This window comes from Euprymna scolopes, chromosome 45, assembly GCF_053919585.1.
Source record: "Euprymna scolopes isolate OS-2025 chromosome 45, ASM5391958v1, whole genome shotgun sequence".
Classification (NCBI taxonomy): domain Eukaryota; kingdom Metazoa; phylum Mollusca; class Cephalopoda; order Sepiida; family Sepiolidae; genus Euprymna; species Euprymna scolopes.
Genome location: NC_136526.1, coordinates 29,166,389 through 29,236,801, shown reverse-complemented (window position 1 = coordinate 29,236,801; position 70,413 = coordinate 29,166,389). Strand labels below are relative to the sequence as shown.

Below are 70,413 nucleotides of genomic sequence, written 5' to 3'. Positions count from 1 at the left end.
TTTCTCTTTTTAAAGTGGGTTCTTTATTTTCTGCATGGAATATACTTCCAAAATAACCTATTCAAGTTGTTTAAAAAATAATAGAAATATTATTTTTTATTTTTTTAAAAATAGTGTTTACAAAGTCCGGTGCGCGTTCAACCAGTCATTTTTTTTTTGTTGTATGAAATCAATTGAATTTTACGAGTGATTTTTTTTTTTTCAAACTTTAAAAATATATCAAAATTTTTCTATTGGTTCAATTTTTACGATATTTTCAGGGTCAATGTAAAATTTTATGCTCTTTCCAATAAACTGATTATAATATTTTAGACACACGTTTTTTCTTTAAAATTCACCCCCCCCTATTTTGAAATGTCGATTAAAATTTTAATAATTAATTTACTCACCAAAGTTTTATATATCACAAATTGAAGATAAAAGATCAATAAATAAAATATTCTAATTTAAAAAAAAAGTGTTTTTTTGAAAATTTACCTGCAAAACCTTTTTTTTTTTTAAACCAGGTTGATGTTTCTTTTTTTGATATTTTAAATGAAAGTTCATGTTATGCTTATATCGTCAAGTAAATACCGGATGCTGACGGCAATTTTTTCTATTTCATTCTATGTTTTCTTTTTTTTTAGATATTTAAAAAAAAAATCCAGTCGATAAAGTAGAAATAAGATATAATAATCAAATCTCGTGTATTTCATTAAGAGAATTTTTTAAAAAATCGGTCGATTGGATTTTTTGTTTAACGGGAAAAACTTATAAGTGAATGTGTGCTTTTTTTTTTTTTTAACTACGGAGGACCAAAAATACTAATTTTGGTTAACAGCATGCAAGAAAAAAAGGACATTAATTATGTCCCTTTGACGTATCCGTATTTGATAAATTGCAAATTAGCAGCAGCAGCAGCAGCACTTTAAGCATATGGTGCAAAATGCATCGCAAAAATGCGATTTTCTACGACCCTCGCTTTAAAAAATCCTTTTATTTAAAAAATACATGGAATATAAAATATAAATATGGACAATTCTTTTAAATGAAGAATTGAACCAGCCATTGCTTAGTTTTTTTTGTTTTACAGGTAAGTGATTTTTTGGCATTTATATATAATTAATAGATTTTGGTACCATTTAAAATTTGTTGAATTTCGTGAAATCTTTTTTTAAGAAAACCAATAAAAAAATATTGTATTTTTTCGATTAAACCTTTCATTATTTTAAAATTTGGTCTTTCATCATTTTATTAAAAAAATTACAGTTTGAAATTACATTTTCATATTAATTATAAGTTTCGAAACAGAGACAGTCTAATATAATCAAATATTTGTTCAAGTTTTCAATGGCGGCTTCTCATACTCCTAGTGGTGCAGTTGATAGAGACGTTGAATCTCTACGGTTCCAGGTGAGACTTGTCTGAAGATAGTGGTTTCAATCCTACCCAAAGTCGGTCAGAGGCTTACTTGGCCAAAACGTGGTGAGACGTAAACAACTACAGAAGTAGTGAATGCAATCAGCAGATTCGGAGTTCCTGTCCCGTCGCGGTTACCACCTGACGAAAGCCAGAGGAACAGTCGGCCGAAACGTCGTGAAACAACTAAGAAAAACATGAGGATAATAGTCCGCAATAAATAAAATTAATGAGTAATACTGATCTCAATAATGAATTCCAATTAAATAATATCCTTCTCCGACATAAATCTTATAGACACTTTCTTATGGGATGTTTAGGAGGCACGTTATTGATTGCATAAAGGGTTCTTCAGAAGTATAACTTTCGCTTACTAGTTAAAATGTTTCAAAATTTAATTTTTATTTTTCAGAATGGGACACATTAGTGATTTAATAAAGGGTCTTTTTCTTATATATAACTATCGATTTGCTAATTAAAATCTTTTAAAATTCCTTACGCTTTTTCAATGTACATGCATTGCATAACATACTATCGGCTAGATTTTTGGATTGACTGATACTGACTGCCTTGCAACACAGTGACAGTTGTTAAGGCAAGTGATCGCGCTAAACCAACACTAACCGACAATTATAATAAAACAACAACTATAATAAAAAATGTAAAGTCGAACAGAATGAAGGAAAAAAAGCGACCACGTGTCTGCGCATGTTGTCTTATCTGCTGGGAGGATCACAGGGAGGGCAGAAATTAAAAATGGCGGCTGTGGTTTTTTGTAAGATTATTGAGCGATGACGTCAGGCCTCACGTGACTGTTTTTCTGGCTGCCGATTGGCTGATGACGAACGCTTGAACAATAAAAGGAGTATGTTCAGAAGATCGAGGACAGTGTGTATCAACTGAATCAGTGTGATTAGAAGTTCGACGTGTGTGTTAATCAACTGCCATAGTTGCGAAACGAATTCAAAATAACACTAATTGACAACTGATATATCCTGCGGTGGGTGGCCGTAATAAAAGGATATTCAAGAAAGGTATTCCACCAAGGAAATAAATGGATAAAGAGGCTCTGAAGTAATAAAGAAATAGAGAAGTTTGTTGAGAATATTTACAGAGACAGCATGTTACGTTTTTTAAGTGTTCCTGCCCAGGGAAGGCTCTCCCAACTGGTGACCGGTGATAACGTTCTTTCGATAAAAAGTTCCGGCGGTGAATTGCTCATCTCGCCATAACACCCCCCCCAAGACAATTTCTCCCAAGTGAACTTGGCTTAATATCGTTTGCGTTTTGGCTTGGGGCTCAGCCGGTTAACTTTTCTTTTCACCCTTGTACATTTTCTCCTCAATATCGTTTGAGTGGGAGGAGTTGATGGAGAAGCTGGAACTCTCAAATCTGGAGTAAGTTCTGTTAAGGGTTGGGGAATATTAAAAGAATCATACAAAACCTCTAAGGGCAGGTCATTTTCTTCTGCCTGTTTGTAGTCATCAGTGTGTCGAGGTCTTAGCTGATTTATATGTCTGACAGTCGAATTTATTACTTCTTACAGAATATAGCATGTGTTCGATTCTTTTCATGATAATCCCCTCCTCCCAAAAATTTTTTCCACTTCTTTAATTCAGGAAGAATATTCTGTCACCAGGTTTGTAAAACCTTGTTGGAAAATTTTCTTTTGTTGTTGTTACTCTGGTTGCACTTGGTAAAATTCTGTCAAATACAGATCTGATTTTCCGTGCAAACATCAGTTCGGCTGGTGACGAACCGGTATCAGTGTTTGGGTTCGGAATTATCCTGTACACTAATAAAAATTGTTCAAGACTCTTCTCATCAGTGTTCATGCCTTGGTTTCTCTTCAAGGCTCTTTTGAATGTATCCACGAACCTCTCTGCTAGGCCATTTGACCTTCGGTGGTAGATTGCCGTTGTTACATGTTCAATGGTTAGAGCCTTGCAGAATTCTTCAAATTCTTTGCTGGTAAATTGGATGCCGTTGTCGTTGACAATAGTTTTAGGCACTCTAAAACGACTGAAGAGAACTCTTAGTGCATCTATTTTACTCATCGAAGTAGGGTGTTTGTATTTAAACACTTCTGGTCATTTTGTGAAACTGTCGACGACCACTAAGAAATAATGTCCATTTAAAGGACCTGCATAATTGATATGTAACCGAGTGCACGGTGTATAAGTCTTTGGCCACGGTTGTATCTGCACAGGTGGTGCCTTTGCTGCTAGCTGACACCCTTGGCACTCTCTTACGAGTTTTTCAATGTCCTGGTCCATCCTAGGCCAATACATATATCCACGCATTAAAGCTTTCATTCTCGACATGCCTGGATGACCACTATGAAATTCTTTTAAAATTCTTCTCTGAAACGTAGTCGGTATGACGACTCTGTCTGCGTACATCAAGGTTTGAGCACAAATGGAAAATGGTAAAATTTTAGGGTCTTTCTTTGATTTTCCATTTAGTTGCACCAACTTTTTCATTTTCACAATATCATCATCCTTTTCTGCTGCCTTATTTATTTCGTCTAGAGTCACTGGTAACTCTCTGATTGTGTTGCACAGTAATCCGGAGAGTTCTTTTTCCTCTGTCAATGCATCTATTACTGTGTCTTCCAAAGGTTCAGCACACTTTTGGGTGAGCCTGGACAATCCATCTGCATGTCCGATATTTTTGGATGAAATGTACTCCATTTTAAAGTTATAATTTAGTAGAATTATGCTCCATCGTTGGAGTCTGTTCGCAGTGTGCGTAGGTATGCCTTTTTAGAGCCAAAAATAGTCAGTAAGGGTTTGTGGTCGGTTTGCAAAGTAAACATCCTTCCATGAATAAATCTATGGAATTTTTTAATGGCATAAATAATCGCCAAGCTTTCTTTTTCAATTTGAGAATAGTTTCTTTCAGCCGGTAAAAGTCATCTGGATGCATGGGCTATTGGCTTTGTTGATCCATCTTCAAGTTTATGGAGAAGAACTGCTCCTACTCCGTAGTCACTTGCATCTGATGCAACAATCAATTCTTTCTGTGGATCAAAATGTGCTAGAGCTAAATCTGATAGCAGGCATTTCTTAATATCTTCAAACGCATTTTGGCATTCTTTTGACCAAATCCACTTTTGTCCTTTTTTAACAAATCATTCAATGGTGCTCTCAACTTATGTATGTTTGGAATATAAATAGCATAATATTGAGCCAAACCCAAAAAAGATTGTAACTGGGCAACATTATTGGGTGCTGGCATCCTCTCGATTGCTTCTGTTCTCTGAGGATCCGGTCTTCTGCCTTGGCTATCGATAATTTGACCAAGATATTTTATCTGTTTTAAAAAGAATTCACATTTTTCAGCACTTAACTTCAAACCAAATTCCTCAATTCTTTGGAAAACTGCTCTGATGTGTTCCTTATTTTCCTGTACATTTTTACTTTTGACAAGGATGTCATCCAAATATGCGATTTCAACATCTAAATCAGCAAGCATCGTATCCATTATTTGCTGAAATAGTGCTGGGGCCACTTTTAATTCAAAAGAAAGTCTTTTTAGTCGGAAAAGTCCTAGATGGGTATTGATACACAAATACTTAGAACATTCTTCACTGACTTTTTCCTGAAGGTAAGCTTCCGATAAGTCGATTTTGGAGAAAATTCTACCTCCATTCAGCTTTGTAAAAATATCTTCAGGAGATGGAAGTGGATAACTATGATCCATCAGACAGTCATTAAGGCCTGTAGAAAAATCGGCACATACCCGAATCTTCTTATTTTTCTTTTTAATATACACAGTGGGGCTCGCTTACTCAGAATAGTCAACTTTTTCGGCTACACCATTCTTCTGTAGTCTTTTTAGTTCAATTTCACTATCTTCTTTTGAAAAAAAAGGCACATTTCTTTTTGGTTTAAAAACAGGTTTCACATTCTGTTTTAATTCAAAATTTACTTCAGTTTTGGTGCACATTCCTAATCCCTCTGAAAAAACTTTGGGGAATTCACTTTTTAACACTGCCAGAAAATGGTCATTTGTTTGGAATTTTTCTTTTCCAACGCTCTTACATTATTGCAAAATGAATTCATGGGTAGCTCCCATAAATCAAACAAAACAATCCAATCAATTCCAAAAAGGCAAGAATTTATTCCTGAAACAACTGAAAGGTTTGAGGAAAAAGTTTTCGATCCAAGAGAAACACTGCAATTAAATTCTCCCATGAATTTTAATCGCTCTCCGGAAACACCTTTTGCAATTTTTTTGTGTTTTTCTCAGTTTTGGACCACCAATTCTCTTCCAGGTCACTTCGTTGATAATTGATATATCGCTACCTGCGTCTAAAAGTAGCTTCACTGAGTGACCATTTATTTGTGTGTGAACGAATTTCCGTTTCCCTCCTTGTTTTATTTCTTCTTTGGACAAGACCACATTTACTTTTGGCTTCCATTTCCGTCTTCTGTAGGCGAATCCAGCATACTCGTCGGAAATGTAGACAAGAAGAAAGCAGGCCAGTTAGCTCAGCAGCGCGAGGGAAGGAAAGCAATGTGAAGGAAAATTGTTGTGCAGAAGAAATGAAAATAAATATGGAAAAGCTAGACTTGCACACAGTTGCTACACTTTGGACCCCACCAGTATTAGTGGAACTACTAATTAATCAAGAGAAAGTGGTCATGGAAGTGGACACAGGAGCTTCATGCACAGTAATGAGCCCATAAAAGTTCAAGAAAATTTGCCAAATTCGTGATCTAAAAGAAAGCCATGTATAATTAAGAACATACACTGGTGAGTTAGTTAAACCATATGGGACCACAAACGTGGAAGTAATCCAGGAAGGGTTAAAGCATCGACTACGTTTGCTGGTGGTGAAAGGAAATGTACCGACACTTCTTGGCCGCAACTGGTTAACTAAGGTAAAGCTAGATTGGAGAGCCATGTTTCCTTTATAGCAGGAAGATTCCCCTTCAAGGTTGGAAAAGCTTCTTAAAGAATTTGAGTCGCTGTTCAGTGAAGAAATGTGGTGTTTAAAAGATTTTAAGGTGAAAATACCCATTGATAAGATGGTGAGACCCAAATTTTGTCAGGTAAGACCAGTGCCTTATGTCAGTCAGGAGATTCAGAGTTCCTATCCGTCACGGTTACGACCTGACGACAGCCAGAGGAATAGTTGGCCGAAACGTCTTGAAAAAACAACTAAGAAAAGATGAGGATAATAGTCTGCAATAAAATGTTGCTAAGGATAAGATTGTTGCTGTTAGAAACTAATAAAAAGGTGCAGGTCATTTATCTATACATATATAAAGTAGTCGCATTCGTGTGTGTGTACAACTATCCTACAGCCTATACTACTGGACCGATCATGACCAAACCTGGCATGGTCCCCCACCTTGGAATGGTGCACATCATTTTCCAAGGTAAAGGTCAAGGTTATAGTATATATATATATATATATATATATATATATATATGGACTCTCCTATAGTCCACATCATTCAACTGATCATGACCACACCTGACATGATGGTGGTCTCCGAGTTATGGATGGTGCACACCATTTTTTCAAGGTTAAGGTCATATTTGGTGCATCTCATCATAAACTCTCCTACTAAGAGATGGTGCACACCCAGTTGGGGTATTTTTGCTGAAAATGTGTTTGTGATACTAAACAAATATTAATCACTGAGATTCTTTGTAACTGCTTTAATTTTTATGTGCAACAATATAAGTTGCTTTAGATTTCGTAGTGGGATTTCAGTCACTTCAGGAGGTAGTTAAAATTTTTTTAGACACCTTAGGTAATAGTTGCTCATACAACATCCACTTACTGCAGGGATACCCGAAATGTACAGCAAAGCCCTCCACAAAGTGTGGGTATCTTTGCTTGTATAATATATAATCATATGTTATATGATCATATGTTATATGATCATATGTTATATAATCATATGTTATATAATCATATGTTATATGCTGTGCATGAAAATAATAGATTTAAAGGTCTTTTCAGGAGTTCATAAAAATGGGCAGATCGTTCATCTAATGTAGTCATATGCTATCCAAGAAAATAATTGATTTTAAAAGTTATTTAAGATGTCAATTAAAATAAGCTGGTCATTTTAATAATAATATATGTTTTACATGAAAATAATTGTATTTGAACATCATTTGAAAAGCTAATAAAAATCGTCATGTTATTGATATAATAATATATGTTGTGCATGAAAATGGTTGATTTGAAAGTTTATTCGAGACGTTAATATAAATCGGTTGATCATTTATCATATTTAATATGCTGTGCATGAAAATGATTGATTTTAATCTACATTTGAAAAGCTAATTAAAACTTTCTATTCATTTATATAATCTAATCATATATTATGTGTTATGCATAAAATTATTGATTTGAGACGTCCTTTGAGAAGCTAATAAAATAAGTGGTACAAGTTCCAGCTAGAGAAGATTACTTCGAAAGGGACTACAGTCTTATGTATGTACTATCAATAAAAGTGTCCACGCAAAAAGTCTATGAACTTTTTTAAAGTACTTTGTAGGTTGTGCATGAAAACGATTGAATCAAAAGTATTTGAGAACACGATAAAAATGTGCTGGTCATGTAAATAGCCATACAATTTGTGACTGAAAATAATTTAATTGAATTTAATTTAATTGAAATACATTTGAGAAGATAATTAAAATGAGCTTTCCATTTATAACAAATCAAATGTTATGTGCTGTGAACGAAAATGATTGATTTGAAAGGTCATTTTAGAAATTGAGAAAAATTGGTCATTTATGTAATATAATCTCTATATTAATAGGATAGCATGTGTATTATTTATTTTGTGTGTCACGATTACATCCGAGTGACTGTTATTTAATTGTTATGGGCTTCAATTTTTTGTAATAAATAATTTTACCAAGAAAGTTTTGGTTTCTGTTTTGATTATAGCTGATAGCACTTAAGTCATCTATTTTAGTTTTTATAAATAATTTTACCAAGAACTCTTCATAACTTTTTGTTTCGGTTTCGATTATAGCTGATGGCATTCCAGTAATCTATTTTTTTTTTATAGTTTTATCAAGAATTCTTCATAAATTTTTGTTTTGGCTTCGATTATAGCTGAAAGAACTCAAGTTAAATATATATAAATATATTTTTTCATAAGTTTTGGTTTCGGTTTCGATTTAAGCTGATGCATCCAAATCATATGGATATATATCTTTATTTTTGAAATCGCAACTTTAAAATATATAAAGATCGATAGAGCATTAACTATAATAATATATATGAAATCTGCAAGAATCAAAATATCATATTTAAGTCTAATTTTCGACTGAGCTACAGTGGACATCCTTGCTAACTTAGATAAATATTTTTTCAGTTTTAACAAAAGAGCTACAATAATATCAGGGTGTTTACGCTGAACATCCACAGAATGGCAACATGAATATATTACAGATGAAAGAGTCTGCTGTAGAATTTCCACAGGTCCTGCTAGTCACATATAATATGTTGTGTATAAAAATCATTGTTTTGTAAGGTCATTTGAAAATCTAATAAAACTGAGCCAGTCTTTTATAAAATATAATCATATATTATGTGTTGTGAAAATTATTGATTTGAAAAGTCATTTGAAAACCTTATAAAAATGGGTTGATTATTTAAATAAAATTATATATTTTATGTTGCTTCTTTAGGTCATTTATATTATAATAATTATCAGTTTTGCATGAAAATTGATTCAAAAGGTTGCTTATATAATACTAGCCTAGGTGCCTAGCATCGCTCAGGTGTTTGGATGTATGTGTTGAGCAAAAAAAAAAGTGTTAGTAGGCAGGCAGGTTCGAACCTGTGACATGAAGGTGGAAAAGAAAGTGGAGGTGTGTTGGTTGAGCAACATAAATAAAAGGAAAATTGCGAGTGTAAAAAAAAATTGGTAGTAGGCAGGCAGGCTTGAACCCGTACTGCAAAGGAGGAAAAGTGAAAAAAAAACGTGATGCATTAGCTATTGCACCCATTGCCAAACCAGAAGTGACGTAGGTTTTAATTAAGGCTAGACAATCGAAAAGAGGCAATGACTTTTGAAAATATTGGCGAAAAAGCGATCCCTCCCTGTAGAAAAGTGCCCAGTTGAGGGTGAAGGAATTAATGTTCTTGGCCAATTTTTTGTTATTTGTCGTCCGAAGGGTCGAGTTTCACAATGATATCGATCTCGTGAAAATCTGTTGCCTCTGTCGAAAATTTTAGGCAGACATACAAACATACATACACAAAGGTGAGACTTATATAATAGATTAGTTGATAACCTTGTGAGAAATTACTTTCAAACTTTTAAAATAATATTTTTAATACTTCATAATTGTAAATAATTTTACTCAATCAACATAATAATAACATGTAATTTAATAAAAATTCTGTTAAAAAAAAGAGTACCATAAGCTGCAAAACAAGCAATTTTGGAAATAAAATAACTCTGAAATAGATAAAATATTTTTGTTTACAAATTTTTTTTCAATGAAAATGGAATTTAATTGAAACCATCATACAAGTAATTGTATGTAAAAATAAATAAATTAATCTGAACTTTCGAAACATGTGACACGTGAGATATTTAACTCTTTATTAGAAAGACGTTTACAAATATAACTAATATTTCTTATAGTTGTGTAAAGAAAGATTTTCCTTTATTCCAAAGCTTTTATTCAAATATCGATTCAATAAAAATCAGTTCTGACATATACTTGTTGTATGTGGACTTTAAAGACATATTTATTCTATAAATATGAAATTGGTTTCAAATTTTAATGTGTAATATCAAATAATAATAATATCAAATAATAATATGTGCCAATTGTAAATCAAGTAATTTTTCAGATGATCTTTACTTTTCTAGTTTTGGAGATTCTATAATTATGTTGTCAATAAAACAAAATGCTGACTAGTTTTCATGATTAAACTGTTAGTCAAGATATGATAATTTATTATGTAAGGTTGACGGCATATGCTGAAATTTTTTAATGATTAATTCAGTAGCGATATATACAATAGTTTGTGATAGACTTGTATGTACACTTTTTAAAAATAATTTCACAAAGTTATTGATCAAGGAATAAATTATCTACCGAAAACCATCTTCACTCCAGTAATTCTTCAGATTTAACTTTTCAGCTTGGGTTTACAAAGAATTCAGTAAAATGAACAGCCCATTCATTCACTTGTCTGTACGCACCTTTCGCAAGAAATTTATTTTTCATGTGAATTATTATGCACATCAATCTATTTCACAGCAATATGATTTCTAATATGTGTACGCATGTGTTTTGTGACATGTGATTTCTGTGAAAATGAAGATGAACATATTTCACATGAAAATGGTTTATCTCCAGTGTGTATGCGATTGTGTCGCGTCAAAGCTGATTTTTGAGTAAACGAAGTTCCGCACAATTCACAAGAAAATGGTTTATGCCCAGTGTGTATGCGCTTGTGCCTTGTCAAAATTGATTTCTGAGAAAATGAGGTTTCACATATTTCACAGAAAAATGGTTTATCACCAGTGTGTATGCGTATGTGTTTACACAAAGTTGATCTATCTGAAAATGAAGATCCGCACATGTCACATGAAAATGGTTTCTCCTTTGTGTGTGTACGCAAATGTGTAGTCAACGCTGATTCATCAGAAAATGAAGCTGTACACATTTCACATTTAAATGGTTTCTCTCCAGTGTGTATACGCACATGTTTTATTAATGTTGTCTTTGCAGAAAACGAAGATCCACACATTTCACATTTAAATGGTCTCTCACCTGTGTGTGTGCGCACATGTTTTATCAAATTTGATTTCTGTGAAAAAGAAGAACCACACACTTCACATGAAAACGGTTTCTCTCCAGTGTGTATACGCATGTGTCTATCAAACTTGGATTTGTTTTTAAATGAAGAATCACAAAATCGACAGCAAATTGATTTCTCTTCTCCAACTTCAAACATTATATCTGTAAATAAATTAAACATAAGTCATTACTTATTGATAAAAATAACTCAAATTCTTTTAATCAACAATTTATGTTCAACAATCTTTAATCAATTCTTAATTTTCACGAATATACAATAATTTGAAATATTTTTCTTTTCTTTTAAGAAATTCAGTTATTTTACATATTTTTTATCCGAAAATTAAAATAATATTTCAAATCATTTGATCTGATTAATTAAAATATAGTAAAAAATATGCTGAAACACTTAATGCTTTTTTATGTTCCACAATCTTTATTTACATGAATATCTAATAATTTGAAATATTTTAACTTTTAACTAAAAAATGTCTGAATTTCTTTTAACTAAAATATAGTAAATGTACATGTCCGATGGCACACTAAATACTTCTTTTTTGTTCAACCATCTTTAATTTCAAATCAAATGTAAATTCTTGATTTACATGAACATTAGATAATCAGAAATATTTTGTTACTGATTTACTTTTTTAGTTTTAAGTTATTTTGTTTCTATGTTTATCAAATCTCTACTCCACTTTTCTGACATTTTTCTTATTTAGTGTTAGTAAGGATTACCTTTCAGAATAGATGATGATATTAATTGACGTGTTAGACTAATAAATCAATTACCAATAATGCCACCAGTTTTACTTATATTATTATACTATTTCAGTAATTTATTGTTGGATTAAAGATTATACAGCAAAACAATGAAAAGGTTACAAACGATGAAATAAAGTTACTTGAAGGCAAAACATTGTACACATAACAAAACTGACAGTTATAGTCAGCTAAAGTACTTCTTGACTTGCAGTGTGTCTGCTACTGGAAGCAAAAATAGACATGCTTATATAGATACAGATGAATACATATATATATACATACATATATACATATACTAGCAAGCCACCCAGCATTGCCCGATTGTAAGATATGCTTGAATATATTTTGATCATGGCAAATTTCATATTTATTATTATATTAATTATTTTAATTGGAATTCATTATTGAGATGAGTATTATTTATATTAATTTTTATTTATTGCAGACTATTATTCTCATCTTTCTTAGTTGTTGTTTGACAACGTTTCGGCCAACTATTCCTTGGGCCTTCATCAGGTGGTAACCACGACGGATAGGAACTTAAAATTTCCTAACTGCATTCTTAAACAAAAACAAAGGCTAATAGTCAAGAACTATTACCAGAATGATGCTAAAGCAAATTTGATCTGATATGATTCTGACAGAATCTGTTGTTTTGTGTAATCAGCTATGATTGATGATTATATCTGAAATGAGACATTGAGGACAATCAATCTGAAGACAAAACATGATAATAATTATTAGGCCATGATAATGTTTATTGTGTTATAATATTTTGCCTTGGCTAATGTCTTTCTTCATTGCATGATGATTGGATTTTTAAAGAAATGTTTAATCAGAAATCAACCAGAACTAAAAAGGATGGATTTGAAATGGGTTCCTCTCAGACAAGCTACAACAAAGGCTACAACAAACTCTAAATAGACAGGACTTGATTAATTTTAATTAATGTCATGACACAAATTTGGAACCAAACCTATCGTCTCCATTGTAACCAGATACTTACGTTATACTATTTGATAGTTGTTGGAAACTAAACCATCCATTGAGTTGTTTAGCCTAAAGAAGATATGAAGACTACGGCAAATCACATTGTAACCAAAATATAAAAACAAAAATATTTGACTGAATTAGAAAACATTACAAGAAATAACCAAAAAACAATTTGCAAAAAATACAACATGGAAAAAATACAATATAAACATGGAAAAAAAACAATCTAATCATAAATATACAGTGAAATATATCAGTATATTTTTGTTTCCTGTTTTTAGTTTCAGAATGTTAAATTTAATTGGGTGTGGTCATCCGTTGTCTGTTTTAATTCGTTACTTGATTTTATGAAACAACATGTGGCCTGATCTCAGAAACCTTCCAACGGTAGATATTTGCAAAATCACAAAAAATGTAATTTGATCAAAGTAAAATCTGTTTTTTTATTTTAACTCAAACTTTTTAACTCTTTTGTCCACCATATTGTAAAGAGATGCTTAGCATGTTTTGTTTCTTCTTTTACTTTAACTGCTGTTCAACATTCACCATTAAACTGATGACTTTTATGGTTTTATGAGTATATTGAAAATGAATATCACATTTAAATTTGGGGCAGACAAGTAGTTTTCAGGATGTTAAGTCCTTTATTATCCAATGTCATCTATTGTTTTCACTGGCGGCCATGTTTTCTCCCCACTAAAGAGTACTGATGTGCATACATGTTACAAAACACTCTTCTCCTCCCCCATGTTAGGAATGGCGAACACCACTGATACTTATTAAGTAATGCATTGGAAAAAATGTCTTAAAATCCAGAAAACTACTTGTTTGCCTCAAATTTGAATGTGATATTCGTTTTCAGCAGACCAGAAAACCAATAAATGAACTCAATTTAAAGGTGTGTGTTGTGTTGCAATTAAAGTAGAAATTTACCCTTTGCTTGGAGGACCATTAGTGAAAACAGTATAAGGATTTACCCCCTACTCCTACACCTTTCAAGGCATGTTGGGTCATCGAGTTGTTGAAATGTTTTATCTTTATGTTTGTAAATATAATAAATGAGATTATTTTGTGAAATTACATGAAAAACAAATGATGTTTAAGTTTTGTCATGAATTCATTGAGCTGTTTTAATAATTTTTTATATACACAGTTTACTAATAATACTTTAAGAATAAAAGGAATTTTAATGAGTGTTTTGTTTAATGTATTTCGGTGATTTTGAGCTATTTGTAGTTTAAAACTTAAAAATCAAAACATTTTATTGGTTCTAAAATAATTAAAATAATTTTTATATCAACTTTTTCTGTTAAAATATTTCATGTTTTTTTATTATTTATTTTTGCTTTGTTTTGTTCAGAATAAAAATAATTTGTATAAAGTGAAAACCAATATCGGAAAATAATCACATTTAAGAACAGATAGGCGATTTAGGAGTATGGGTGACCGGCCATTACTAGTGTTAGATGAAAACAAATTTGAAGAAAAAAATGGGCTGATTATGATCCGAATTTGGAGTTTTATTGTAAAACAAATATTGGCATGAAAGAAAATCTGAAACATTTGTATACAATTTTATTTCTTTTACAAGAATAAGTAATACTTATTTAAAACCTACTATACAATGTTTTTTTCAATATTTGGAATTTTGCATTAGTATTATGAAATGTATTACACTGTTAAATATTTACTGATTTACAAAAATAAATATAATGTTTTTTTTCATATTTTTGTATTATTATTGTTGTTTTTTGGGACTTTTTAAAAAATAGAATACAATGTATTTTCAATGGTTTGAATTTGTTTTAATATCATAAAACTATATTACTAGGTGTATCAGAATTTTGGGGAAATTTTTGACACCCCTAACACGAAACTGCAAACAAAATATAAAAAACTCGTAATTTCTCTTTTAAAAGTGGGTTGTTTATTTTCTTTATGGAATATACTTCCAAAATAAACTATTAAAGTTCTCTTTTCTACTGGTTAAATTTTTATAATATTTTCAGGGTCAATGTGAAATTTTATGCCCTTTCCAATAAACCGAATATATTTTAGACAAACGTTTTTTTTATCCCCTCCTCATTTTAAATGTCAATTTTAATAATTAATTTATGTACCAAAGTTTTACAGATGACAAATTGAAGATAAAATATATTGTAAATTAAAACAAAAAAAGAAGTGTTTTTTTTTTAATTTACCCGTAAAGTCCAAAGTGTAAAACTTTTTTTTTAAAAACCATGTTGATTTTTTTTTAATTGGAAGCCTATGTTCTGCTTATATTGTCCAGTAAGTAACGGACGATGACAACAATTTTTTCTATTTCCTTCAATATTTTCTTTTTTAGATATTTTTTTAAAATTTCACTCGACAAAAAAGAATGAAAATATAATAAATCAAAAATTTATGTATTTCTTTGAGAAAAGAAAAAAAAAAAAATCCTTGAGTGTATTTTTTTAAAGTAAAATTTCCTTTTTTTAAAAAAAATTCTTTGAGTGTATTTTTTTTAAAAGTAAAATTTGACTATTTTTAAACTATGGGAACAAATATTTCTTCACAAACAAGGCTAGACAACTAACGTGAATGTGTGGTTTTTAATTCCTTCCGTCCATCTGTAGGTTAAAACAATAAAAAAAAAACTACTTCCGGTTTTCGATAAAAACGTAAAATTCTTGCGTCATGGCACCTTTTTCAAATAGGTGTTTAAAAAATTATTTTATTTAAAAAAATAAATGGATTTTAAAATATAAATATGGATAAATTCTTAACAATGAAGAATGGAACTACACATTGATTAGTAATTTTTATAGGTAAGTGATTTTTTGGAATTTATATCGGTTTTGTATAATCAATTATCAGTTAAATTTCGTTTATTTTCTCCAAATCTTTTTTAAAGAAAATCGATTTTAAAAAAATAAAGCGCTAATGCAGAGAGTGATCCACGCTATTTTTTAAATCGTATTTCCACGTTTAATTAAAGTTTTATGATATGTTTTTTTTATTCAATTGTAAGGTTAAAGTACAGAATAGGTACAAAACACCCTCACCATGTTAAGACTGGCTTTTTAAATAATAACCTTATTATTTCAGCACAGATCACTCTCTGCATGAGTACCAAAATTAATATTGCATAATTTGCTATTAAACCTGTTATTTTTTTAAAATTTGGTCTTTGCTCATTTAATTGAAAAAAAAAAAAGGTTTGAATTACATTTTTCAAGTAGTTATAAGCTAGGAAAGATAGGAGGTGGAATCATTCAATATTTTTTCACGCATTCATAAGGTCGGTTTCTGACACACCTACTATATTACTTTATTAACTATTTATTGGTTCCAAGCGATGCAAGAAACTAGTGCTGAAAACTGCCCTAAAATGCTAAAATGTCTCGGAAATGGACGATCATTCTACATTAAAGTTTAATTCGAAAATATTCTCCATTCTAAAGTTTTATCAAATTTGTCGCGTTATTCTTTTGTAATTACCTTAGTCATGTAGAATTTACATTTTTTCCTGGAGAGGGGGGAAGGGAATGGAGGATTTGAGCGAAGAGTGTTATCTGATAATTTATTGATTTTATTGTGTGTGAGTAAATATTTCTTTTTTTATTGAAATATTTTTTTCAAGCGTAAATAAAAAGAAAAATTAAACATGGCTACCAAACAATTTAAATTAAAACAGGAAGTTCAGAAGTAAGCGATTTTCAACTAACACCGATCTGGGTCACCCATAGTTCCGAATCGCCAACAGATGAATTTAATTGTTAATTATTGATTCAATTGTTTATTCTGCGTTAAAAATAAAATAAAATAACGCATTATTAAAAAACAAAACGGACTGGAATTTAATTTATTTAAAAAAAAAAAGTGAGCGTCGAAAAACAATGCGTTGGAAATTATGCTTACCTTTTGTTGCGGACTTTTGTGGTTGGAATGTTTTTTTAGGAAGAAAAAAAAATATTTTACAATAATTTTTTTTTTTTTTTTCAAAACTTGGCTAATCCTTTCAGAGTTTATTATTTGAGTATTTCAGATGTTTATAGATGGCCTTAAAACCCAATCATATCAGACGTAATGTGTTAAGAAAAAGGTAATATGGCGGAGATTGTAATAATCGTCTTTACCCACAATGCAATGGGAAGTATCCATTTCTGCTAAGAAAAAAAAATGTAATCGCTGGTATTTACGTATTTGCCTATTTCAAATTATTTTATTTGTTGGTTTAAATTAATATAAATATATTTCAATCGTGAAATTCAGCTTCGAGGGTGCCACACAATATAAATTGACTTTTAGCGGTGCTGTTCCACTTACTTTACTTTTTTTTCGACGTTTTTTTTTTTCCGGACTTTTTCATTACGTTTAAAATAAAATGTATGTGTCGCAAAAGTTTCGACAGAGATGACGGACTTTCATGAGATCGATATCATTTTGAAGCGAACGACAAATATTTAAAAATTGGCTAAAAACATTAATTCCTTCACTCTCAACTGCGCACTTTTCTACAGGGAAGGGAAGGGTCACTTTTTTTGCCAATGTTTTCGAAAGTCATCCCCTCTTTTCGATTATCTAGCCTTACGTCACTTCCGGTTTGGCAATGGGCGCAACAGCAAAGGTGTCACTTTTTTTCACGTTCTGTTCCTCCTTCACGATACGGGTTCGAGCCTGCCTGTCTACAACCACTTTTTTTTTTTCGCACTCGCAATTTTGCTTTTCTTTTTTTTTCAACCAACACCCTTACACACACCTCCACTTTCCTTTCCGTCTTCGCATCACAGGTTCGAGCCTGCCTACTGAACTTATTTTTTTTCACTCAACATACACCTACAAACACCTGGGCAAGTGGTGTTTATAAAGTACTGCCGAACGGTTGGCACAACCTTAGTTACTCGTTGCTCTCGGTGATACCTTACTTTGTTGGCCCTCTTGTAATTTAAGTAAACTAAAATATGAAGAAGAAAATGGGACATACATCGTGTAACACCGGTAGTAAGAATGCCACTTGATTGGATAGTGAAATTGGCGTCATTTTATAAATAAAATGAAATATTAAAATTGACAATATTAGAAAACAATATATTTTTTAATGAAATAATTTTTATTAAATACAGGAATAAAAAAAAAGAAGATTTTTAGCAGTTTCGATCTTTTTTATTCAATCACTCCCGCGTAATTTTATAAATAAAATGACAAACAAATAAAGATAATTAGAAATGATAATAATTGTGGAAAAAAAACTGTTTAGAGGGTAAAGTAGATTACCCGGTGATAGTGTAAGCTCCGGGGGGTTGCAAAGGATGCCCTATACGACCCCCCCTACTGGGTCGAGTAACAAGTTTTGTAGTACGGCGAGCAGCGAGTAACTAAGTTGTGCCAACCGTTCACCAGTAAGTCATTAACAGAACTGGTACTAGTCAGAGACACAATTCTTTTATAACAGAAGAATTGTGCCTCCCCCTACTCCTCCAAGTCTATAAGAGACTCGTTCTCTCAACCACTCAGATTAGAATTCCGCCCTCGAGGCCGGCGCCACCAAGTAAGCAATCTTCTTTTTTTATTTTTATTTTCTCACACACTCCCGACAAAAACTAGAAAAAAAACAAAAGGTAGAAGAGAGAAAAGAAAAAGAAAAAAGTTACATCAAAATGACAGACCACCAAAATACTCAATCTAAAACCAACTTAGTACAATATAGCAGTAGTCGATCAGTCCAGATATCAATCAAGCAGGCAGCAGGCTAGGTCTACCCCGTCGTTTTTTCAGGGGTGCGCATTCTGGGCAATACCACTTTTGCCTGTTGGGAGGTTCTGAGTCGATACCAACACATCGGAAATGGTACCAATCGTCGCACGAGTCACACCCGATCATATTCTGATTCTGCTGCGGAGAGCTGCACCGGGGACACAACCAGACCTGCTCCTCAACACTAGGGGGTGAACCCAACGTCTCCCCCCCCCTCCGCAACAGGAGGTCCATCAAGAGTCCTAGAAAGCTCTAAGGGGTGCAAATGTTTCAGGGAATGTACTTCCCCCAAGCTCTCCCCTTTTTGAACACGTGCTGCTCTAACGACACCATCATGGCCTGGAATCAGTTCAGTAATAGTTCCTAAGACCCAAAACGGTCTGGGTTTCAAAGGACTCTTAATCAGAACAACATCATCCTTCTGGAGGCGGTTTCTTGTACTGAGTCGGGATCGACCAGGAATCTTCCTTCCCAGCTCTAGCAGGTACTCCTCATACCATAGTTTGTGGAAATCTGTCAGACATTGGTCCCTAAGTTCCAAGGTTTGAATTAGCCTCTCCCTGCTGGGAGGCAACAAGGTTGTTCTATCCTCTCTATCCAGTCGTATCAATAGCCCGGAGCTCTGATTGGGCTTAAGGAACATATTGGGGGTAATTGGAGTAGCATTTTTGTCGGCTGACACCTGGTAAGTAAGAGGCCGGTTATTAACAGACCTCTGAATATCTGATAACACTGTCAGAAGGGTAAAGTAATCCAATCTACCCCTGCCAAGAATCTTAACTAGGCAGTTCTTCATGGTCTTGATACATCGCTCCCATGTTCCTCCATACCAAGGAGAGAACAAGGGAATGGTTTTAAGTTTTAACTTACAAGGACCGTATTTCCTTTGATAGTCCGTAAAAAGAGAGAGACAGTCGAAAATCTTTCCACTTCCTATAAACGTTTTCGCGTTGTCACTATAAAGGGTTTCCAGAACGCCATATCGGTTAGTAAATCGAACCAGGGCCTGGAAGAAAGAGGGTATGCTCATGTCGGGAACTACTTCAATGTGTATTGCTCTGATATTCAAGCAAGTGAACAGGAGCAAGTACATTTTCGTATCTCGTTTCCCGTCACTCACCAAAAGATGGCCAGTAAAATCAATCCCAGTGTGTTGATAGGGGACTCTGAAATCGGTACGGTGCGATGGAAGGGCAGCAGCAGCATTCGGCGTCACTGGCGTTGAATTATAACGTTTACATCTGGCACAAACAGCCAGTACCTTATTCACAGCTTGTCGACCCTGCGGGACCCAATAACCGCTTTGCCTCAACTCCGCTAGAGTTGACCCAGTTCCAAGGTGGCAACACCTTTCGTGACAATCTAAAATGATGAGTCTGGTAACAGGATGATGTTTCCCTATGAGAATGGGGTTTTTAACTTCATAACCAAAGTGGGAAGATTGGTTGATTCTTCCCCGAGATCGAATCAAACCGTCAGGGTCCAGAAAAAGATCCAGAGCACGAACCCTAACTAGCATGGGTTTACCACTCGGCTCCTTTCTGAGTGCGTTTTTTTTTTTTTTGTAAATATATATTTACAGAACTTTAGTAAAACTAATAATAACAATTATGATAAAAATCTTAAAAAATAAAAAAAAGAATGAACCATATTAATTGCAAAACATTAGAAACTGAAAATTTCGGACGCTAAACTTACTTGTACTTAATTTATCTTTATGGAAAAGTGAGCAAATAGCAAGTTTTTTTTGCTTTTTTTTTAAATAAAAACGAAATTTATAAAAACATTTGTATCTTGTGATCTTCATCTTTATAGAAATAAATGTTATAAAAGATATATGAATAAAATATATTCTTTTAAATCTCGATTGTTTATACTTATGATTTTATTATGCATAAACATTGCCTCGGTCTAGAAGAATTTCCCCTTCACTGACCACCTACATACATCGTACTTTAAATAAATATTGAATTGTATTAAAAACGCACAAAGAAATATTTAAAAAAAAACAACAACAAAAAAAACAAACAAAAAAACTCTATACATAAATATTAATCTTGGTCGCAAAAATCCGAACAAGTCAGTTATTTTTTATTTGTTTCTGCCATAAAAATTTTGGTTATAATAATTTTATTTATTTATGTTTTTTTAAATTATGTATTTTTTAATTGACATCATCCGAAATTCTCAGTTATAACGTCGTTTTTTTTTTATTTATTTGGTATTATTTTACGACCTGCCCCAGCGTAGTAACACCACCAATCACCCCATGTTAAGAACGGCTTTTGAGGTTGGAGGTCTTTATTCCGAAAGCTGTTCTTAACATAGGGAGGTTGGAGTGTTTATAATATGCGGGGGAACGTCGTAAAAATTTACCATTTATTTATATTATTATTATTATTATTATTATTATTATTAATAATAATAATAATAATAATAATAATAATAATAATAATAATAATAATAATAATAATAATTGTTTTATTAAAATATTCTGTAAATATATATATTTTTTAAAGTGCTCAGAAAGACACCCATTTATTTAAATATATTTTGTTTAAATACGTTCGCTTTATTACTTACATGAAAAAATTTTGCGTTAATAGAAAAAAAGTTGTTTTTTATCCTTAAAGTTTTGTAAATATTCAATATTAAAGAAAATGTTTTGTAAATACATATTTTTTCTTTTAAATCTTAAAAAGTTTTATAAATATATTTTAAAAAAATTTTGCTCGCGAACATTCGAACATGTTCGCTATTTGACAAACAACCAACGGCAATGTCAGGTCGAACAACCGGTGCCCCTTGAAATGTTCGACAATCTTTGTCTTTTGTTACAGGATATCTAATCTTTACTTGATCCAAAATTCTTTTACAATAATTATTTTTATTATTTTTTTTTTCCAATACTAATATTCTAATTATTGAATACTTAGTAATTAAATTCTGTTAGAATAATTTTAATTTTTTAAATTCTATCAATATTTTATAGTAACAACTGGAGATCTAATTATTTTTTTAAATTTTAAACTAAACTAAAATGTTTCACTTTTTATAGCCAATCTAATTGTGTTACTTAAATATGACTTTAACTTTATATAAAAATTATTTTACAATAATTTTTATAAAAATTTCAATACGGTCTCATTTTTATCATTTCTGGTTATCTTTATTGGTTTGTCATTTTATTTATAAAATTGCACAAAAGTCATTCAATAAAAAAGATCTAAACTGCTAAAAATCATTTTTTTTTTAATTCCTATATTTAATAAAAAGTATTTAAAAAAAATATATTTTCTAATATTGTCGATTTCAGTATTTCATTTTATTTTTAAAATGACGCCAACTTCAATATCCAATCAAATGGCATTCTTATTACCGGTGTAACACGACTTACATCCCATTTTCTTCTTCATATTTTAGTTTCCTTAAACTGCAAGATGGCCACTTTGGTACTCGACCCCAGTGGGGGGGGAATCGCATAAGAAATCCTTTGCAATCACTTGGTAATTACCTTTACCCTCAGAATAAATTTTCCCCCCACAACCATTGGTTTTACTTGAAATTCAATATTTTGAATTTCACTATAACGAAGACGAACCATCGATTTTTAGTCCATGTTGATTAGTGAACGTATTCAGTCATAAGGTTCCACTTTCGGCAGTCAGTTAAGCCCAGCAAAGTCGAAAGTAAAGTAAGTTCGACAACTCTAGAAGGGTCACATGAGTATTTACACCGTCAAATCACAATATTACGAATTATTAAAGTTTTAAAACATAAAATAAAAAATATTTAATTATTATTTAATAAAAGAAAAAGGTAAATGTTCCCTTACGCTACAACACTCTAATTTGTTTTTTCAAGGGTATTTAAGGTCGCTGACAACGGATCTGATAATCAAACCCGCCACAAATTTACTGTTTGCATAGTATTAACCCCTAGACGTTGGGACTATTTTGTGCCATTTCACCGCCTTCGATAGTGTTTTTCTTACCATGATACGTTTGCATGCGAACGGGCGCAGTGAAATGTCTTATCACCTCGCGTAGGAATCTTTTAAATAAGAAAGTTTTTTTTAAAAATGTGGTTAATTTTTCATCTTACATAGTTTTTAATGCTTTTTTAATTGATCAAAAAATAAAGTTTTCACAAGCGGTTTTAAAAAACATAAACAGCAAACACATTTTTATGCTTTTCGTTCTTTTTGTGCATGTGTTGTGTGTGGGGGGTATTCCATTAACAGGTGCTTTTGCCTTTAATTAACCATTTTTCCGTAAGTAACGCAACTTACGGAAAAACGGTTAATTACACTGCAGAAACACCTGTTAAACTACGCAAGTCCTATAGTTGAATAGCCCCACACCCCAAAAAGAACGAAAAACATAAAAATATGTTTGGTGGTTACGTTTTTGCAAACCGCTCGTAAAAGACAAACTGTCTCTATTAACAGCGTAAAAAAAAAGTCTTTCTAGACACAAAACTGTTGAACTGGAACCTCCTTCAGTCGTCTCAATGCACTAACTAACCGTCTGTCTTGTAACGTCACCTGTTTAGCATCTGAACAGCCAAAAGCCCTCCAAGCGATCATCCATGTGAATTTCGCGAGATTACACAAGACCGTTTCTGTTAAATATCACAGACGCCATCTTGCTTTTTCTTTTTCCTATTTAACACATATGACAAACAAACACATGGGCGCTTAACAGGTAGGGCATGTGTATGTCCGTTTCTATTTTCCCCTCATCCCCCCCTGATCTCATGATCACAGAGATGGCAGGGAGGTGGCGCTCTCTTCCGTTCGGTGCTTCTTCGAAGTGGGACCGCGCAGGCTTCTTGTTCACTTGCATTCTCATCGGCAGTCTGAGGATCGAAGAACCCTGCCTCCCCTGAGAGGCTACTAATATCGGATTTGCTGCTTGATGAGGATGAGGATGGTGCAAACCAGAGCAATGACCCACTGGCCTCAGACGCAGGGTCGCTCCCGTCATCCAGTGGTGCTTGCAACTGTGTCGCCAGCTTCAGGTCCCTAACATAACGAGGCACACCGTCAACCATGACTGACTGCTGACTCACCACATCGGTCACTTGGCCCCGTGTATATCTGTCAGTGCACCGGCTTCCCAGCGCCTTCACCCAGACAGGATCCCCTGATGCATATAACCTGTCCTTCCACGTTGGCAACTTCTCTGTTGGGGTAGATTCCCTTTTCTCGGACTCGGTATTGGTAGATTGCATTTGTAGGCGCTGCTCCTGGAGAGATGCCATCTTTTGGCGTGATGTTGAACCAATATACTGCTTCTGAGATAGTGCATTGCTTCCTGGTCCTGATTCTTTTGATACTGTGATGGCTCCTCTCAGCAATACCATTGCCAGATGGCACATAAGCACACCGCAGTCACACTCCCCACGCCTTCAAGAACTGCCTGACCTGCTGGCTGTAGAAGGTTGCGTCATTGTCTGTCAGCACTTCTTCGGGCGCGCCTCTTTGAAAGAACACAGATGACAGCTGGCGAATAATGGAAGAGAAGTCCTGGCGCCCAAGTGGTCTCCAAACCGTGAAGGGCGTAGACCCACAATCAATGAAGGTGAGGAAGTGATTGCCACCGTAATGTGTAATATCCATGCCCACTCTCTGCCATGTACCACTCACTCCCAATTGCCCTTTTTTTCACTGTACCGGAGACGGGTTGATTGATTGACATGCTCCGCAACTTTCCACTGCTCTCTTGACATCTGCTCTTCTTACTTCTGGGTCAACCATCATGGCAAAATATAGTGTCCGCTTAACCTCTGGGTGTCTGCATTGCTGATGAATCTCACTGATTCATATTACACGTGATGTAATCCATATTACACGTGATGGTTGCACACGGCTGTTGCAACATCTCAGAACCTCCCCAGGTATCAGCCAGCAGCCACTGTTGTGGTACTTGTGTCAATGCATCTGCTCTGTTGCTTGCAGACCTGATCAATGTTACGTCTACAGTTAGGTTGTACTCTTTGAATGTATCGACCAGGGTGGCGAGCCGCCTTCGTATCTCGCTGCCCGTGTGGTTAGCTGTGCTCTTCCAGTCAATGCATCGGTTATCCACTGATGAGTGCATGCAGAGTCCGTGATAATATGTAGTACCTTGGCTTGCCACTGAAGCGTCAGGGTGATTCCTTTCAATGTGGCATCAAGTTCGGCCAGGTTTATGTGCCTAGAATCATTCTCTGGATGAAGCCAACAGGTTTCTTCGATAATACCAACTCCAAGGGCTAGTGAACTAGCATCCACCCAGACCATGAACTCATTCCCATTAACACACCAGTTCCCTTGCACAGAGTCACGAGTCACCGTGGCCACAGTTTCTGTTAGCATACCCAGGAGTGTGGCATCATACACTTTACCATCCCATCCCAATGATACAGACGTGGCACGACGTTTTATGGCTGCCACTGCCACCTTGAGCCAACCACACACAGGGAAGTGGCCCACCAGCTTTCCGCAAACAGAAAAAACGCTCCGACGAGTGATGTTGGATGGGACTTCTGGAACATCACCACCTCTCCTCCAGTAGAGCCCCTTCTTGCTACCGCTCATGCACAGGCCAAGTAATTTTGCCCTGTCTCACAGACGCTCCGGTTCCTTGCATGTCAGTCTGAAGTCCTCAAAATGCTCTTTGACTAACTGGGCAAACATGAGGCTCTCATTTATAAAGATATCATCAATGTAAGATGATGTTGCCTGGTGCACAGCCTCATCCTGTTGCTGGATTGCATGCATAATTGCCGTCATAATGCCTGGTGCCACATTGAGACCAAACCCTAACTTGGTCAGACAATAGCGAGTTCCTTTAATCTCCACAGTCTAAAATGACCACAGCTCTTTTTCAATGCATATCTGCTGGTAGGCCTTGCACAGGTCCAGAATTGCCGCGTCCGACCCTTGCTGCTGCCACTCCCTGAATTTGAGCGCACAAACATCCACCCCTGCTGTGTATGGGTTGACATGTTCTTTAAGTTCACGGTAGTCCATGATGGGTCGGACCTTCTGTTTGCTATCTTCTAAGACAGCCATCAGGGGAATCAGTCCTCGCAGGGGCCCGAGCTCATTCTCGGGGTATGGAAGTAGCCAGCCATTGTTGATCCAAGTCTGCAGTTCTTCTTCATACTGCTCCCTGAGCCTCATTGGAGGGGGGTACTCTGATAGTCGGTTCCGTAAGGATATTGGCGGTTGATCGCCAGCCCACTTCCAAGATGCCGTTCACACATTGGTTTCCCTGTCATACTCCGCATGAAAGGCTCGTCCAGGGTAATTGCGGCGCAAACACGTTTCTCATGTCGGGACAAGTCTATCTTGCCGGTGCAGTCCACAGTGATTCCACCCAACTGTATAATCAAATCCATTCCTAGAAGTAACTCGTATCCAAGCAGCTCCCCATCTACCACCAGGGCTTGCATGACTACTGCAGACCCATCACCGATACTTGTGCTGATGACGCTCACCCCACAAAAGGCCAGCAATCCGCCACCCACGGTTAGCACTGGAATTCTCTCCTTGTACCAAGTGTCACAACATGCCTTGTGCACCAGGGTCTGGGTGCATCAAGTATTTACAAGGGCGAGGAATTCACGTCCGTTAATGCACACAGTTACTGTGGGCAGTGCCTTGTTCAGTGACGATCTTGGGAGAAGACTGGCAGTAGTTTCCTCTTCTTGCTCGTTTCCCAGACAGGCACAGGCCAGGTGTCCCCAGTTTTTACATCTATAGCACTAAAGCCCGCTAAGCCTTCGAGTCAGTGAGCATGATGAGAGACAATCACAGGTTAAATGGTTGGGCCCACCACACTTGTAGCAGGTGTAACTGTGCCCAGGTCCTGAGATCCACCCTGTGATTGCTGCCGCACGGTCTACAGTCTCTAGACTCCTTTTTAGTATCACCCGCAACCGCGCTAATACTTCAGAGATGTCCATCTCGTCTACGTGAGATGAGGCTCGGAGCAGATCTTCCACACCAGCAGGCAATCCTGCAATAAATGCGCACACCAGGCCTTTCTCTGACATTCCTCCAAACAGGACTGCAAGCTTCTTCAGTTCTGCCAGATAAACATTAACAATCTTCCCGGAATGTAACTTGCGTGCCATGAACTCTTTCCATGCCGCAACCGGATCTAATGCAAACGCTGTGTAGAGGGCGTTTGCCTTCTTTTCATCCATTAGCTGCTGGTATACAGTGTATGCGCCCCCAGAGAGGCGCATTGGGACCACGCATTCCAGACACTTCACACCACTGAGCTGGCATATCAATTCTGCCTTTTCCACCCATTCCTGTATTGACTGCTCAGCTCTTCTGCCATCAAACAGTGGAATAAGCTTAGGATCAAATCCCGACGTCATGCCAAAATAGCTTGTTGAACTGGAACCTCCTTTAGTCGTCTAAGTAACCCTCTGCCTTGTAACGTCACCTGTTTAGCGTCTGAACAGCCCAAAACTCTCCGAACCCCTCCAAGCAACCTGCTTTATATTCATATTTTTTTTATTCATCCACGTAAATTTCGCGAGATTACACGAGACCGTTTCTGTTAAATATCACAGACGCTATCTTGCTTTTTCTTTTTCCTATCCAAGCAAACACGTGGGTGCTTAGCAGGTAGGTCATATGTATGTCTGTTTCTATTTTCCCCACACAAGCCACACATTCCCCTTACTTACACACAGCATCAAAATCACCTGAAGTGAGTACTCCACCCAAAGACAATTATATAACCACTACACATAGTGGTCGTAGAGTACATTGGCCAAAGAAATTATGTAAGTCTCTGTACATTTAATATGCCTTTGTCCAATTTCTGCTTTAAAAAAAACAAAAAAACAGGACTTTTTACAAGAAAGACAGTTTTCTTCTTCTTCAGGAAAACCAACTTTTCACAGAAAATTGTAAAATAACTGTACCATTTCTTTTCTTCTCTATCGGCTTTCCGCTTAAGCAGCGGGTAATGTAGCAGTCACAGAGAACTATTTTCTCTGGTGAATCAATGCCCCCCCCTCTGAGTTCTCCGGCCACAATCTGGCCAATCAGCTAACAGGGCACATTGATTCATCTGCTCCCTAAAAATCTTAAGGGAATGTCAGCAGTCAGAACCAGACTGCCAGCGTAGCAACATCTATCCTCTTTCATCTCCTGTCCGCTGGCATCTCACTATAGCATTGACTGTCTCAATTTGAGACAACTGTTATCCAGCCGGTGACGACACGATACTGACTGACCTTCGACGACCTTAAAAGAACTTTCTTTGCCTTCTTCCCTTTCAGCAGCCTGACCTGCCAGTTCCTGCTACAAATAAAATACTCTTGTTATTGTTTAAAAGGAAGTTTGTGTTTATTTTGTGCCTTGTTATTAGGAAAGTAAAACAATTACCTCTTTCCTTAAACTTCCAATCTGTTCAATATAATTTTCTTAACAAAATAACATATGATTTAATGGTGTTAAATACTGATGTGATCCTTCTAGAGTTGTCAAACTTACTTTCGAGTTTGCCGGGCTTAACTGCAAGACTGCCCCACTTTTTAACTGAATCTTCCTTCTTTTTTTTCTTTTTAAATTCACAAATTGCTGAATTCCGCTTCTTTTTTTTTTTTTCAAACACACAAATAAAAAGATTTCCGTCTAATTTTATTTTTCTTCGAAAAAAATTTGATTTCTGTCTTTGCTCGAATTTATTCCTCTTTCTCTTCCTCACTTTATGTTTCTTTAACTTTTGATTGTTTTTCATCTTCCTCTTCCTTTCGTCTTAGTTTGTCTTACTTTCTTTTTCCATTCTCTCTCTCTCTCTCTCTCTCTTTTTATTTTATCAAACTTCAAACAATTTAGGATACGAAGCAAAAAATTAAGTTACAACACATCATTCGATACTTTTAGTACAAAAAACATAAAATACTGTAGATTGTTGTGTTACTCCGCCCTTCAAAATTACTTTCTATGGGTGAATAATTACAACAACAAAAAAAGCTTAAAGAAAAAATATTTTTAGAATTTAAGTAAGGGATTATTTTCACATGAATTTAACGTTTTGCTTCCATATTTCTAGCCTTTTTCTTTACGATTTTTCTGTTTTCTACTTCTTCCTTCTCTACTTTTTTTTGCCTGACTCAGAAACTCCACGCATTCAGACATTCACTGTCTTTTATGCCTTTAAGGCCCTCGCATATGCAAATAAGTATGGGTTTTGCTTTTGGTAGAGTAGTGCATGCGTACTGCTATTTCGCCCTCTACTGCCATGATGTTCACTTTGTCATGCATTGTCTACACTCTCCCACTGATCCCTGTCACAGCATGGGTAAGGTCGTACTGATAAACTTTTGCATGCACTCTGTTGCAGGGGTATTTCTGAGGTTTCTCCATTTTGTATTGTCTGTCTTCAAGGCAGTGTAATATACCGGGTGTTTTCTAAAGTCTCATCATTCTGCTCCACCAGACGAAATTGCATTTGTCCAAGGTTGTATGTCCTTCACATCATGCAGCGCAGCGTTGACAATATTGTCTTGTGAGCTGATCACCTCTGTTAACCTTCCCCTTTGAAATTTAGACACGGATCCATATGATGCAGCTCAAACCGTACAGTTTTGTCAAGTATGTACTGGCTTGCAAAAGTCACTGATGTGGGCACTAAATTGATATTCTTTATACTAATGTCATGTTTGTAGATCATGTTGACAGATGCAGACAACAATGATATATAATCCTTGGTGTCATGCCGTGTTAAGCATGTATGTGTAATAATAAGACAAGAACACGTGTGTTTGGTTGGTAAGAAAGGAACTGAATAATGGCGCCCGCTTTATTGATCGATTGCTATGCGCATGCATGAGTGCATGCAAAAGTTGGATCAGGAAACCGAGATGAAAGGGTCCATATAAAAATAGCTGAAACGAAAGGCGATATCATTACATCTCCCTTTCTCTGAAAACAAAGATGATTTATGCATGTAAAACAAAACAAAGAAAATGGAGAGACTGGTTCAGGGTAGACGTCCTGAACAGCTACAGCGAAGCAGGGGATTATTCTGCCCCATGAGATGCTTGCTGGGAGGTTATGAGTGTTTGCTCATCACAAGTTCATTTTTTATGATCGTCGTACCACCCTACCACTACGGGTACATTTTTGAGTGTCATTTGATATGTTTGGGGATGCACACACAAGTGGATCCACAGACGTCGCACATTTTTGTGGAGCTGTGTTGGGGAGGTCTTGCGACATTTGTGGGGTAGGTGTCACTGGAATACCTCTTATGTGTTGTCGGTTTCTTCGCAGCACATGCCCATTGACATTCTCCAGGAGATAGGAGCAGTGACCATCTACCTGGGATACTACAGTCGCTGGGCCCCAGCTTCCAGACACAGGATTCTGTACCCTTACCTGTTGACCATGGTATAGGGGTGGTAGATCCTTCTTAAGTGCATGTCGGTCAAAATACCTCTTTTGGTTCTGCTGGCGTTGTTGGAATGCGCTGTATATCTGATCCTGACCTTGGTTGTCGTTTCTGATTTTGGTGATCAGTGGAGATTGGATTCGTCTACCCATGAGTAGTTGTGCAGGGCTTGGTATGACACTTGAAATTGGGGTGCAGCGCCAGTGCAGCAGTGCGATCTCAGGAGTTGTTCCCGACTGTTTGACTTTCTTGAGAATATTCTTGATAGTCCTTATTTGACGTTCTATGAAGCCATTCCCTTGTGGTCTCCGAGGTGACGTGGTCTCATGATGGAAACCCCATTCTTTGGCGAATTCACGGTATAGATGACTTGAAAAGTGTGGTCCGTTATCGCTGACTATCTTTGATGGTATGCCAAACTCTGAGAAGATTTGGCGTGTGATGTTCACTATGACACTGCTTGGTGAATGATCAGGTAGGCGTTTGACTATAGGATACTTTGAGTAATAGTCAGCTATGATCAACCATTGACTACCGTGGAGATCAAGCAGGTCTGTGCCAACTACGTCCCATGGCTTTGTTGGGATGTCATGTTGCATTAGCGGCTCTTGCATTTGGGAGGGCTGATGCTGTTGACAGATACTGCATGACTTTGTCAACTGTTCAATGTCTTTGTTTATGGTTACCCAATGTACAGTGTCCTTGGCAAGGAGTTTTGTTTTCTCTTGTCCTAAATGAGCAGCATGTAGTTGTTCTAATATGTCTTTTTGCAGTGTCTGGGGGATAACGATTTGTTGTCCTTTGAGGATAAGACAATCATCAATTGAGAGCTGATCTCTTAGGCCCCAGAACACTCTAATGTCAGTGGACAGCTGCTTAATTGTCTTTGGCCATCCCGTGATGATAGTCTCTCTCAGCTGGTTAAGCAGAGGATCCGCTGTCGTACTCTGTCTTAGCTGTTCGATGTAATTAGTAGAAAAACGAACTGTATCAACCCGGACATCAAGTTCGATAGGGTCCGCATTACAAGGTGGTGGTAGGCGCGATAATCAATCAGCCAAGATGTTGTCAGATCCCTTGTTATATGTGAGCCTGAAGTTGTATCCTTGGAGGTTTATTAGCATTCTTTGCAGACGTGCCGGGGCTGAGGTGAGCGGTTTGTCGATGATCATAATGAGGGGGTTTGTGGTCGGTGACGACTTGGAAATGGTGGCCATAGAGGTATGTGTGGAATCTATGTGTACCAAATATGATGGCCAGTAGCTCACGTTCGATACATGCGTATCTCTGTTCTGTCTGTGTGAGGCTCTTGCTAGCATATGTGACAGGCGATAGATTGCCCTCCTCATCTGGTTGTAGCAGGGCTGCATCGATTCCATGTAAACTCGCATCACAGTGCATGTATATCGGTTTTTTAGGGACGTTTCAAATACTTCACTTTTTATCTTTTTGAAAGTTTCCTGATGGTGTGGTTCCCACTGGAAAGCAGAGTCCTTGCATAATAGGCCACGCAACACTGCTGTCTTGGAACTGAAGTCCTTGACAAAACGAGACAGGTATGTCATCATACCCAAGAATTGTTATAGTTCCGTCTTGTTATGTGGTTCAGGTATTTTCTGTAGGTCACGTACCTTCGCCAGGTCTTGTTTTAGTCCGATGTGTGTGTACAGGTTTCCAAAAAAAGATATTTCACAGCATTTGATCTTGCACTTCTCCGAGTTCAAGGTAAGGCCTTCTTCGGTAGCGACCTCCATGAAATGTCTTAGGTTTTCATCATGTTCCTGCTCTGTCGAGCCATATATGGTGATATCGTCAGCTATACCACAAGCACCAGTGCACTTCTCGAGTATTCTGTCCATCTCGAGTTGGTAGATGTCCTGACTGACACACAAACCGAATGGCAGTTGTTCAAAACAATACCTTCCAAATGGTGTTTGGAAAGTTGTTAGTGGCTGACTTTCAGGGTCGAGCTTTATAGACCAGTACCCAGACTTAGCGTCCAACTTTGAGAAGAATTTTGCTCCTGCAAATCGGTGGTTGAGCTCCTCGACTGTTGGAATTTGGTGGTATGGCTGTATGAGAGCTTTGTTTAGCGCTCGTGCGTCTAAGCAAACCCTAATTGTGTTGTCACGTTTGGTGACATAAGTGAGAGAGCTTACCCAGTTTGTAGGTTCGTTGATGCGGCGAATGACTCCTTACGATTCCATCTTGTCGAGTTCGATTTGATTTTTTCGCGCATGGCTATAGGTGTCCTCGGTGGGTCTATGTGGCATGGTACATTGGGGTTGACAACAAGCTTGTGGGTGTTCTGAAATTCACCAATACGGTCAAATCTCTTAGGGTATATGTGCATTAGGTCAGCTACACTCTTGATGGGTTGGTGATGGGCTGAGATGGCACAGTTCATTGTCACGACCCCAAGAGCCACAGATGTTGGCATGCCCAATATGGCTGCTCCTGGTACATCAACCACATAGAATTGGGTATCCAGCCATGGGGAGTTTTTATACTTGCACCTAAAAGTTGTGGTGCCATAACAGTTTATCCTAGTATTGTTGTAGGCTGTTAACATACATTGTGTTGAGGTGAGTGATCCAGGCATTGGGTTTCCAGCTTCGTCTATACTGCTAGGGTACATGATGTGGAATATGCGGATAGGCAATGTATTTGCTTGTGCCCCTGTATCTACTTTCAGGTTGAAGGTATGAGTGTCTGGGTGGTCCTTTAGCTTGATGCTTAGATCAACAAATGCCTCATTTATCGGATCTTCCATGTTTGCTGGCTTTCCGCTGTTGTTTGTGATGGAGCTAAAGGTGAGGTTCTCCATTGCCGTGCCTGTGTCAGTCATGGCTTGGTCGTCGTGTTTGGCAACGCTGTTTATTTTCTTGCCAAACTCCCGTTGTTGGTTATGACTGTTATGCCAGGGCCTTCCTTGTTGTCTCTTGGTTTCGTGCTTCCCTGAGATGCAAACTGTAGCCCAGTGACCTGTTTTGCCACATGTGTGGCATATATCATTTTTGGCAGGGCAGTGTTCTTTGCCAAAACGGTGACTGCGTCCACAATTTTTGCAGGTTTGGCCGCGTTTTCGGTCAATCCCTTGCCACTGGTGTGTACCATGGCTTATTGCGGTTATCTGTGGTGATTCCTGCAACTGGTGGAGCTGGTTGACATAAACTGCTGAAGCCTCGTGTGAACGGGCTAATCTACATGCACAGCACACCTATACCCGAACTGCAAAAGGAACTGTTAAACAAACCGAAGGGTTACAGAATTGAGGAAGCCATGTTGACATGTTGACACCGAGGACACGTATAGCCATGCGCGAAAAAATAAAATCGAACTCGACAAGATGGAATCGTAAGGAGTCATTCGCCGCATCAACAAACCTACAAACTGGGTAAGCTCTCTCACTTATGTCACCAAACGTGACAACACAATCAACATGGCTTCCTCAATTCTGTAACCCTTCGGTTTGTTTAACAGTTCCTTTTGCAGTTCGGGTATAGGTTTGCTGGCAATTAGTAACTCGACGAGGCGTTCATTTAATTCGTCGGCCCTGAAATCACATTTCTTTGCCAACAGTCGACATCTGTTGATGAAGATGTCTGTTGTTTCATTTGGTCTCTGCTGGTATTTTCCGAGTTCCAGTCTATAAAAGCGGTGATTTGTTGCCGGTTCTAGCTGCTCCAAAAATGCAGCAAATATTATTTCTGGATCCTTGCAATCGTCATCCGACATTAACCAACTATTATACCGGTGTAAACCTTCTTCGCCGGTCGCGAGAAGTATTAGAGGGACTTTATCCTCGTGTTTTGTCGCTTTGACGGTGAAGTAAAGTTGCATTCGTTGTCGGAATAGTTTTAATGATTCGGCGATACATGTCCCGAGCCCCAATCAAAACTAGAGACTTGTAATGAAATTGTGCCCATGATGATAAGAAAGTGTGATGAAAAAAAGGTACAGACAATTTGTGTAGCGTGGGAGGTTAAAAATTAGAAAAAAAAAAATTCGTTCAGCGTGCGAGAAATTAAAAATAATCGTTTTTTTTTTTTCTACTGTCTGTGACGTTATAAGATTGTGTGTTGTTTGATAATACCGCTTGCCACCATGTCATGCCGTGTTAAGCATGTATGTGTAATAATAAGACAAGAACACATGTATTTGGTTGTAAGAAAGGAACTGAATAATGGCGCCCGCTTTATTGATCGATTGCTATGCGCATGCGTGAGTGCATACAAAAGTTGGATCAGGAAACCGAGATGAAAGGGTCCATATAAAAATAGCTGAAATGAAAGACGATATCATTACACTTGGGGCCAATGTTATACCACTACACTGCTTCTTGGACAGAGTTGAAATATGTTTCATATTATGGTTTGATGATGTCGTTATTTGCTGACTTGTAAACACACCACAACTACAGGTACACTCCCCAACTGGTGTGTTATGATTTAATTTGTTGTTAAGAGTTATCCCCCTTGGGATTGACATTCATAATAAAAGCGCCCTCTGTTTCATTTTCCCGCTCGATCCTTTCAAGAGCGTACGTGTATTTTACAGTTAATAAAACCTTTCTAAAAGGCAATTCTTTACTTACTGATACTATTCACTTCAATTTTATTAACTGTAAAAAAAAAAAAAAAAATAATGGATCGAATCTTACGTCCCGACAGATTCGAGGTGGAACCTACATGCCCTAATTCCGAAAAATCCTATAGGCATTGGAAATTAACCCTCCAGAATTATATCCGCTCACATAATAACGGATTAATCGAAAACACTTCAGATAATTTCTTTGCCTTGATCAATTGTATTTCAGCCTCTGTTTTCGATTTAATAAGCGATAAAACCGACTACGATAGTGCATTAAGAACATTGGACGCCGCTTATTTAAAACCTGAAAATATTGTTTATAATAGATATCGATTGATGACGACGAAGCAACAAACAACACAAAATATAGATGCCTTCATACTACAATTGGAAATGCTTGCCAAAACATGTAACTTCGAAGCGGTTTCTGCTGAAGAAAACAAAAATCAATACATTCGGGAAGCTTTCATCGGCGGAATTTCTTCTTCGTCCATCCGACAACGACTGTTAGAAAAACCCATCCTGACTTTACAAGACACATATGCCACGGCCAGATCTCTTGAACAAGCAGAAAAGCATTCGATAAGCTACGCAAATAACTTTACTGTAGCAGCTACAAATAATCCTTCGGGCTACAATCGTATAGCTGTGACTAAAGAAAATATGCATCCAAAAGGGGTTTGTTTTTTCTGTGGAAAATCACGTCATCCTCGATATTTATGTCCTGCACGAAACGCCGAATGTAAAAAATGCAAAAAAAATGGTCATTGGGCTAAAGTGTGTAAATCTTCTATTTCTAACACTCATACTGCTGTTCTTTATGACGACTCTGACTACCCCTCACCTTCTCTATCCTGACTAGGAACTAACTCCAAAGATGTCACATTCACTCAATGCCAAATTAACGGGCACTTCGTGAACGCTATGGTGGACTCTGGCAGTGTAAAAACATTCATTAATGAAAATACTGCTAAAAAACTTAAACTCTTCACAATACCTAAAAACAAAACTATAGCTCTGGCTGCTTCCGATCAACATGCTAAAATAACTGGCGAAGCTGTCGTGGATTTAATACTGAAAGATAAAACCCATTCTGGAATAACAATTGAAATCATTGAAAACCTTTTCATTGGTTTAATAATCGGAAAAGATATTTTTAAAAAATATAAAAAAGTAACACTTAAATTCGACGGTCCTAGAGACAAACTTATAATTGGAGCTATAAACACGAATAATTTTTTTCCTACCATAAACGTTCCACCCCCTCCTCTCTTTTCTAATCTTTCTCCTCATACTACTCCTATTGCGACAAAATCCCGACGTTACACTTTTGCCGCCAACAAATTCATAAAAGAAGAGACTGCTAGAATGTTGAAAGAAGGCATAATTGAACCTTCGATATCTCCGTGGCGAGCGCAAGTTCTTGTAACTTCGAATGAGAATCATAAGAAAAGAATGGTAGTCGACTACAGCGATACCATTAATAGATTCACGGAACTAGACGCTTACCCAATGCCTAATATCAATAAGATGGTAGACGACATCGCTCAATATAACATCTTCTCTACTCTCGACCTAAAATCTGCTTATCACCAAATACCTATAAATCATGCTGATCGTAAATTCACTGCGTTTGAAGTAAGCGGCAAACTTTTTCAATTTACTCGTCTTCCTTTTGGCGTCACCAATGGAGTAAGTGCTTTCCAGAGGAGCATAGACTATATTATAGAAAAAGAAAATCTAACCGATACCTTTGTGTATGTTGATAACGTAACTATATGTGGAAAAAATCAAGAAGAACACGATTACAATCTTCAAAAATTCTACAAAATTGCTAAACAATATAACATCACTTTAAATGAAAATAAAAGCATAATTTCTTCTAGTTCTATTACTCTACTCGGCTACACCATAGAAAATAATCAAATAGCTCCCGATTATCAAAGACTAAAACCATTACTCGAAATGCCACCTCCGCTGAATCTTAAATCTCAAAAAAGAATAGTTGGAATGTTTTCCTATTACTGCAAATTCATTAAAAAAATTTCTGATAAAATTTTATTACTAAATCAAAACAAAGAATTTCTACTACCTCCATCTGTATTAAAATCTAAAAGACGCCACTTTAATAACGGTAGATCCAAATAAAGAATTTGAAGTAGAAACGGACGCTAGTAACTATTGCATTGCTGCAACACTAAATCAAGAAGGTCGTCCTATTGCATTTTTCTCAAGAACTCTCAATACTAACGAAATTAAGCACCATGCAGTAGAAAAAGAGGCAGCCGCTATTGTAGAAGCTCTCCGTAAGTGGCGACATTTTCTACTCGGCAGGCACTTTAAAGTCATCACAGATCAGAAGAGCATCAGCTTCATATTGGACAATAAAAGAAAATCAAAAATTAAGAATGACAAAATATGTCGTTGGCGTATAGAATTATCCCAATACAATTTCACTATAGTTTATCGACCTGGACCTGAAAATATTGCTGCTGACACATTCTCTCGCATCTCTGCTCTTACTTACAATCTACAAGATCTTCGTGATTTACATAAACAATTATGTCATCCTGGTGTTTCAAGACTAAGCCATTTTATAAGAACGAGGAACCTCCCTTTTACTTTGGATCAAATTAAGAATATTACTGACTCTTGCTCATCCTGTCAATTACTGAAACCCAAATTCGCCAATACCAATGGAGGGACTCTCATTCAAGCCATATTACCTTTTCAACGATTAAATCTTGATTTTAAAGGCCCTCTACCTACTTCTATACATGGCAACAAATATCTACTTACTCTAATTGATGAGTATTCCCGTTTTCCTTTCGCTTTTCCTTGCAGAGATATGACAAGCAAAACCATTATCCACTGTCTAAACAAACTCTTTTCAATTTTTGGTTTGCCTGACATGATACATACTGACCGTGCTTCTGATTTCTTAGCAAGAGAAATAAAGGATTTTTTACACAAAAAAGGAATTGCTACTTCTAAAACAAGTAGATATCATCCTGAAGGTAATGGACAGATTGAAAAACTCAACGGTACCTTATGGAAGGCCATTCAAACAACATTACATTCTAATCAAATGAAACTACCTTATTGGGAAGACATACTACCGGACGCACTTCATTCAATTAGATCATTACTTTGTACTGCCACTAATATGACTCCCCATGATAGACTATTTAAATTAGGCACCGCCAAAAATGGCCGCAAAATCAAGTTGTTGTTGTTTTTTAAAACTAAATTACATTTATTAAAATCCATTATTTCTGAGTAACTTTTTTTTTTCCAGAAAGATAAAACCCTGAATTTTATCATATAGAAAACAGAATAATGTAAAACTTTTTCTACTATTTTTAATTCAATTTTAAATGTTAAATTTTCCCAAAAAGTTAACAATTGTTATTTTTTGTCTTGCACAAAAAACGTACTTAAATATTTAAAAAAAAGGGTTTTTGAAATAATTTATTTATTCATTTATTGTCTAACTAAGATTTAGGATGATTTTCTAAGAGAATATGCAAAAATATTATAATATAAGTACCTGAATTTCAAATAATTCCACTTATTCATATATGTAACCAGATATTTCGCGTCGCCGAAGAGTTCAGATCGACTCTATTTACGTTTTCTTTCGATGAGACGAAAACTATGGAAGACTAAACAGGCCAAAAAAACTTATTTTTCAGTGACGAAAATGTCAATGTATTATTAAGCTGAGGCTGGCCAGTACCAGATGGGTGACCATTTGTATGAGTTTGGTTTTTAATGTGTATGTGTGTGGGGGCCAGGCTCCCCAAAATGGGGGGAGGGGGCAATTTAAAGCAGAATAAAAAAAAATTATTTCAGCGCTTTTGGTCCACCGTAGTCGAAAGGCGGCAAACGTTTTCAAACGAGATCGAAAAAAATGATGCTATTTTTAACACAAAGGGCACAATATTTATCGAATTTTTTTTTTTTTTGTATCGATTATTCAAAGCATGCTCTGTTTAATAATGGTCATGCATTATTCGGCTCGCTAAAAATAAATTGTTAATTTATTTATCAAAAATTTTAAAATGGCTTTTTTCGTATAAATATAAAAAAAAATTTTTTTTTGTTTTGCTTAACTTAAATTAATTATTTTACTTAACATATTCACCGAATTTCACACTTCAAAACTCAAAAGCGGGATAATTAAACACAATCGAAGTTCTGATATTCAGACGTCAAAATAAGGTATGCAAACAATTTTTTTTTTTTTTTTTTTTTTTAATCTATAATTCTGTCCCTTACAACAACACAATATGTTTTGTTCAGTTTCAAATGATTATTTTAAGCATATTTGTTCCCACTTCAAAACAAGGGGGGGTTTTGTAAGCAAAAAAAAATATATATATAAATATCGTTTATGAAAAATAAGTACACTGTTATAAAGTTCATTCTTCTCCTAATAATCGCTGAAAATTTCGTATTGATCGGATAATTACCTGATTTTTGGTAGATTTTTAAAAAGACGGTCCGTCAAAAAGTACTGACCTGCCCCCCCAGTTTTGGCGGTGCCTAATTTAAATATAGTCGTAAATCTGCTTCCGGAATTTCAATTCCTTCTTGGGTTAAACCAGGCCCAATATATATTAGAAACCACACTAAAACAAGTAAACATGACCCTCCTGTAACGCCTGCCACCCTAATAGATGTCAACCTCCACTACGCTTATGTTCAACTACCTTCTGGTACTGAAACCACTGTCAACGTTCGAGACTTAGCTCGAAACTCATCAAATGAAGAAAACTCTAATAATAATCCTACTACTTCAGAGACTTTATTTGAACCTTCTACTAATGAAAACATTGGTCATGAGGAAGACAAAAATCAATCGTCTGATCTTGAAGAAAATCAGATTTCACTAAAAAATAATACTGAAAATCAGCATTCCTGCCAATCTGTGCGGAGGTCGTCCCGAGGTCGACAATTCCCTAGTAAATATAAGGATTTTGTGACTAAATACTGAAAAAACTGCAGTTTGGGTTCATATGTTATTTGTAAATAAAATGATTCTTATGTGATTGTAAAAAAAAAAAAAAAAAAAAAAAAAAATTGTCTATAATTAATTACCCCTTACTTGAATACTTTAGGACGGGGAAAATGTTATGATTTAATTTGTTGTTAAGAGTTATCCCCCTTGGGATTGACATTCATAATAAAAGCGCCCTCTGTTTCATTTTCCCGCTCGATCCTTTCAAGAGCGTACGTGTATTTTACAGTTAATAAAACCTTTCTAAAAGGCAATTCTTTACTTACTGATACTATTCACTTCAGTGGAAAACTCCCTGAATTCTCTGCTAGTAAATGCATTTTCTGTAGACCATGCGCAAACAATATTGATTCAAGATGCTGAGGATCTTTCTGAAGTCCTGCTGAAACAAGCGCAGACAAATTTTAGAGTGTGTTGGACCATAATCGGTAACCACCAGGAAATATTTGGCATTATATTAGATTATATCTGTTGTAGAACCAATAGTAATACCTCCATCCAGTCTTCCTCCCACTCCTCTCCCATAACCCTACTTCCGGTTTCGGGCTCACCGCCAAGCAGTTCCGGTTTGTAAGACTAGAAAATAAACGCGTTTCATTTCAGTCTCTCAGCGTTCTAGTTAATCACTAATCATCAGCACATGTAAATAATACAACCATCCCCAGACTTTACCAATTGGCTTTTACCGAAAATTCCCCTTTTGTCTAATGAACTGGAGTTGGATTAATTCTGTGTTTGTTTTGGTAATCGTTGGTCAAACTCGACAGACGAAATATGCAAATGCCCGGATGTTCTTCTTATGAACTTCCATGATTTGGTTGCTTCTCATACTATCACTCATTGTGGCACAAGTCAGAGGTACAGGCTCAGTCACAGATTCTTTATGCATACTCTGTTTTTTTTTTTTGGTGAGCGTGTCGATAGCCAGTGATACTACACCCTTACCTTTGATTTTTAATGTATGACTCTGCACTTGCATTGTAACACCTTCAGAGCTATCATATTAAATTCAGCCACGTCAAAGTGCAGGGCGTCGATCATGGGCTGCAGCCAACATCCATCTTTGGACATAACTTCATTGTGTTCCAGAAGCATGCAGGTCACCAAGGAACTCATATTTACCTATGATACATAGTTTGAACACCATAGGAATCGCCATAGGAATCGCTTTGATTCTACCTGAATATTGTTTCTTAGATCATTTGCCAAGGTGGGACATCCTCTGTGGTGTAATCTTATCCTCGGGTCATGACATTAGGCCTTTGCTTTATAATTCAGTATCCTACACAGGGAGAAATGGGTGTCACAACCTCTGAGATATCCAGAATTAAACTTCCTTCGCAAAGTATTATGTTTCCACAGATGAGCAATCTAAGTATTCATGTACTGGTTTCAAGATACTCCAACTGCTTGTTTTCTCGCCCAAACTGAAGAAAATGCTGCTTCATTCGTTTTCCAGACTCAACAGTTGTTGATGCATATGTTGTGTATGTATACTGACGTCACCTGTCAAATAGATATATCCCGTGATAGAACAGCTTGCCTTGGATGAGGCCAAGTTAATCCCAAATCTGCTACTGGTCAGACAGTATCTCTGCCCTTCGACACCAAACTTACTCATGACACACAGGAGACTTATTGTTCTGTACTGAGAGGGAGATGACTTATCACCTGAATTCTTAAATACATGGCATACTGATGAGGTTTTCCAGGATGTTGGGAAGCACTTCTCCTTCAAACAACGCTTAAACAGATTTGTAAGTATGGGGCAAGTTCTGGTTGAAGCTTTTTCAACACAATAAACATAAAGCAGGGACAAAAAAGGGAGAAACAGAATTAACGGGTGACGTTATAAGTGAAATATTATCAGCTCTAGCATGGCAAAGAGCATCACTTTTTTTTAACTCTCTCTATATAACCCAAATAAGATGGCAGTTGAGCAACATTTCCACCATTATTTATGAAAGTGTCCACAAAGAAAAAGTTGCTATGGTAACCAACAGCCAATTAGAAAAAATCGTCTCTTAAACGTCAATGTTGAAAAAGTTGCTTTGGTAACCAACAACCAATCAGAAGAAACCGTCTCTCACGTTCCTTACTAATTTTGAGGACATTTGAACGCCAGTAATTTATTATAACTTCTGTGTTAATGAACGAAAATTGAAATTTTTTATTTCAAAATATAGCTGAGGTGAACTGTAAAAAATTGTTTGAAATTTGGTCGGAAAATGAATGAGCGATTAAACTTTATAGCAGTTCTAATTGAGTAAAACTAACATTTAACTATATATTCAAACACTATATATATCTTATTGCCAGGTTAAGGACCTTATGCACAATATGTGGACAATAAGAGCCTAAATACCCCGTCTTGGTAGCACAATAATACCCCAATAAATAATAGTGTGACTCAGTATTGTTTTCATACCTGCACTGGACAGAAGTAGACGAAGTTGCTAAGCCAACTGAATGAAGTTTATTAGTATTTCTTATCACCAGTAAGTCTAGAAACGCTTCATTATTATGGAAAAATTCTAATCCAGGCGTCCAAGGATAGATTGAACGTGAACCTAACCCCCTACAAACCAAATTATCTCAAACAGATCTTCTCCTTCATGCCTCCAGCATTAAAGTTAGGTGTTAGAATGGCTGTTTTATATCTGTAAGAGGAACTTCAAGGCTCTTAGTTTTTCGATTGTAGCGGGTGTTGAAGAATACCAACGTTAGACGTACCTTTAGGAGGACGATGCAAATAACGAGCCATAATAATTTGAAAACGGACCACAGTTATTAAAATTGTGTATGCAATGGGAGTGGAATCATAGACAATACAGGATGATAAAACAGATGAGAGACACACTTAGAATCTTTATTTTAATAAAATATTACGATGGCTGAAGAACAGCTGCAGTCAGAATCAATTTTCCTATGCTGAATATCTGTAAAGAACACCAAGTAGCTTATCATGCTCGTCAGTCCAACTGAATTGTTTCTGCAGGAATAACCTATTCAGGCACACAATCGCAAGTGCACGACTTGTCGCAGATAATTTTGGCTTCAATTGGAAGATTAAAATCAAGTGCAAAAAGCATACGTGAAAGTGAAAACCTATGATGCATGGATGCAGACAATTTGAAGGACAACAACTTCAAACCATTCAGCTCCAGCAGCATAGCAGGGTTTGCAGGTAAGTTTGCAGGTAAGTTTGCAGGTAAGTTTGCAGGTAAGAGGTGAATCCAAGGGCGAAAATGCAGACTAATATCGAACAAAAACAAAACAAGTAACGATGCTTTACCTCCATAGAATGCTCTGAACTGATTGAAATTGTATTAGCACAGCTCCTTAGTCGACTTTCTGAATAATTAACTGTATTGCATATAAATTATCTTGTATACTACTACCCTTCATAGCATAAGTCTGTTCAGCCTAATTAGAGCAGATAGAAAAGCCTTCAAACTATTAGCAACAATTTTTAACGAAATCTTTAACTGTTTAATACAGTCAGAAACTGAAAATATAGTATTCCAATCAACCATATATGAAACAGCTTCAAATTTTCCCTGATAAAGTACTGAATAATACAGCTTTTCTTTAATCAACAGTTTAATAAAAGTGCCAGCAAGGTGTAAAACCTTAGGAAAGTTTCAACTATATCTTTTAGGGCAAACTATAGATCCTCAGAGACCTATAAAAAAGGGCTTCCAAAATTTCCTCATCTGCTATACAGTGTTTGAACCGTGTTCATTAAAAATGCACAAATGTAGTAGTAATTCCTCTAATGCACTAACCACCAAAAGAACGAAAGTCTGTTCTGTTTGCTGTCAATACACAGAGGCTGGGAGAGAAAGAAGAGGAAGAAGAAGCGGTAGGTGTGGTTGGTTTTATGGGAAAGAGAGCGAGACTAACCACGAGAATTTTCAAGATTTTAGAGGAATAAAAGACCAAACTCGGACGGATAGGCGACTGTGCTCAAACAGAGAAAATTGGTGAGAGAAGAGGAAAGCCCCTCCCTAAAGAAAGTTCCAGCTCAAAGTGAAAAAGAAAGTGAGGCTGAAGGACCAAGCAGTTTTCATGCTATTTCAGCTTACAAATGGTAGGCAAAGCATTTAATATCCATCTTATTCCTGAATTTCATGGCATCTCACCTGATCACACAGTGTCCGAATGGTTAGAACAGGTAGAACTGGTGTGTGAAATGTGTGGGGTTGACAATGTTGAGTGTGTTTTACAATGTTGAGAGGTGGTGCGCTTTCTGTATACCGGAGATTAACCCATGACCAAAGAGTGGTTTTGAAGCAAGTAAAATGAGCCGGACCCTTTTGTGGCATATTACAAGTTTGTCTCCCGTTGTTTGCACCCTGGGAAAACTGTCGATGAATACCTGGGTGACGTGCAGGATCTTGCATGGTTAATAGAAGAAAACCCCTCTGATTGATAGCTCAATTGCGCTTTCATGTCAGGACTCCCCAGTTCTGTTAGGCAACAGTTGTGGGGATCTTCCAGAATGGAATTGATGACCCTGGAGCAGATTCTTGCAAGTGCCCAGGCTCTTATGATAGAGGAGACAGAAGTGGAGGAACCTGTTGCTGCAGCAATCAGATGCAGAATTCTTCTTCATGTACCTCTGGACCACCCTTCACTCCCTGACCAGCGGGATGCAGTTATAGTGCGGTGTCACAAGTGTGAAGATCCCAATCACTTTGTTAGATACTGCCTGTAGCCTGGGGGCAAAACAGGTAGGGTGCTTCCAGAGACATATTGTTATCGATGCAAGAATCAGGAAAATGTGGCATCAAGGTGTCCAGGAAACGATGCAAAGAGCGAGAAGTCAGCACTCTCTCCCCACATAAACTAGAGGAGGTGCTCCCCATGATAAAGGTAAAGATCGCCGGACTAGATCGGATAGCATTGGTGAATTCTGGCTGCTCATCATCGGTTGTAAGTGGGTGGTTATGTCAACCCAAAATATGGAAGAATACCGCAATTCTAATGGCAGGACGGAAATGTCTGTTAAGCCATAGTATTGGCAGCATAACATTAACATTAGCCAACAGGAATCCTCTGAAGACTGACGTACTGGTGGTGGACAGCAAACCATTGGGGTTTGACGTTATCAAGAAATTTGGTGGTGTGCATATTGATAAGGGAGGCAAGAAACATTTTGTTGGGACAGCGTTTGCTTTGAGTGCGACCATTCAGCTGGAACAAGCCGACTTTAGCACGGAATTCGACTAATGCACCAAAACCTGGCCCATGTCGTGGAAGTGGTCCGGTGATCAGCCACCACAAAATTATACAACAGAGTGCCAGAGTATAACATCCTTGCAAAAGCCCATGGAGACTATGATGCTGAGCTACAGGTCTGGATTAATAATGGATGGTTGATTCCATATCCAGAGAAGGAATTGGAGCCTCCAAAGGGCCTGATCCCACAAATGGCGGTCAGTCAGCAGAACCAACAAAAGGGGAGACCGGTGCCAGACTATCAGGAATTAGCATGTAGACTCATTTATGGTCCATGCAGACATATGCGCAGAAGAATTTTGAGAATTGTGGCGGGCAGGATCAAATGTATCGGTGTTAGACCTTTGCAAGGCATACCTTCAAGTAAGTGTGCACAAACAGGAATGATCAAAGGACAGAGGTATTGCCTGACCTGCATGATGTTTCGACTCAGTGTGGCACCATCCATCATGTAAACCATTGTTGATGAGATCTTGACGAAGGACAAGCATATACAGCAGGCAACATCTGCTTATATTGACGATGTATATGTGGATGAAAGTGTTGTGCCTGCAGCACATGTGAAGGAGCATCTCAGCAACTTCAGATTTCTTACCAAAGAACCAGAGAAACTGCAGGATGATGCATGAGTGCTTGGTTTGCAGGTTTGGAGAGAGAATAATGCTCCATGTTTGAGAAAAGGCAACAAGATCCCAGACATGTCATGCGACAAAATATATTTTTACTTTGTGGCAAGTTGGTTGGACACCTTCCTGTGGGTGGGTGGCTTCGTGTTACTGTGGCATTTATCAAAATGAGAGCATCTGACGTCACTACAGGGTGGGATGACTAAGTAAATGACGCCCCTCTCAACACTATGATCAAGGAAGTTCTCACCAGACTCCAAAAAGAAGATCCAACACAAATGATGCATCAAAGGCAAAGATCTTGCCATCTGGGTTGATGCAAGCTCGCTCGCTACTGGTCTCTCATTGATATATAATGGGACTATGATAGAGGATGCATGCTAGTTACGTCCAGAAAAGGACTCACCACATATAAACCTAGCAGAACTCTATGCCATCATTAAATGAAGTTGGTAATCCTCTGAAAGATGACCACCTTACACTTATTCACCGATTCTGCATGTGTCCATAAATGAGTCTCGAATACCCTAACCGGCAGAGTCAGGGTACGGACTAAAGCTACGAGTGAGATGCTCATCTGACGGCATCTTGATACAATAATGAAACTGGTGAAGAAATATGCACTATTGATGGATGTAGTCTTGGTCAAATCTAGCCAAAACAAAGTAGATCAATTGACGAGAGTGCCTCAGTGGTGGCTTGATGCCATTAAGACAAGCACCGAACATGTGCACTGCATCTGTGAACTCGGTCGGGTTAGACTAGATAAAAATTGTTCACCAACAAAGTGGTCATTCTGGTGCGAAGCACATGCTCTACTTTGTGAAGCAAATTAACTCTGTGGTTTCCAAAGCCACTGTGATAACCATAGTCAAAGAATGCGAAGAGTGCCAGTCAATCGATCCGTCACCCATACACTGGTAAAACAGGACTTTAAATGTTGACCAAACATGCCATAGGATAGCAATGGCTATCACTTATTACAATGAGGCCCATTTTTTGACATTGACTGACTGCGGCCTCGCTTGGTTTGCCGTCTGGCAACGCCTCACTTGGCAGGATGCAAAATGTATAATCAATCAACTAAAGACTCTTTTATATGAATAATGACGCTGCCTTTTGGAGCAGCTTGTTAAAGCCTTCATAAACGAATGGAGAATCAAACTTTGATTTTGTTGTGCATATGTTCCCTCCAATAACGGCATCATCGAGCGATATCATAGATGTTTCAAAAGGATTGCAGCTAGGAAATGGTGTACCATACCATAGGAAGTATATTGGTACGTTACGCCAAAGAATGACTTGTCTTCTGCTACTGCACCTGCCAATATGGTCCATTGGTACTGCATACGGCTTAAAGGAATTGATGGAATAATGACACCGTTAGACAATCAACAGCAAACTGTCTACAAAACAGGTGACCGAGTGTGGGTAAAGGCTCTATATGGACGATGTACTACAAAGTATGGAGTGCGATGTGTGACTGGGAATACCAGTATGCAAAATATATTGGTCGATGGAATGCCATGCCATGTGAGAGACCTGAGACCTATAGTAGAACCGGATCCACTATTGGCTTGCTCTGACATGCCTTCAGAAAGTAGAAGTGAGATATTTGTGACCATCAATGTGACGCTGGGTGACCGGACACCCAGTGTGGGTGAAGATGACGATTTAGTGGATGATATTTGTAGTGAAGTAGAAAAAAAAAGAAATTAAAAAAAAATATATAAGACACAGCTGTTCCTTCAAAAAGGTCAAGCTCTTCAACGTCCAACAATAATTCACCGTCACAAAAAGAATTCGCCGTCACTTCTTCCAATCGTCGTTCCACTCTCTGCGCTCTTCACCCTGCTTAAAAAAAAGTACTGTTTATATGCTGCCCATTTCTCCACTTATGCAAATTGACTATCAACCAGAGCCATCTAGTTTTCCACTTCTCCAAACAGCCAATTTGCAAAGGGGGACAACTCAAACCACACGCCCTCTTGATCTACATGATCATCACATGTCAACCCATGATGTAGTTGCTCGACCAACATGGCGGTCGTCTCTCTCGCTGCGATCTCCGCGGAGCCTCTTCGTTAACGTCGCTACTTGGCTCGACGTCGCTGTCTTCCTCTGATGACACCACTACCGGCCGCATATCAAGGATGTGTCGAGGGATGCCGTTGATAGATACAGTGTTCGGGGACTGGATACTTGTCACAATGCCCCTCCCCCAGCGTGTGATACAACGAGCATCAGGCGGTTTGATCCACACTTCCTTTCCCACTCGCACAGTCGCTGCCTTCCTCCGCGGGTACCTGTGCAGTTTGGGGATGCCGCCACTCGTACTTGAAGACTGCCCTCTGCGGCACTGACTCCACTTTTTGCCCTGACTTTAGAGCCATATTATACCAGAAGACAGCTTCTGGCGGCGAAATCTGGCCCCTTTCAGCTATAGCCTTAATGGTCCTGTGATGCCGCTCCACAATTCCATTTCCGCCTGGTCTATATGCAGCCCTGAAATAGTGCCGCACTCCCCACTTATCCAACACATTCTCCATGGCAGCTGAGTGAAAGGCAGTTCCATTGTCCATTAGCACTTCCGTCACTGGACCCCTCTCCAAAAACACCTCTTCCAAGACCTTTGCAATTTCACCTGCATTTTCCGCCTTGATTTCCCTCCAAATGGCTACTCTTCCTGGTCCACAGTCGACCATTGACAGATACGGCCTCTGTCGATAGTGCGTTACATCTATCGCCAACCTACTCCAGTTCTCTGCCACCTGAACCTCATCAGCTTTGTGTCTACCCGGCGCAGGGTCGATTGATTGACACCGGCTGCATCTCTCAACCACTGTCCTAACGGCCTCCTTTGTGATTCTGGGGTCCACCTTCCTGGCCAAGAACAAGGTTCTATCCACTCCAAAATGGTGCATGTCATGCAAATCCTTCAGAGTGTCTTCATTCAAACAACATATTGCAACAGCCGCCTCATTCGGCGCCTTTAGCCAGGTCTTCCACACCCTCGTCATCATATCTGCTCTGTTCTTCGCTGAAGGAACGATAGTGACCCTAAGTTGAAGATCAAATTCCCTAATCAGCTCCCTTAACATAATCAATCGACGTTTTACTAGCATCTCGGCAGCGCCTTTCGTCTTTACCCTCCTTTCTCCTGTAGCTTCGGACTGGATCTAAGAGAACACAGTGGCTGAGTCGGTCCTCACCTCAACATTCTGTAGTCCCCATTTCAAGGCTAAGATGATGCCCTTCATAACCGCATCCAGTTCCGCCAAATTTATGTGAGCCACGTCGTCCTTCTTCTGCAACCAAGCAGCATTTTCTGCAGTAACACCACCTATCTCCAAGGTGACCTCCACTACTATACAGCTTGCATCACACCACACAACACCTTCTGCACTATTGGGTACATGCCAAACACCTCTCACTGGATCCTCCCTCTTCACCTCTTCAATAATCTCTCTCATAATGTCCACAGTCTCTTTATCAACTCCATCCTCCCACTTTGCTCCACTAGCTAGCCTTTTGATATAACTACATGCAGTCCGTAGCCATCCTGCAATAGGGTAATGGCTCACCAGTCTTCCGCATATTGAGAAGAGTTCTCGCCTGCTCAATTTTTCCGACACCTCCGGGATCTCATTTCCCCTCCAGAACACTAACCGTCCTATCTGGTCCTTTCTTAGTTGGAGGCCTAGCACAGCTCTTCCCTCCAACGATTCCGGGCGTTTTGCAATTAGCCCAAAGCTGTTGAGGTGTTTTACTACATCCTCCACAGTTGTTATCGTCTCATCCACCAAAATATCATCAATGTAGGAACTGGTGGCTCTTCTGACTGTGTCCTCCTTGCTTGGCACCGTTTTGAGGATCACTGCCATGATTTTTGGTGCAGAATTCAGGCCAAAACCCAACCTAGTCAGGCAGTATGTTCCGCCCTTGTATCTGACCAACTGGTATTTCCAGAATTCCTGTGAAATGTGGATCTGTAGGTATGCAGATTTTAAATCCACAATCGTCGCAGCCTTCTGAATCTGCCTCCACTCTCGCATGGTTTCTCCGCACACGTCCATCACATCGCCTCCCGTGTGACACGAAACGTGTACGTTCAGCTCCCTGAAGTCCAGTACTGGCCGAACTTTTTGTTTTGTGGGCTGAACAACCGCCACTAACGGCAGCACACTTTCCACCTTCTCCGTCCATGGTCTTAAAATCCCCTCTGAGATCCATCGGTCCACCTCCTTCTCAAATTCAACTCTTGTGCCTCCTCGCAACGTATGCTCATAGCATTCCACTCTGTTGTTCAGTATGGGAGGTTCTCCCTTCCATGCCGACTTGACTGTCCATTTCTCACCATCAAAGTGTGCAGAGAAATCTTAGTCCTCTATCGTGCAACTTTTGTCTAACCCGGCCATTCCTGTGACACCTTTTTTGAATTGCACACCTGCAGCCCCTTGATGTCCTCCAAATCTCACGGAGTTCCTATATACCGTAACGCCCCCTAGTCGAGCAATTGCGTCCATCCCTAGCACCACATCGACACCCGTGACAATTTTGTTAATAATAATCGCCTTGATTGTTAGTGACATCCCACGTACAATCAACCGAATGATACTTGTGCCATTGCACTTCACCTCTCTGCCATCAACTGCCGTAATGCTGCTGGTTCCATTGCATGTGTCAACCATGTCTTTGGTGACAATTGTTGAAGTACAGCCAGTACAAGGGCTTTTGCACTTCGTCCATTTAGGGTCACCTCTACTTGTGGTGACATACCCTGAAGCGTCTTCATCGAATAAGTGGGGTAGCCACCGGCGCAGTGGCTTCCCCCTGTTCGTTTCCCTGGGGACAGAATCTGCTGATGTGGCCGACTTCCCCACAACGGTAACATGTGACTTCTGGCTTTAGCTCCCTGCACTCCCTCGCCATGTGGGGGCCTTGGCATCGGTAGCATCTGCCAGAGAACCTGGGTCTCTGCCAGTCCTCTCTGCTTTTCGTCCTTCACAATTCCTGCTGCAGTTTGCTTCGTTGAGCGACAGCTACGATTCCCTACTCACTCTCTTTTTTCCTGGCCAGCACTCTAGCCTGTGTAATCAACTCCGCCACCTCCATAGTATTTACACCGGGCAGTTGCTGCAGAGCTATAGAAATATGGTCCGGGAAGCCATTGATAAAGGCCATCTTAACCATCTATCGATGGCCTCCTCCATTGAATCCTGCTAGTCCCGTCAACCTCCTAATATTGTTGGCGTAAACATCGACAGGCTCTCCGGTCCACACCATACGGCTTAGTTTACCATATGCCACAAACGGTTCTTCGGTAAATGCTTCCTTCAACTTTTCCTCAATGGCGTCAACAGACAGTCGATCCTCCTCCCGCATCTCCAGATATAGGGCCAGAGCATCACCATCAAGATACAGCGGTATCAAGCTGGCTACATCTGCGATATCCCGCAACTTAGCGACAAGTTTAACCTTGGTCAGCCAGGTTATAACATCTCCCTCTCCAGAGAACGTCTTAAGCATTTCACTGCTGATCCTCTTTGCTTCCATAGTTCCCGCCGAAATAGCTTGTAGTGAAGTAGAAAAAAAAGAAATTAAAAAAAAATATATAAGACACAGCTGTTCCTTCAAAAAGGTCAAGCTCTTCAACATCCAAAAATAATTCACCGTCACAAAAAGAATTCACCGTCACTTCTTCCAACCATTGTTTCACTCTCTGCGCTCTTCACCCTGCTTAAAAAAAGTACCGTTTATATGCTGCCCATTTCTCCACTTATGCAAATTGACTATCAACCAGAGCCATCTAGTTTTCCATTTCTCCAAACAGCCAATTTGCAAAGGGGGACAACTCAAACCACAACATTCCAAATGAAAGCACAGTAAGTGTTGCAACTACTCTTGATGAAGACACAAAGAAGCACAAGGTGCAAAAGACCACCTTCCCAAGTGTTCCATGTGTGATCATAGGATCGGGGGGGGGGTAGTAGTAATTCCCCCAATGCACTCACCTCTAAAAGATAGAAAGTCTGTTGTTTGTTGTCAACATACAGGGGCTGGGCGAGGAAGAAGAGGAAGAAGAAGAAGCGGTAAGCATGGTTGGTTTTATGGGAAAGAGAGTGAGACTAATCGTGAGAATTCCTGAGATTTGAGAGGAGAATAAAAGACAGGCAATTGTGCTTTTGCTCAAGCAGAGAAAACGGTGAGAGGAGAGAAAAGTACCTCCCTAAAGTGAGAAAGAAAGTGAGGCTGAAGGACCCAGCAGTTTTCAGTTTTTCACATAAATTATCATTTCAATACTCTCATTGATCACAACACCAGTTTGCTCTTGTGTCGAAGACTCTACACCCAGATTTGTTAAGTTATGGATGTTATGGTCAAACTGATCAACTTAATTTGTAAAAGCCCAAATAATCGGCTCTTCCAACTGCCAACAAAATGGGAGTGCAACATTAGTTCTATTGAAAATTTGTTATCGAGGGAAAATTTGTTATCGAGGAAAAAAAGATTTATGAACATTGTATAGAAATGGAAATGTTTCTACGAGAGAATGGAAATAATAAAAAATTGAAGACACATATCACTCTTGAAACAGATATTTACAGGGTAAAGTCAGTTTGAATAGCCAATTTTCATGTTATTCTCAGAAAACAGTTAAGTGAGAGAGTCGGGAAAAGATGAACAATAAAGATTGGATAAAAAACTGAAAACCATAAGCATGGAATTAAATAGAATAACATCAAGTAAAAACTAAGAAAATAGGGATGCAAAATCTAAGCTTTAATAAGAATCGACAATAAGCAGATAACGACTTTAGTGAATATTAAAAATAATACTGTACTATGTATATTAATTGAATATAACTGACTATTATTTAAGCTCCTTGAGGACTGAAATTTCTGTTATAATTCTATGGCTGTCAATAGTGATTGTTTTGGGTCTCACAATTAACAAAGGCTGTATATAACAATGATGATTACTGATGACATGTATATCTGTGAATATAAAAATATTTATTAAAAATGATAATTATATATATGTATATAATTTTTATAGTTATCAAGAAATTTCAAAATATATATATATATATATATATATATATATTAAAATTTCTTGATAACTAACAGAATCTCTCATACGTTTCACCTGAGTGTCCCTGTAACTCGTGTGTCACATAGTTAATGTTTTTAACTATCATTTTCAAGAAAAAACTCAAGCTTCAAAATACCTTGGCTTATTTCCACTGTGCCACATGACAATGGCATTCTACATCTAGTCTGGTACACTGCATCAAGTCTGTTATGGCTATACAGTTCAAAACTGGAATTGACTCCCTGGATTCAGGCCTGGGAGAGTGATAAGGTTTGCCCAGTTACCAGAGTCTCCCGCTTGGTATTGCAGAAAATTCCAATGAAAAGGCAATACAGACAGAGCCAGAAAAGTGTTGCAGTGCTTTACCATAGCTTATCAGGACTCCATACCGGATTTATTTTGTCAAGGTTCACTCCTTTAGTCTTTGCCTTTCCCTAAGCATCCACAAGGCAATGACACTATTGCCTATAGCTGATGAATATTTGAAAATAATTCCAATTTCGACAGAAAATAACAAAAATCCACATTGTAGATATGGTTGTATGAAAATTAAAATGAAATCCTTAAATGGTTCTTCTTAAAAAGAGTCGGGAGAAAGAAACAATAAAACTATATATATATATATATATATATATATATATATATATATATATATATATATATATACATACATATATATATAAATATATATACATATATATATAAATATATATACATATATATATATATATACATATATATATATAAATATATATACATATATATATATACATATATATATATATAAATATATATACATATATATATATATACATATATATATATATAAATATATATACATATATATATATTCAAAATTTTCTTATATGGTCTCCAAAGCATTATCTGAAAAGAACGGACTCCAAATATCAAAAGAGTAATGTTTCTCTTGGCTGTATTTTAATATGAAAGTTTATACAAAATATTATCTAAACTGAGAAATGTGAGTTCTATTCAGTGTGTATTTTTACATGCATGTCCAACTTAGATTTTCTATAAAATGATTTGTCGCAAATTTCACAGGAAAATGGCTTTTCCCCAGTGTGTACGCTCATATGATTTTTAAAGGGCGTCTTCTGTGCAAATGAGAAGCCACACACTTCACAAACATATGGCTTCTCGCCAGTGTGTCTCCGTAGATGGATTTTCAATGTTGACTTCTGTGTAAATGAAGAACCACAAACTTCACAAGAAAATGCTTTTTCTCCAGTATGAATTTTGATATGTTGGTTTAAATTGCTTTTTGTGGAAAATGCTTTACCACATACTTCACAAGCACATGCCGTCTCCCCAGTATGTGTTTTCCTATGCATTTCTAAATCTTTCTTATTTTGAAAGACAAACACACACACTTCACAGGAATACTGTTTCGAATGCGTTCGGATATGTTCATTTAAAGTACTTTTCTGTGAAAATGATTTCCCACATATTTCACAGGTATATGGCTTCTCTCCAGTATGAGTTCGGATGTGTTGTTCTAAAATAAGTTTTGCCACAAATGATTTGCCACAGATTTGACAAGTATATGGTTTTTCTCCTGTATGTATTCTGACATGGTGTATTAAGCATCTTTTTGTAGAAAATGATTTGGCACATATTTCACAAGAGAATGGCTTCTCTCCAGTATGAGTTCGGAGATGTTGCTTTAAATTACCTTTTTCAGAAAATAGTTTCCCACATACTTCACAATCAAATCGCTTCTCTCCACTGTGCAAGAACAGATGTCGATTTAAACACGCTACTTGCGAAAATCTCTTTCCACATATCTCACAAGAAAATGCATTCTCAATCTGTGCTTCCGTTTGATGCGTAAACATTTTCGTCTGTAAAAAATTATACGTCTAACGATTTCAGTTATCAGTCCAAATTTAGTTTCTTTAGCACATACAATTCTCATAAACACAACTTTTCTCAAAATTGTGTATATATATAATTCAATAATTATTATAGTAAATAATAATGTCAGTCCCTTTAAGAGAATTGTTTTTTTATCGTTGAGTACTTTCAGTTGTAATAAAGTCGATCAACTTAGCTCATATGTGCAGATCTTCATATAATCATTAGATCACTTTGACGTTAAAAGCATTTGATAAGAATAAATGTTTAAATTTCAACTGTATCTTTTGCGGTTGACAGCCGGAGAATGGTTCAGGTCCTTGCTAATCAAGCCAGACATGACTTCTGTTGCCGGGGTTTGAATCTCTCAAGTGGTGTTGTGACACTCTGCACTGATGATTCCCGAAAGGATGAAACACTAGTGTCCGTAGGTATTTAATAATTACTATAGTAAATAATAGTAATAATAATATTATATATATATATATATATATATATATATATATATATATATATATATATAATTTTGATTTCTTGAAAAATTATATATATATATATATATATATATATATATATATAATTTGGATTTCTTGAAAAATTATTTTGAATCTGATTTTTTATTTCAAATAAACATTCATTCTACTCAATGTATACGTTAGACAGTATACACAGTCTGTTGCAAGAGTGCAATATGACTTTTCTAAAAGCTACAGAGAGTCATTTCATTAAAATTATTTCATTTTATTTCTATCTTCACGCGTGCACTGTCAAGAGTTTTTAAATTTCAAAAAATCCAAAGAGTAAATCAGAAGGTTTTTGAACCACGTCTTTTAATTTATAAACAATGTATTTTCCATCTGTGAAAACAAGAGAAAATAAACATACAGTTAAGTTTACAAATGTTGATAGGATTATAAAATAAGTATACATTGGAATAATAGAATTATTTAAATTTTTCGGACTACTATTCTCATCTAGAATGTCATTTTCACAATGTTTTCTTGTCGATCGGAGGTATGCTTCTGTCAAACTCAGGAATTTAGGCGGAATTTCAAACAGAACTTTTTATTTTCTTCATAGGTTAGCATGCTCTCATTGCATCAACCATGTCTGGATAGAGGTCGTAATTGAGAACTGAATCTTCAACTTTTCACAATCGAGTTTTTCAAGCACACTAACTACTTCAACACTCAAGATGAGAACAGTTGTTTCAAAAATCCAAATAATTCAAATAACCAATCCTCATCTCGAAAATTTAAAACGTTTTATAAGTTCACAAATTTGATAAAATTATATAAATTCACAAATGCACAAAATCATTTTATTTTTTCTACAAAAATATTTTATGGACATTTCTAATTCATTTCATTTCCCTTAAAATATTTGAAAATAAAATCATTATTTCAGTGCCTCCAAAAAGTTAAATACATTTCACTAATATTTGGTATTTTATCTAAGTTTGTTGAGAAGAGAAATCGCATTTGACAGGCAGGCTAGCTGAAGTTATGCATGCGTCTTCTCTAGCCTTTAAGAGAGATTTCTTTGAAGCCAAGTATTAACTAACGCTTGAACTATGACTGTATCTCCAGGTATTTTTTTTCTCAAACAAAAGGCCCACTCTGAATCGCATGCTGTGGATTTGAACAGAACTATCTGTCCAGCAGAAAAGAGCCAGAAGTATGGAGTCACCACTCCAGGTTGATTGACTTGCTGCAATTGATTTTGGTTGCTGTGAGTTTCAAAATATGTGAACGCCTCGGCCAAACTCTCAATATTTGCAAATTATAAGAGAAAGATGGTTATGTTATCAGGAATATGGTGGATTGTGTCCTTCCCGGCAAGGCAACACAACAAAGGAGTGAACTTGCCTCCTAGCACCTCAGCTTATGAACTAGTTGCTCCAATGTAAAGATGCAACAGCCCTCATATGCCAAACAGGAGATCATGAACTTTTCTGAATGCTTTCTATTTACTGGCATTATTGCCATCAGTGATTTATACTGAATATAAATTCATTCGTAGAAGTTCCGTTTAAAATAAATGTCAAGAAACAGTAGTCAACCCTGTTAAAAACTTTAGACTGATCCATGTTGATCAGTTCAGTCTTCGTATCATCTTCTATCCCGCCTTAGGATCGAACAAATTAGATGAAAGTTATTCTGGATCGAAAACCCCAGATCCAGAGTATAATTCTGCTGAAGTTTTAATATTCTCTGATAACAATTTGCAATCTTAGTTTTATAAAATCTTCACCAAAATCTGTAACTCTATATTTAGCCTGTAATCACTTTGGTCCCTGCACCATGTCTGTCCTGCTTCTTCAGCAATGGGGGACTAGACCTGGCATAGAACCTTTGTAAAACTAGTAGTCGAATACACTTGTCAGAATCGATTCAAACATGGTGAACAGGCTCAAGTAAAATTTGTAACGCAGACGATTAAATCTGTAATTTTTACAGCCTGACAACTTTAATGAAGTCCAGATCTTTTGCAATTAATTGCTCTAGCCATATCGAGATGAAGAGTCACTCAAATCATTGTTATATTTCTTACGGTAAGGTTTGCGCAAAACACTCTTCAAAATCCCAACATATGTCAATCTGGCTGCTTGACTGAATATGTTGATGTTCCCCACGAATGTAAAAGAATATAATGGACATTTTGTGCTGTACAAAATATAGGCAAATATAAAAAATTTATATCGTTTTTCTCATCTCCCACTTTTTCTATTTTCATTTTCATATTTAAAGTAAAAAGAGGAATTTTATTTCTTGTAACATTAAAAAAATATATCATTTTAAATTGTCATTGTTGTCACTCTATGCAATCGAAATTCAGTTTAAGGCAGTTTTTAATATAGTTTTATTTTCATTTCTGGGAGGATTGAAAGAAATTTGGTTTATTATTGCTGCTCTGCTGGGTTTTGTTAGCTAATTTCTACTAGTTCTGGAAGAAAAAAATCTAAACTATACTCGTCCTGTAAGAAAAATAATCTTATCTTTACTCGTTCTGGAAGAAAAACTCTTAATTATACTAGTTCTGGAAGAAAAAAATATTAAATATACTAGTTCTGAAGAAATAAATCTTAACTATACTAGTTCTGTAAGAAACATTTTTTAACTATACTAGTTCTAGAAGAAAAAAAACTTAACTATACTAGTTCTGGAAGTAAGAAAATCTTAACTGTACTCGATCTAGAGGAGAAAATCTTAACTATACCTGTTCTGGAAGAAAAAAATCTTAACTATACAATTCTGGAAGAAAAAATCTTAACTATATTCTTTCTGGAAGATAACAATCTTAAATAAACTAATTCTGGAAGAAAAAATCCTAACTATTCTAGTTCTGGAAGAAAAGAATCTTAACTATACTAGTTCTGGAGGAAAAAAATCTTAACTGTACCCATTCTAGAAGAAAAAATATTACCTATACTCGTTCTGGAAGAAAAAATCTTAACTATCCTTGTTCTGGAAGAAAAAGTCTTAACTATAATCGTTCTAGAAGAAAAAAATCTTAAATATACTCGTTCTGAAAGTAAAAAAAAACTTAACTATACTATTCTGGAAAAAATCTTTACTTGTTCTGGAAGAAAAAAAATCCTAACTATACTAATTCTGGAAGAAAAAAATCTTAACTATACTAGTTCTTGAAGAAATAAAACTTAACTATACTAGTTGTGAAAGAAAAAATCTTAACTATATTCGTTCTGGGAAGAAAAATCTTAACTATACTAGTTCTGGAAGTATAAAATCTTAACTACATTACTTCTGGAAGAAAAAATCTTTACTATACTCGTTCTGGAAGTAAAAATGTCTTAACTATACTCGTTCTGGGCGGAAAAAATCTTTACTATACAAGTTCTAGAAGTAAAAAATCTAAATTGCACTCCTTCTGGAGGAAAAAATCTCAACTATACAAGTTCCGGAAGAAAAAAATCTAAACTATGCTAGTTTTGACAGAAAAATATCTCAACTATACAAGTTCTGAAAGAAAAATCTTCACTGTACTTGTGCTGGGAGAAAAAAATATTAACTATACTTAGGCAATACCTCCTACCGGCAAGCACTACCGTCTGAAACGGCCACATTTTCTCGCTAACCCGTCCCTGCAGATATGCTCTTCTCAGATCCAACAGGGACACATTAGAACCCAGCTGGCGCCACTCTCATAGTTTGCTAGCACACACGACAGCATCAGCTGTGAACGCATCAACATACGAGTTCAGTTCTCGGTAGTCCATTACTGGCCTGACTTTGGCTTTGTTGTGCTGAGCAACCGCCATTAATGGGATCAGACCCTTAGGAGGTCCAAGTTTCTTATATGGGTAGGGAATCAGCCAGCCATCCTCGATCCATTTGCGAAGTTCTTCTTCGTACGCAGGCCTCATGTGGTCGGGCACATGGTATTCAGGTCCATTCTTCAGTTTGGCTTGTTCCCGGGTTTTTGACCACTTCCATGAGGCAGTCCAAGCCCTCTTTTGCTTGTCAAATTCGACAAAGTCTGGTTGGTTGATCCTTAGCGCAGCACACACTAGGGTTTTCTCCTGAAAATGTACCGCCCCCATCGCCATTATATAGACACCACCAAGGGCACTGATGGCATCATATCCTAGGAGCAGGTCAAAACTCAGGGGGTTTTCGAGCACTACCAGCGCCTCTAGGTTAGCGGAGCTTCCATTTTTTGTCCGAATGTTTACATTGCCACCCTGCAACATGTGCGCGTCTCTCCACTGATGGTAGTCACTTTGACGTTCTTCTTTCTCCAAATGTGGCAGAGATCTGCACATATGATAGTGCAGGAGCACCCGGAATTGAGTGCTGAGCACAGTGTTTCGTTGATATATATCGGGATGATCAGCAGCGTCTCATTTAATTTCTACGTGGGGAAGAGGTTGATGCTGACACCTTGTCCCTGGTTCCATTTTCTGGACACTCTTGAGCTATGGCCAATTTCCTTACACCAGTAGTAACGAACAGCCATTGGTTGTTGCCGGCAGTTCCTTGCAATGTGGCCCTGTCCATTGCATCTGTAGCATATGATTCCACCACATGGACCGGGTCCTTGATACGGTTTCTTATCATTCAGTGTGAACTGAGCAGCAGCAATTACTGGTACCCTCATCTCGGAGTAATTCTTCATTACACTCCTGGCCCGATCTACTAGGTCATTAAGGGGCAAAGAGTCTGCACTTGAGCTAGCTCGTAGTAGTTGCTTTGCTCCTGTCGGGAGCCCTGCTAGGAATTTGCATGCTAAGGCGCGCTCAGGCAGTCCACCAAACAACATTGTCAACTTCGTCAGCTCTGCCAAGTACACGTCGACCGTTTCGCCTCAATTTGCTCCCAAGCAGTGGTGGTGGGGTCAATCGCAAACGCCTTGATTTTCTCGTAATCATGTTTGCCCTCATGGCTGAGCTGTTGATACACTGCAAAGGCACCGCCGGACAAACGCAGAGGAACAACACGTTCAAAGTTTTTTACGCCAGACAAAAGGCAATGTAACTCCACCTTTTCCACCCAGTCAAGCACCGGGGTCGATCCATTAAACTCTGGTATTAATTTGAGGTCAATTTTTGCCCCCATTTTGCCGAAATAGCTTGAATTCATTTCACAACTATGGCAGTCGATTAACACACACGTCGAACTTCTAATCACACTGATGCAGTTAATACACACTGTCCTCGATCTTCTGAACATACTCTTTTTATTGTCCAAGCGTTCATCATCAGCCAATCGGCGGCCAGAAAAACAGTCACGTGAGCCCTGACGTCATCGCTCAATAATCTTAAAAAAACCACAGCCGCCATTTTTAATTTCTGGCCTCCCTGTGATCCTCCCAGTAGGTAAGACAACACGTGCAGACACGTGGTCGCTTTCTTCCTTCATCCTGTTCAACTTTACAGTTCTGGATGTAAAAACATCTTTACTATACTAGGTCTGGTAGTAAAATATCTAAACTGCACTTGATCTTGAGGAAAAAATCTTAACTATACGAGTTCTGGAAGAAAGAATCTTAACTATACAAGTTCTGGAAGAAAAAATCTTAACTATACTAGGTCTGGAAGAAAAAAAATTAACTGTACTCGTTCTAGAAGAAAAAATATTACCTATACTCGTTATGGAAGAACAAAATCTTAACTATCCTTGTTCTGTAAGAAAAAAACTTTATTATACTCGTTCTAGAAGAAAAAAAATCTTAACTATACTCGCTCTGGAAGATAAAAATTGTAATTATACTAGTTCTGGATGTAAAAATTTTAACTATACTAGTTCTGGAAGAATAAAATCTAAACTATACTTGTGAAAGAAAAAATCTTAACTATACTACTTTTGGCAGAAAAACATCTGAACTATACATGTTCTGAAAGAAAACAAATCTTAACTGTATCCGTTCTAGAAGAAAAATATTACCTATACTCGTTCTGGAAGAAGAAAATTTTAACTATACTAGTTCTGGAAGTAAAAAAATCTTAACTGTTCTCCTCCTAGAAGAAAAAATCTTAACCATACTAGTTCTGGAAGAAAAAAAATCTTCACTATACTCGTTCTGAAAGACAAAATATTTACTATAGTAGTTCTGGAAGAATAAAATCTAAACCAGACTAGTTGTGAAAGAAAACATCTTAACTACACTCGTTCTGGAAGAAAAAATCTTAACTATATTAGTTCTGGAAGTAAAATTTCTAAACTGTACTCGTTCTAGAAGAAAAAATATTAACTATAGTAGTTCTGGAAGAAAAAAATCTTAACTCTACCAGTTCTGTAAGAAAAGAATCTTAACTACACTAGTTCTGGAAGAAATAAATCTTAACTATACTTATTCTGGAAGTAAAATTTCTAAACTGTACTCGTTCTAGAAGAAAAAATATTAACTATACCAGTTTTTGAAGAAAATATGTTAACTATACCAGTTCTGTAAGAAAAAAATCTTAACTAAACTAGTTCTGGAAGACATAAATCTTAACTATACTTTTTCTGGAAGAAACAATCTAAACTACACTAGTTTTTGAAGCAAAAGTCTTAACTATACAGGTTCTGGAACAAAAAAATCTTAACTATACCAGTTCTGGATAAAAAAATCTTAACTATTCTTAGTCTGGAAAACAAAAATCTTAAGTATACTCGTTGTGAAAGAAAAAATCTTAACTACACTAGTTCTGGATAAAAAAATCTTAACTATACTAGTTCTGAAAGAAGAAATCTTAATTATACTAGTTCTGAAATAAAATCTTTACTCGTTCTGGAAGAAAAAATCTTTACTATACTATTTCTGGAAGGAAAAAATATTAACTATACCAGTTCAGGAGGAATAAAAATCGTAACTATACTAGTTCTGAAAGAAAAATCTTACCTATACTCGATCTACGAGAAAAAGTCTTAATTATACTAGTTCTGGAAGTAAAAAAAAATCTTAACTGCATTCCTTCTGGGGGAATAAATCTTAACTATACTCGTTCTGAACGTAAAAAATCTTAACTATACTAGTTCTGAATGGAAAAAAATCTTAACTATACTAGTTCTGGACGGAAAAAATCTTAACTATACTAGTTCTGAACGTAAAAAATCTTAACTATACTAGTTCTGAATGGAAAAAAATCTTAACTATACTAGTTCTGGACGGAAAAAATCTTAACTATACTAGTTCTGGAAGTAAAAAAATCTAAACTGCAGTATTTCTGGATGAAAAAAAATCTTAACTATACTCATTATGGAAGTAACAATCTTTACTATGCTCGTCCTGGAAGAAAGATTCTGAACTATACTAGTTCTAGGTAAAAAAATCTTAACTCTATAAGTTCTGGAAGAAAGAATCTTAACCATACGTTTTTTGGAAGATAACAATCTTAACTATACTAGTTCTCGAAGAAAACATCTTAACTATATTCGTTCAGGAAGAAAAAAATCTTAACTATACTAGTTCGAGAAGAAAAACATCTTACTTACACTAGTACTGAAAGCAAAAGTCCTATCTATACTAGATCTGGAAGAAACATTATTAACAGTATTCGTTCTGGAAGAAATAAATCTTAACTATACTCGTCCTGGAAGAAAGAATTATAACTATACTAGTTCTAGAAGAACAAATCTTAACTATACTCGTTCTGGAAGAAAAGAAATCTGAACTATACTAGTTGTGGGTAAAAAAATCTTAACTATACTCGTTCTTGGAGAAAAAAAATCTTAACTATACTAGTTCTGGAAGAAAAAAAATCTTAACTACGCTACTTCTGGAAGTAAAAAAAAACTTGACTATACTCGTTCTGGAAGATAAAATCTTTACTATTCTCGATCTGGAAGAAAAATCTTTACTATTCTCGTTCTGGAAGAAAAATCTTAATTATACACGTTCTGGAAGAAAAAAAACTTAACTATACTGGTTCTCAAAGAAAAAAATTTAACTATACTAGTTCTGGAAGAAAAAATCTTAACTATACTTGTCCTGGAAGAAGAAATCATAACTATCCTAGTTCTGGAAGAAAAAAATATTAACTATACTCGTTCTGGAAGAAAATTGTTTTAACTATACTCGTTCTTGGAGAAAAAAAAAATCTTTACTTGTTCATGAAGAAAAAAATCTGAACCATACTAGTTCTGGAAAAATAAATCTTAACTATTCTAGTTCTGAAAGAAAAATATCTTAACTATACTAGTTCTGGAAGTAAAAAAAATCTTAACGCTACTCGTTCTGGAAGAAAAAATCTGGACTATACTCGTTCTGAAAGAAAAAATCTTAACTATACTAGTTCTGGAAGTAAAAAAAAATTAACTATACTAGTTCTGAAAGAAAAAATCTTAACTATACTAATTCTGGAAGAAAAACATTTTAACTATAATAGTTCTGGAAGAAAAATATTAACTATACTCGTTCTGGAAGAAAAAAATGAAATATATTTAAAAATTTAAAAAATAGTTTGTGCAGATGGGCATGATTAAAATTTTTACTCAAATGAAAAAGAAATGAGTCCACAAAAAATAGATAATAAAAAACAAAGAGCATTACATGTTTAGATTATTTTTATGCACGGTGGGTTAAACATAGGTAAAAAATTATGGAAAATCAATTTTCACATTTTTATATAATTTCAGAAACTTTACTTGAAATGAATCCATGTGTAAAATTGTAAAATATGATCATCATAAAATATGGGAGATATTTTTTCGCATTTTCTGTAAAAATTTGCAGATAATTTTATAAAAAGAGATCAATATGAATTTTTTAGCCTTTGACAATTTATATAATACTATTTATATGATACAATTTATATGATACAATTATTATGATACCATTTATATGATACAAATTTATATGATACAATTTATATGATACAAATTTATATGATACAAATTTATATGATACAAATTTATATGATACAAATTATATGATACAATTTATATGATACAAATTTATATGATACAAATTATATGATACAATTTATATGATACAAATTTATGATACAAATTTATGATACAATTTATATGATACAAATTTATATGACACAATTTATATGATACAAATTTATATGATACAATTTTATATGATACAATTTATATGATACAATTTATATGATACAAATTTATATGATACAATTTATATGATACAATTTATATGATACAAATTATATGATGCAATTTATATGATGCAAATTTATATGATGCAATTTATATGATGCAAATTTATATGATGCAAATTTATATGATGCAATTTATATGATGCAATTTATATGATGCAATTTATATGATACAAATTATATGATACAATTTATATGATACAAATTTATATGATACAATTTATATGATACAAATTTATATGATACAAATTTATATGATACAATTTATATGATACAAATTTATATGATACAATTTATATGATACAAATTTATATGATACAAATTTATATGATACAATTTATATGATACAAATTTATATGATACAATTTATATGATACAAATTTATATGATACAATTTATATGATACAATTTATATGATACAAATTTATATGATACAATTTATATGATACAATTTATATGATACAAATTATAGGATACAATTTATATGATAAAATTTATATGATACAAATTTATATGATACAATTTATATGATGCAATTTATATGATACAAATTATATGATACAATTTATATGATACAATTTATATGATACAATTTATATGATGCAATTTATATGATACAAATTTATATGATACAATTTATATGATACAAATTTATATGATACAATTTATATGATACAAATTTATATGATACAAATTTATATGATACAATTTATATGATACAAATTTATATGATACAATTTATATGATACAAATTTATATGATACAAATTTATATGATACAATTTATATGATACAAATTTATATGATACAATTTATATGATACAAATTTATATGATACAATTTATATGATACAATTTATATGATACAATTTATATGATACAAATTTATATGATACAATTTATATGATACAATTTATATGATACAAATTATAGGATACAATTTATATGATAAAATTTATATGATACAAAATTATGATACAATTTATATGATGCAATTTATATGATACAAATTATATGATACAAATTTATATGATACAATTTATATGATGCAATTTATATGATGCAATTTATATGATGCAATTTATATGATACAAATTTATATGATACAAATTTATATGATACAAATTTATATGATACAATTTATATGATACAATTTATATGATGCAATTTATATGATGCAGTTTATATGATACAATTTATATGATACAATTTATATGATACAAATTTATATGATACAAATGCACTTTTACATTTTTGTTTGTGAAGAAAATGTTTATTTGAATTTTTGCAAACTTCCAATTAAGGAAACAATTCAAGAAATTATAAAGTTTTTCAAAGAATTTCTTCAAAAATTGTGAAGTTACGCATAACTTTTTGGAAGAAGCAAAACATACAATAAATTACACAATAATACAATAGAAAACATTCACAGAAAATTCGGAAATCAATGAAAGTTTAGATTCTTTAAACTACTGTTTTCATCTTGCGTGTAATTTTCACATTTTGGTAGATATAACCTTCAACCTTTTTTAGGTATATCTTGGCAAACTCAGGAATTTCTCTGTAAATTCGGCTGTCACACCTGGAATCTGCATGGAATTTTCAGCAGATTCTTTTATTGAGGGAGGTAGCATGCTCTCATTCTGTCAACCATGATATCAAATAGATATTCTAAGTAATAAGTGAATAGATATATAGGTGATTGTAATTTACTCACCCACACTAAGAATTATAACTTTAAAAGATAATCACTTGACAACTGAATTTTCCTAAGTACTCTAACAAATGTATCACAGGTCCATATTTTTTATTTGTCATTTTTTTTACATAGACATAACCACTTATCACTCGAGGATAAGGGTTAAAGAGCGTACAGTAGTCATTTGGACAATATAGTAATTGTCAATAATAGAAATTCAGTAAATTTGTGAACTTAAGGGAAACGGTTTTATCAAGAACTTGTTTACATTGGACTTGAAGACAACTATATTGTATCAACTGGAAAGCAGGAAAACGGAAGACAGTTATACAGGCATGCAGTTCTAAGAAAGAAGCTTTGTTCATGGAATCTACATTTAGGTTTAGGCACAGATAATTTCCCCCACTCTTTATCTGTGCCTAAACCTAAACGTAGATTCCATGAACAAAGCTTCTTTCTTAGAACTGCACGCCTGTGGAATTGTCTTCCGTTTTCCTGCTTTCCGGCTGACTACAATATGGTTGTGTTCAAGTCTAAAGTAAATAAGTTCTTGATGAACCGTTCCATATAAGTTATCAAATTTACCAAATTTTCATTACTAATGATTACTATATTGACCAATTTCTACTGTACACTCTTTAACCCTTATCCTTGAGTGGCCTCTGGGCCTTGATAATGTGGTGATGCCTTTGTAAAAATTATTGATAGTGTTTTCAGCTAGACAAGTGTTTCTTGTAAAAGTTTGGAGAGGGGGGACTATAGATTAAAGCTTAGTTGAGCACTTGCCATGAAAATAACGATAAAGGAAGACAAACTCACTACATAACTTCTGTGAGATAGAGGTTGCAGGGAAGAAAAAAGGGCACCTCCAATGAGGCTACGAAGTCTATTTTGAACTCTATCAAGGCAGGATAAGTCCTTTCTAGCAGCTCCTGCCCAGATGTAGCAACAGTACTCCATCCTTGGATGAACTTGTCTCTTATATAGAGAATTGCATCAACAGTGAGATATCTACTGGATCGAGAAAAGGATCCCACTATTTTTCCAGCAGCTTTGGCAACACATTTGATGTACGTGTTCCATTTAAGATCAGGAGTAAAGGTCAAGCCCAGAAGCTTGTCAAAACATAAAGTGTTCCCAAGACGAGAGCCATTCATTTCAATTGATGCCAGATGGGGATCAGAGCGTTGATGATGTAACGATAGAAGCTTGGTTTTAGATGCATTAAAAGTAACCAGCCACTCCTTTCCCCATTGTACCACTTGCTCAAGATCAGAGGAGAGAGAATCGGAGAGATCTTGGTCGTTTACGGTCTTAGATGTGTTACCATAGATGGTAGTGTCATCAGCATATGATGTACGAATGATGTAAGGATGTGATTTGGAAGATCATTAATGTAAATCAGGAAGAGAGTTGGGCTCAAGATGGAACCCTGAGGGACTCCAGCATTAATACTTTGAGTTTCTGATTTTTGCCCCTCAACTACTACTCTTATGAACCTATCAGAGAGAAATGATTTAATAATTGAGAAGACATTTCCAGCTTTACCATAGCTGAAGATCTTGTGAAGTAAACTTTTATGCCAAACCCTATCAAAGGCTTTTGACATGTTAAGAGCAATTGCCCTAGAAAGGAAGCCTCCATCGAGAGATTCGCTAATCCTATGAGATATAACTGTAAGCACATCTGCTGTAGATCTATCAGAACAGAAACCATATTGTGTGTAACTAAGAAGGTTATTTTTGCTGAGATTACTTCTCTATTAAATACAGATTTCAGCAACTTACTCATGACGCACAGAAGACTTATTGGCCTATACTGAGAGGGAGATGACTGAGCACCTGAATTCTTAAATACAGGGCATACTGATGAGATTTTCCAGGGTGATGGGAAACAATTCTGCTTAAGACAACGTTTAAACAGTTTTGTAAGTATGGGCGCTAGTTCTGGTTAAGTTTTTTCTAGTACTATAATTGGAATACCGTCAGGGCCAGTTGCTTTACTTGAATCAAGGCTTTTGATTAGCTTTGCAACATTGCATACAGATATTTGTATATCACAGCGTGTTTTCTGATACAGGAAGAAATATTGGGGGTTGGTGGCCTTGGTCACAAAGAGTAGAATTAGCTGCAAAGATCTTGGCAAAGAGTTTGGCTTTGTCTGATGCTGACGAGATTACCTCAGGTCCATTGATGATAATTGGGATAGAGCACACATTTCTGTTCAGGATTCTGTTTGCTATTTGCCAAAACTGGTGGGAACCAAGCCGCTGCCCAGTTACTTTGGACTTGATGGACTGAGCATACAACTCTCTTGCATTCTTTATTACTTTTTTACAATGGTTGTTGGCAATTCTGAAAGTAGGTTTAGTCTCTGTAAAAAGTGATTTCTGTGTGCCATGGCAACAGCACCTTCTGGAGAGAACCACAGCTGGCTGTTAGGTTTTTGCTGGAACTTTTTCGAGGGTATAAAATGTTCAATACCTACAATTAACCATTCTGTCGTGTCTGATACTATAGAGGACACATCCTTTTTAAACGTGGAACGCAAAGGTAGATCTGATATAAATGTACGGAAGCTATCCCAGTCTGCCATAGAGTATTGATATACTGTACGATGAAGAGGTACGTCTGAAGACTTTTTGCATTTCTATTTTATCTTAATTGATACAAAAAAGTGGTCGGAAGATTCAAGTGGAGACAGAATGGAAACTGAACATAGTTCAGAGCAAGTTGTGAGAAAAAGTTCTAGTAGACTCGCATACTGGCCGTCAGAGTCGGGTACACGGGTGGGTTTGTGAACAATCTGAGTGAGGTCATAAGCAATGGAGAAATTGTGACCACCTCCCCTCATCATAGTGGCTTAACCATTCCACATTGTGAACATTGAAGTCTCCACAGACATGAATATTAGCTAAAGGATAAGCAGATATGACGTGATCAATTTTCTCAGATATGCTTTTAAAGATAGTAACTCCGCTGTTGTGGGGGCGATAGAGAGCAAATATAAATGCAGTAGTGTGAGCAAGTGCAACCTGAAAGCACATATAAAGTAAGTTAGAATTTCTCTGGAGATTTCCCTACCACATGTAAAGCAATCTTTAATATAGGACCATATTTCATGCCCATGGTGATTTTGAGGTCAGATTTGGAATTATTTTATTAATTATCCTTTAATTACAAACTCATCTAGGGGAATAGTCTGTCCAATACCGGTTTCACTTAGGAATAATATGTCTGGTTTAGTCTCCTGTAATTGTGTGTCAACCTCTAGAAGGTTAAAACGTAGACCCCTGACATTAGAGAAGGAGACATGGTAGTGGGGGTCTACATTGGAAGTTAAAGATCCGTGTTTATTTGTGTATTTTTTATTGAAACGTTTCATGATAGAGTTTTGGGATTTGTGGACTAGGTTAACAGACTTGCTTAGAGCAGGACAGAGAGGGAACGTAAGAGAGAAAAAGAAATGAAGATTTTTTTTTGTAGCAGATAAGGTAAAGCTGTAACAATTACCCACTAATATGGCATCGAGATGCCTCACCAGAAGCTACTGCATAGTCCAGAATATATTCACCAAATCGCAATACAGCAGCCCCAGTACTTTGCGACTGCTGATAGGACAGCCTCCTTAGTGGTTAATCCAAGGTTCGGGTCCCTGACTATCAGGCGGATAGTGTCAGCCCAGATGAAATGTTTACCTGCAGCACCCTTACTAGTGAGATCGCTACAAAGATAGACATAGAAACAGAAAATTTCTAGATTATATATATACATATGTATATATATACATACATATATACATATGTATATGTATACATACATATATACATATGTATATATATACATACATATATACATATGTATATATATACATACATATATACATATGTATATATATACATACATATATACATATGTATATATATACATACATATATACATATGTATATATATACATACATATATACATATGTATATATATACATATATATATACATATGTATATATATATACATACATCTATACATATGTATATATATATACATACATATATACATATGTATATATATACACATACATATATACATATGTATATATATACATACATATATACATATGTATATATATATACATACATATATACATATGTATATATATACATACATATATAAATATGTATATATATATACATACATATATACATATGTATATATATACACATACATATATACATATGTATATATATACACATACATATATACATATGTATATATATACATACATATATACATATGTATATATATATATACATACATATATACATATGTATATATATACATACATACATATGTATATATATACATACATATATACATATGTATATATATACATACATATATACATATGTATATATATACATTAATATATACATATGTATATATATACATTAATATATACATATGTATATATATACATATATACATATGTATATATATATACATATATACATATGTATATATATACATATATACATATGTATATATATACATACATATATACATATGTATATATATATACAAATA

General features: G+C 36.0%; 2 protein-coding genes across 2 annotated transcripts; both read right to left on the bottom strand.

Annotated features, from left to right (window-relative positions):
* Positions 1 to 10,260: 10,260 nt before the first annotated feature.
* On the bottom strand, positions 10,261 to 17,949 carry LOC145269328 (uncharacterized). Its single transcript, XM_080125028.1, has 2 exons — positions 16,867 to 17,949; positions 10,261 to 11,367 (listed from the first exon to the last, which is right to left on the bottom strand). The coding sequence occupies exon 2, from the start codon at positions 11,360 to 11,362 to the stop codon at positions 10,652 to 10,654; it is 711 nt and encodes a 236-aa protein (XP_079981154.1). The 5' UTR covers positions 11,363 to 11,367; positions 16,867 to 17,949; the 3' UTR covers positions 10,261 to 10,651.
* A 35,662-nt stretch (positions 17,950 to 53,611) lies between these two features.
* On the bottom strand, positions 53,612 to 55,066 carry LOC145269326 (uncharacterized). The gene has a single exon (XM_080125025.1). The coding sequence runs from the start codon at positions 54,548 to 54,550 to the stop codon at positions 53,684 to 53,686; it is 867 nt and encodes a 288-aa protein (XP_079981151.1). The 5' UTR covers positions 54,551 to 55,066; the 3' UTR covers positions 53,612 to 53,683.
* Positions 55,067 to 70,413: the final 15,347 nt, after the last annotated feature.

What these genes read in the sequence shown, in the direction of transcription:
- LOC145269328 (XM_080125028.1), bottom strand. Translation starts at nt 11,362, where the DNA reads ATGTTTGAAGTTGGAGAAGAGAAATCAATTTGCTGTCGATTTTGTGAT.
- LOC145269326 (XM_080125025.1), bottom strand. Translation starts at nt 54,550, where the DNA reads ATGTTTACGCATCAAACGGAAGCACAGATTGAGAATGCATTTTCTTGT.